The 72089-nt window shown below is 30.3% G+C and overlaps 1 pseudogene; it reads left to right on the top strand.

Annotated features, from left to right (window-relative positions):
• Positions 1 to 36874: 36874 nt before the first annotated feature.
• On the top strand, positions 36875 to 37475 carry LOC119614606 (annotated as a pseudogene).
• The last annotated feature ends 34614 nt before the right edge of the window (positions 37476 to 72089 follow it).

Here is a 72089-nt window from a genome sequence, read left to right as displayed (position 1 = left end):
AAAAGAACAATAAACGATAAATTGCTAAAGGTGGTATTAGACGACATGTATTTTACTCTAATACCACCTTAAGAAAGGGCAGTCATCAACCATAATTTATATTTGACCCGTTTCAACTTTTTACTATTTTTATAAAACATATAATAACCATCGCCTACACAAACTACAGTTTTCACTTTACACTACTATTTCTATAACCGCCTTTTTCCTAATTGGTAAGAATAACCCAAAAAAGAAGAATATCATCAAATCATCACTGTGCTAAACCTACGTATTAGCGATATACTGATTCATTTATTACGGTGTATCATGTACCGACATGAGAAACTAAACTATCCTACTTATATTTTAAAAGGCTTTGTTTTTGTCCATCATTAAAATCTTTAAAATCAATAAAAACTAACATTTATGTAGAATTGTTGTCCCACCAATGTTTCCCAGGTCAAACATCATAATCCTCTTGTATCTTACATCATTAATATAATAATATATCATTATTACATTCAAAATTTATCACTTTACACTTTTAAAAAATAAAAAACAATAAAATCATATTTTCGCTTTGTCTAAGTTTACAAAAATCTTATTAAAAACAACAACAAAAAATATCATTGCAATTTGCAAAATACAAAAATAATCCATCAACAGAGAAGTAACATGTTTTTACACTCTCCTCTCTTTTATGAAAAAACAGTGTTGTTTTGCTTACTTATTTTGTTTTCTATTTTTTAATTCAAGCACATGTTTGTGTGATTGTGTATTGGTAGAAACTTTAAACGCTTATATTTCGGAAAATACTGAACCGATTTTGATCATATATAGATTCTGCAGTGAGGCTCGCGAATCTACAGAATCAAGAAAATCGGTCAAGTAATAGAGCCGGAAAATGTTCGTTTTGGCTTTGCGTATTTATATATATGATGATATATATATATATATATATATATATATATATATATATATATATATATATATATATATATATATATATATATATATATATATATATCTATATATATATATATATATATCTATATATATATATATATATATAGTTATACATATAAATTTTTTTTTAATTTTAAGTTTCAAAAAATATTTTTTTTTTAAATTAATAATTGCCAAAAATTTTAGAAAATTCTGTAAAAAATTTCTTTTTTTTATGTATTAAAAGCAAGCAATTGCTTTATATATATATTTTTTTTTAAAATTTCCAAAAAATTTTTTCTTTAAATTAATAAATTGCCTAAAATTTTTTAAAAAATTTCTTTTTATGTATTAAAAGCAAGCTATTGCTTTATATTTTTTTTGTTTAAATTTAATTAATTTTTTTTTTCTTATAAATTGCCAAAAATTTTAGAAAATTTTGTATGTATTAAAAGCAAGCAATTGTTATATTTTGGATTTCACGAAAAAAAATTTTTTTGTTTTTTTTTTTTTAAATTACCGAAAATTTCATAAAAAGTTGTAAATTTTTTTTCAATTTGTGCTAAAAAAACTTTTTTTTTAATTTTGTGCCAAAAAATACTTTTTAATGTTGAATTTTTTCCTTTTTATACCCACCATCAAAAAAGATGGGGGGTATATTGATTTTGTCATTCCGTTTGTAACACATCGAAATATTGCTCATAGACCCATAAAAGTATATATATTCCGAGTCCTTATTAAATTCTAAGACGATCTAGCCATGTCCGTCCGTCTGTCCGTCCGTCCGTCCGTCTGTCCGTCTGTCTGTTGAAATCACGATAGGGACCACACGAGAGGAGCTAGGCAGTTGAAATTTTGCATAAATATTCTCTATTGTTAAGGTTTGTTTGGTATTGAAAATGGGCAATATCGGTCCACTTTTTCGGATAGCCCCCATACAAGTGGACCTCCAAAAAACAGCTTCAACGGGCATAACTGCTTCAGAAGTACAAGTATAGCGATGAAATTCGACATAAATAAGTTTCATGTGAGCCAAAATCTTTTTACCAAATTTTTGAGGATCGGTCCATAATTGACCCTACCCCTCATATAAGGTCCCCTTTAGAAAATTACTTTAACACTCATTACTGGTCCAAAAATGCGAGTATAGCGATGAAATTCGGTATAAATAAGTTTCTTACGAACCGAAATCGCTCTACGAATTTTTTTTTAAGATCGGCAAATAAATGACCCTACCCCCCATATAAGGTCCCCTTCTGAAAATGACTTTAACGCTCATTATTGGCTAAAAAATACGAATATAGCAATAAAATTTTACACAATTAAGTTCCTCGCGAGCCAAAATCTTTTTAATAACTTTAATATGGATAGGTCCATAATTGGCCCTTCTCCCCCTATTGGGTCCACTTCAGGAAATAGCTTTAACGCTCATTACTGTCTTAAAAATAAGAGTAAAGCGATGAAATGCTACACACGTAAGTTTCTTACGAGCCAAAATCTCGGTACCAATTTTTTTTTTGGATCGGCCCATAAATGACCCTTCCCCCATATAAGGCCCCCTCTGCAAATAACTATACTGCTCATTACTGGCTTAAAAATATTAATGTAGTGACGAAAATTGACGCACATAAGTTTAATACGTGCCAAAATCTCTCCACTAAATTTAGGGAGGATCGGTCCATAATTTACCCTACCGCCCATACAAGGTTCCCTTTAGAAAATTTCTTAAACGATCATTACTGGCTTAAAAATATGAGTTATAAATACGGTTATGAAATTCGCTCCGAATTTCATGCGGAATGTGTCGGTAATTCACCCTACCCCCCCATATAAGCCACTTTATAAAATTACATGAACGCTAATTGCCGGTATAAAAATGCGAGAACAGCGAATGTAAACAAGTTTTATATGAACCAAAATCAGTCTACAAAAAGTTATGAGGATAGGTCAACAATTGACCATACACCACATATGAGATCCTCTTTAGAAAATTTGATGAAGAAAACTCTGATATTTACAAGTACAGTACAAAATATTAAAAATTAATATTTTGTTAGTTCAAAAGAGCTCGGTCCATAATTGTCTTAAGCTATATTCCAAACAACACCCTGATGTTTATATGGGAGCATTCCTTTTACGGCATACGGTTTGATGGTGGGTATATGAGATTCGGCACAGCCGAATATAACACTCTTACTTGTTTTTTTCTTAAATTATTAAAAAATTTCTGATTTGTTTTTCTGTATAGACAAGCAATTGCCTTAATATTAATTTCTTATTTTGTCAAAAATTATTTGGATTTTATGTAGACTTGTTTTTTCTTCACTGTGCACTTACATTGCCTTATCCAAAGAGATTTGGATTTTTAAGATCTCTGATCACTTATTTCACAAATCTTAGAATTAATTTCTTTAATTTTTTCTTAGTTGACATAAAAATGCACAACACACCACCGAAGAGCTTTAAATTCACTATACGCTGTATTAATTTCTCTTTATTCCAACTCCTCTTAACTGCTGATAAATTTTTCCGTCGCTATGTATTTTCCTTGTAATGTAGTTTTCTTTATTATATTTTTAAGTTAAGATTACTTTCTGCTTTATTGAGAACAATTAATTCGTTTAATATCCCAGCGGTAAAAATACACATTATGTACTCGCTTATCTAAGTGATATTTCGTGGCAGTCAGTGGTGATGCTTTAACTTATTCTTCCACTTAGATTTAACATAAAAGTGTCCTAGGCTGCCTCATCGATGTGCTCTCGCTTATAATGTAAGCCACAATATCATTAAGACAAATTAATATTTCACTTACATTATGTGTGGAGTTCTAAGCGAAGTTAATGAGACGCCTATAAACGCTTGCAAATAAGAATGTAATGTATGTAGATTACAATCCTATTTGCATTTGTAAGTTAAAGTACCATGTCTTCCGATTATGTTATAGAAAAAATATATATTTTTTATATTTATTTTAAAATTATGCAATTTTATTTAAAAATGATCATCAAATAATAAACATGTATTATAGTTAATTCAATAAAAATATAATTAAACAATAAAAGATAAGATAAATGAAATGAATCTTAATTTTCTTTTGAAACTTTCGGTAATCTTCCTTTAGAGATCCTGTAAATAATCAAGAGGAAATTGTCAGTATTAAAACTAGAATATATGAAGTACATTTACCCCAATTTTTAAGTCCGTTTCTGCCATTTAGATCACCACAATTATTTTAAATTTTTACAATAAAATAACTTTTTTAACAAAACACAACGTCACTTACAAAAGATCAACTTTAAACTGAAACAAAAATATTCTTCTTTTCATGTATGTATGTAGTATACAAAAGAAAAATAAAACGGTACTTTAGTTAAGTTTTTTTTTTTAAAGAAATAAAAACAAAAAACAACTTGAAAAAGGCAACTCTCTGCTTAAATCGTAATCTATGTTATAATTAAAGTGCATGATATGTTGGATTACGCATATATTGCACTCTAAGTACTTAGATTGCTCGCTTAGAACGTCATACTGATGTCATCGAATATTATCTAAGTACTTTGTTTCATTTACCGCTGGGATTTTTTTTAATATCAGTAATCTTCGTTTCTCAGTAAAATTTTCTCAGAACTTTTTATTGTTTTCGTTGTTTTTTTCTTCTTCGTTCACAGTTATATTAGAAGCAGATTAAAGAGAGTATGATTATTATTATTACTCTGCTGTTATATTTAAGAGTAAACAATTGTGTGTGCGTGTGTATGTATATACTACGTTAATAATTCTTTCGATCACATTTATCTTGAAAAAGGTGGTGGTTTTTTGTACTTTTTATGCACTCTTAACAATTTTTTTTGAAAATTTAAATAAAAGAAATTATTCCCTTTTTTCACAGGAAGAAAATTATATATATTTTTTTAATTTTTTTTTTTTTTAATTTAAATACACTTTAAAAGATTTTTTATTTTGTTAATATTCCGACATTTTTATTTTATAATTTTTTCTATATGAAAAAAAAATTTTGGATTTTCGCGGCACTTTTCCAATTTTTTTTATATAAAAATTTTTGGCTTTTCACGGGACTTTTCCAGATTCTTGTATAAAATTTTTTTTTTGGCTTTTCACGGCACTTTTCCAGATTTCATAACAAATGTTTGGCTTTTCACGGCACTTTTCGAGATTTTTTTTATGAAAACTTTTTTTTTAATTTTTCTTTGGCAAATTATAAAATTTTGGCTTAGTACAACATTTTTATCATTGGCAGTTTTTTCACATAAGATGAAAATTTCATGAATACTCACTTTGTTCAGCTTTTGTTTTACTAGCTTGATTTTCCGTCGGCAAACCGTTGATGGGAACAACTTCAAATTCTTGAGAACTTCTAAATTTGTCCAAGCCACTGGTTCAACCTCTGAAGGCGAGAAGGATCATGTATAAAAGTCGTTATTTTGTTTAATAAATATTTATTTTAAAATAAAATTGAAGTTATTTTATTTTATAAAAAGCTTCCTAAAGTCTAAAAGTTTTTTACTGGGAAACCTCACCAACTTATAATTTCTCTTCCTGAGCAATTATAAGTTGATTAAAATATTTATTTTTGTAGTGTATCACTACATACTTCTATTTCTTTTAAAAACTTGTATTATTTACTTTATGTTATTATGTTTTTAAATCAAGTTTTATATTTTTTTATTTTCAAACTTGTCTTTATAATTTTTCATTCAACAAATAAATTTTGTACAATGAAGTTATTTTATTTTATAAAAAGGTTTATTTATTATAATAACTTCTTTGTACAAAATTTATTTGTTGTATTGCAAAGACTATTGAAATCGGCAGTTTTACCGAGTCTTTTCGGACAAAAAAAAAAAAAAAAAAAACACATTTTAAATTACATAATATAAAATGTTTAGTCATCGAGTTGCATTTGTTTAGATAAGACGTGAATAAAAGTGTAAAAAATATTCTTAGAAAATATAAAAAGATTTTTATTATAAATATAAATCTATAAAGTGATTTTAATTAATTAATACATTTTCAATGTAAGAAATATCTTCTTTTTAAATTTATTAAAGTGTGTGTTTATTATAGTATATGAACAGACTTTAAATAATTTTTTGAACAAAATATCTTCAATTATTTGCTTGTTCTTGTTTCTGTTTTTTAATACTTCTGCTTTTGTCCATGTACAGTTTGTGTTGTTTTGTTTTGTGTTTATGTTTTGATTTGTAAAAATAATAAATTTGTTGTTAAATAATAAATTTAATAAATTAAAAATAAAAGAGGTAAATAAAAATTTATTTAATCTCTTGAAGGCAACAGAAAATAGTCCCGAAGAAATTCCAAATATCGAAATTGTTTTTAATTTTGAGAATTCAGAAGTAGATGTAATAGCTGATGATAAAAATGGGACATTAAGAGAAAATATAAGGGAATGGTATGTAAAATATCGCCCATCTGCGACAAGCATATCAGCCATTTTACATATTTTAAATAGTATACATTCAGAAATACCATTGAGTGTAGAATCCCATGAAGAAAGGGTTTCATATAAGCAATACTGTAATAGCTTCACATCAGCTATGAATTCACGTCTTCTGAAAAAGCATTAGGGAAGAGCTTTTTGTAAACAATGAAAGAAGTAATGCCATAGAAACATGAAATAAGTACTTACTTATAGCTTTTACTCACAGCTGAATGTAATGAGTGAAAACACGCTTCATTTTTTAAAAAGTAATGCTTCCAAGTGGGAATTCGCTATATAAAAATCATGCCTTATCGAAGCAGGTTTGTAAGGGAGCAAATAGCTTCGTTCCCTTACAAACCTGATTGCACGTAAGCTCCAATTTTTACTAGGTTGTTGCTTGAAATAGAGAAATGGGAAAAAGAAAAAAAATCGAGGAGATTAGTTTTTTTATAGCTAATATTTTATTAAGCAAGAGATGCTTACCCTTTGACTGTTGTTTTTCAACCTGAACTTTAATTTTATATTTGTATGCCTTGAAGGCTTTTTTGAACAACGTTATAACGGTTTAATTCTTTTCGTTAAGTTTAAAATAAGTTTTTTATACAATGTTAAGAATAGTGTTTACAATTCATTTAAAAACACGCGATTTTCATTTAACGAAAGAAAAGAAAGAAAACTTATAACTACTTATAATAATAAATACAATTCATTTGTATAATTCATTTCATATAGTTAATTTTAAATACTAAAAAAAATACATTATGCTTATTTATACAATATGGTTACTCATGGAGAATCATACAAACTGCTTTCGAAGTTGGAACTATTAGATGAACCTTCTTTTGGTCTCTCAAGAGACGGTAACTTGAAACTTTTACGCCAAGAACTTAAAAAGCGAATTTTGAAGCCTACAATATAAATAAAAATCAATACAATTTACGTACTAGGCCATTTCATTTAATGTCGTACAGGAAGTCCTAAGGAGAAATTTCTTTCAGAGTTCAGTAGTCAAGGATTATAATGCTAAACTTGCGCCCCTGTTTTTGAAAGCAATAGTAAAAGAAAAAGTAGGTAATAACTACTACGTCCTACAGGATATGAATGGAAAAGTCATCGGCACAAAGTCATCATGCCAAAGACATTCGTCTTTAGCACATGTTTGCTTTAAGCCGTACATTTCTTAGCTATATTGGTGTTTGTCATTGTTATATTTTAATCCATATTGCCACTTATAAACAATGATTTATAACATTTTCTACGTTATTAAAATATTGCTGACAATAACAAAATAAATAGTGACATTAAGACTTGAAAGTTATTTCGGAAATAACTTGTTTCTAAGATAGAGAATATTAATGAAAAAAAAAATATATCTAAGATTCATTTCATATATATATATATATATATATATATATATATATATATATATATATATATATATATATAGATATATATTTTTTTTTGTTTTCATTAATATTCTATATATATATATATATGAAATGAATCTTAGATATATTTTTTTTTTTTTTTTCATTAATATTCTCTATCTTAGAAACAAGTTATTTCCGAAATAACTTTCAAGTCTTAATGTCACTATTTATTTTGTTATTGTCAGCAATATTTTAATAACGTAGAAAATGTTATAAATCATTGTTTATAAGTGGCAATATGGATTAAAATATAACAATGACAAACACCAATATAGCTAAGAAATGTACGGCTTAAAGCAAACATGTGCTAAAGACGAATGTCTTTGGCATGATGACTTTGTGCCGATGACTTTTCCATTCATATCCTGTAGGACGTAGTAGTTATTACCTACTTTTTCTTTTACTATTGCTTTCAAAAACAGGGGCGCAAGTTTAGCATTATAATCCTTGACTACTGAACTCTGAAAGAAATTTCTCCTTAGGACTTCCTGTACGACATTAAATGAAATGGCCTAGTACGTAAATTGTATTGATTTTTATTTATATTGTAGGCTTCAAAATTCGCTTTTTAAGTTCTTGGCGTAAAAGTTTCAAGTTACCGTCTCTTGAGAGACCAAAAGAAGGTTCATCTAATAGTTCCAACTTCGAAAGCAGTTTGTATGATTCTCCATGAGTAACCATATTGTATAAATAAGCATAATGTATTTTTTTAGTATTTAAAATTAACTATATGAAATGAATTATACAAATGAATTGTATTTATTATTATAAGTAGTTATAAGTTTTCTTTCTTTTCTTTCGTTAAATGAAAATCGCGTGTTTTTAAATGAATTGTAAACACTATTCTTAACATTGTATAAAAAACTTATTTTAAACTTAACGAAAAGAATTAAACCGTTATAACGTTGTTCAAAAAAGCCTTCAAGGCATACAAATATAAAATTAAAGTTCAGGTTGAAAAACAACAGTCAAAGGGTAAGCATCTCTTGCTTAATAAAATATTAGCTATAAAAAAACTAATCTCCTCGATTTTTTTTCTTTTTCCCATTTCTCTATTTCAAGCAACAACCTAGTAAAAATTGGAGCTTACGTGCAATCAGGTTTGTAAGGGAACGAAGCTATTTGCTCCCTTACAAACCTGCTTCGATAAGGCATGATTTTTATATAGCGAATTCCCACTTGGAAGCATTACTTTTTAAAAAATGAAGCGTGTTTTCACTCATTACATTCAGCTGTGAGTAAAAGCTATAAGTAAGTACTTATTTCATGTTTCTATGGCATTACTTCTTTCATTGTTTACAAAAAGCTCTTCCCTAATGCTTTTTCAGAAGACGTGAATTCATAGCTGATGTGAAGCTATTACAGTATTGCTTATATGAAACCCTTTCTTCATGGGATTCTACACTCAATGGTATTTCTGAATGTATACTATTTAAAATATGTAAAATGGCTGATATGCTTGTCGCAGATGGGCGATATTTTACATACCATTCCCTTATATTTTCTCTTAATGTCCCATTTTTATCATCAGCTATTACATCTACTTCTGAATTCTCAAAATTAAAAACAATTTCGATATTTGGAATTTCTTCGGGACTATTTTCTGTTGCCTTCAAGAGATTAAATAAATTTTTATTTACCTCTTTTATTTTTAATTTATTAAATTTATTATTTAACAACAAATTTATTATTTTTACAAATCAAAACATAAACACAAAACAAAACAACACAAACTGTACATGGACAAAAGCAGAAGTATTAAAAAACAGAAACAAGAACAAGCAAATAATTGAAGATATTTTGTTCAAAAAATTATTTAAAGTCTGTTCATATACTATAATAAACACACACTTTAATAAATTTAAAAAGAAGATATTTCTTACATTGAAAATGTATTAATTAATTAAAATCACTTTATAGATTTATATTTATAATAAAAATCTTTTTATATTTTCTAAGAATATTTTTTACACTTTTATTCACGTCTTATCTAAACAAATGCAACTCGATGACTAAACATTTTATATTATGTAATTTAAAATGTGTTTTTTTTTTTTTTTTTTTTTGTCGGAAAAGACTCGGTAAAACTGCCGATTTCAATAGTCTTTGCAATACAACAAATAAATTTTGTACAAAGAAGTTATTATAATAAATAAACCTTTTTATAAAATAAAATAACTTCATTGTACAAAATTTATTTGTTGAATGAAAAATTATAAAGACAAGTTTGAAAATAAAAAAATATAAAACTTGATTTAAAAACATAATAACATAAAGTAAATAATACAAGTTTTTAAAAGAAATAGAAGTATGTAGTGATACACTACAAAAATAAATATTTTAATCAACTTATAATTGCTCAGGAAGAGAAATTATAAGTTGGTGAGGTTTCCCAGTAAAAAACTTTTAGACTTTAGGAAGCTTTTTATAAAATAAAATAACTTCAATTTTATTTTAAAATAAATATTTATTAAACAAAATAACGACTTTTATACATGATCCTTCTCGCCTTCAGAGGTTGAACCAGTGGCTTGGACAAATTTAGAAGTTCTCAAGAATTTGAAGTTGTTCCCATCAACGGTTTGCCGACGGAAAATCAAGCTAGTAAAACAAAAGCTGAACAAAGTGAGTATTCATGAAATTTTCATCTTATGTGAAAAAACTGCCAATGATAAAAATGTTGTACTAAGCCAAAATTTTATAATTTGCCAAAGAAAAATTAAAAAAAAAGTTTTCATAAAAAAAATCTCGAAAAGTGCCGTGAAAAGCCAAACATTTGTTATGAAATCTGGAAAAGTGCCGTGAAAAGCCAAAAAAAAAATTTTATACAAGAATCTGGAAAAGTCCCGTGAAAAGCCAAAAATTTTTATATAAAAAAAATTGGAAAAGTGCCGCGAAAATCCAAAATTTTTTTTTCATATAGAAAAAATTATAAAATAAAAATGTCGGAATATTAACAAAATAAAAAATCTTTTAAAGTGTATTTAAATTAAAAAAAAAAAATTAAAAAAATATATATAATTTTCTTCCTGTGAAAAAAGGGAATAATTTCTTTTATTTAAATTTTCAAAAAAAATTGTTAAGAGTGCATAAAAAGTACAAAAAACCACCACCTTTTTCAAGATAAATGTGATCGAAAGAATTATTAACGTAGTATATACATACACACGCACACACAATTGTTTACTCTTAAATATAACAGCAGAGTAATAATAATAATCATACTCTCTTTAATCTGCTTCTAATATAACTGTGAACGAAGAAGAAGAAAACAACGAAAACAATAAAAAGTTCTGAGAAAATTTTACTGAGAAATATATATATATATATATATATATATATATATATATATATATATATATATATATATATATATATATATATATATATATATATATATAGATATATATATATATATATATATATATATATATATAAAGACGAATGTCTTTGGCATGATGACTTTGTGCCGATATATATATATATATATATATATATATATATATATATATGAAATGAATCTTAGATATATTTTTTTTTCATTAATATTTGAACATGAAAATACAAATATGTTTACAGAATCTAGGAAATTCAATTTGCTTCAAACATTTTATTCAAAAAAAGCTCTTTTCCGATAAATATTGTCACCTATGAGGTCAATATCTCTCGGTTTTGTAATACCGCTTTTTGAAATAACAAAAGTTTCTCAATAAATACCATTTTTATACCCTACACCACTTTAGTGGGGAAGGTATATTGGATTTGTGCTGATGTTTGTAACATACAAAAATATTCGTCCTAGACCCACCTTAAAGTATACCTTAGAATCGTTTTCTGAGTCGATTAAGCTATGTCCGTCCGTCCGTCCGTCTGGCTGGCTAGCTGTCCATGTAAACCTTGTGCGCAAGGTACAGGTCGCAATTTATTTCACCATAGAACAAAACCCCCCGAAAAGGGCTTCTGAGCTCATAATTATGTTAAATATACAGATATATCGATAAAATACGGCACAACTAAGTTTTATAGAAGTCTTGATGACCCTGCCAAATTTCATAAAGATCAGGCCCCATTTGTCCCTAGCTCCCATACAATATCTCATTCAGAAAATTAGTTTTTCATCTATAAATTGCTTAAATGTATCGGAACAAGGGAATATTGAAGATAAATGCTTTATTATGAAAAATAAATCACATTTAATATTCATAACTGGTGTAGGGTATCATATGGTCGGCCATGCCCGACTATACTTTCTTACTTGTTTCTGTTTACTTTAAATGTGCAAACACCTTAAGTCTTATATAATATGTTAACTTTAACAATTGGTTATTATGTTAATATTAACATATTGATACATAAATACCTATAACATAATCAAAAAGTTTGTGTCCGTACTAGGTGTGTGGTTGTGTAAAGTAAAGATGTAAAATTTAAGTAAATACGGAAATAATTTAAAACTATTTAATTTCTATAAAAGGTGTATAAATAAATTAATTAAAATTAATTATATAGTTCTGTTAACATCAAACACAAATAATTTCTTATATATTCTAAAAGTAATCATTTGCGTAATGTCGATAATACAGTTCATGAGTACCTTTCATCTTTCTTTTTAATTTAATTTACTCTGGATCTAAAACCAACGAATTAAAGTCTTGTGGCAAGACAAAATCTACTGAAAAGTTCTTTTTATTCTGCAATTCGACGACTAAACATCATTATAAGTAAAACTTCTGAGTAAATTTCTATTGAATAAAACGCCATTACATTAAGTAATTTGGAAATAAGGTTATCTCCAAGTTTTTCCAAAATTATTTTGTTAAAAAATTCTCATAAAAACAATAAAATTTAAAGTTTTAAGAACATCTGAAAGTTTTGGATAAATAAATATTTTATTTCAATATATAAGTACAATTTCTACCACTAAACGTGATAAAATTGTCCACGTGGACGAAGTTTACGCGATCCAAATTTTAGTGATTCTTACTACGAACAATTCCCAGGTAAATTATAGGAAAATTATATATTCTATTCAATCCTATGTAAGATTTTTCCTTTAAAATTATTATTTGTACACTATAATTACAGTGGACGGTGGTCCAACTTGTGTACACTTTGTTCATCGAACCTAACCTCAAAAAACCAGGAAACGATAATTTCACATTAAGTCGCAAATATTGGGCATTGAACGCCAATCCAGCCCCTAAGCGACTAAAACTATTTGTCGATTCCGTTTTTTTTGCTATTAATACACTAATTTTCCACACAAATAATCCTGCTGCACCTGTGATCATAGTAGTCAACATCCAACTTAGACACCACCAAACCACAACCAACTGCTAAACCACTCTTCAACAAGCCCCCTGAGCAATTATTTTGTTATCAGTGGCCTCAAAACCATATTCGTAAAGGAAGTAATTGTTCTGAATCCGAAAATTAAGGTCAAACCAGTGTATATATACAACGGTCGAACATTTTTTTTAACACTATAGAAGGATTCCTTCTAAATTCGATGTCAAAATTCACCAGTTTGGAATTATTTTAATTTATTTAAGTACAAGACAAATTGTATAAGTATAACTTTTGAAGCTGAATAATTTGGTAAAAAAATATCATAATCATTTGTAAAATTACAGTTTTCCAACCTAGCACTTATATACTTCAATATCTCATCATTAATTTGCAAGAAAAATAATCGTAATACTAATTATCATCATCTAAAATAATCATCATTATTATTGCCAGCGCACAGTGGTATAGGAAAAAAAAGAGGGAAATAATTCGGTAACTTCTAAACGGTTAATCCGATTTTAATGAAATTTGGTATGCACAAAGAGGAGGTGTTGTCGAGTTTAGGTTTTGAATTTGGACCTTATAGGCCAACAAGGGGCCCTCAAATTAGGACACCTCGGCTATGTTAAATTTTTAAAACGATCCTATTTCTTCATTTGAGTTCCGATTTAAAAAAATTTCGTATATTAGTAATGTTTTTTAAGTGACAAATTAATTAGGGAAAACTCAACATATGTAAATTGGATGCATTATCACTGCGAATAGTGGTACGTATATATTTCACAACTTTTCCGCATTCCTCTATATCTGGTTGGATTGTTTTCAGGACATCATGTGCTGCTAACTGTATAGTGTGAGCGGCACATCTTACAGTTGACATGACTGATGATAGCGAAGAATAGATAGAATTAAAATATTCATCATCGTTATCTACATCATCAGTCTCCAACGTCAGGACTTCCTCTTGCAATTCTTGCAGTAGTTTAGATGTTTTTATTACGTTTGCGCCGTTATCCGACGTGCAGGAATATATTTGTGATATGTCTATATTAAACTCTCTTAAAAACTTTGTTATTTCTTCTTTAAGATATTGAGCAGTGTGTCTTATTTTTAATTGAATCATTCCAATAGTGTTTATAGTGATTCGGGAGTCCTTTATATATTGCACATTAATTCCCAATATACTTTTCTCCATATGCGTGGCAACATCAATTTTCAAACAAATCATTTTTTTTAAAATAGATTTTGAAATGTTTTCTTTGATTTTGTTAGAAACAATGTTCATTTTAATCACAATATTTTTATAATTAATATTGGTTCTATAAAAATCTTCGAAAGGGCGTACAGGGAATATTTTTCACAGTCACAAGTCCAACACAACACAATAAGAACTCGTTTTTAGTCATTGATATTGATGTATTATTTTTTTTTTTCTTGGACACTGTTATTTGATGATGTTATGAATAGTTTTTTTATGTTATGAATAGTTTCATAGTGTCGTTTTATATTTGAAGTTATGGCTCCTTTTATTTTTTTTTTACAAATTAAACATTTCGAAGTTTTATTTTCTTCGTTAACTAATACATACTTTTCAAAATCAAATGATTTTTTCCGACCCATTTCACTCACAATCAATAATCTAATAAATCAACAATTGAATGAAAAGGCTACATTTTTTAAGATCACTAGCATGCCCATCAATGTACATATGAAAGAACACATTTACATAAAAAGGTAAAAAATTTCCTTTATAACACTTTCCCAGAATTCATCTTTTGTGATCGTCATAAAATCTACGGCCACATAACCACACATAATTATTTCCTAGTAATTGTTTTTTATTGCCATCATAAAACCTTTTTCTTGCAAACACACACTTGCTGATTTTCCGCTCGAATTTAACAAAAACATGTAAATATCGCTTACGAAGCAAATAGAAAACACATAAAACTCTAATTAAAAATGTGCTCGCGTGTTAAAAAATAAAACTCGCGATTTTGAACTTTAAAACGAGCGATATAAATAAAATAGCGATCGCGAGCGATATTTTTACCTACCCTGATTTTGAATTAAGAAAATTCCTTAAATCATATGAAAAAAGAAGTATAAAAAAATATATTTAAACAATTCCAACAAAAAAAAAAAAAAAATGAAAATTAATAAATTATAAACTAACTATAAGAAATTTATAGGTTTTGGAATTTTTAAAGCTCAATAAAATAAATAAGTACTAATATTTAAATTAAAACATTTAGGAAGGTGCCAAATAATTCGGTTAATATCAATAATATTGTGGGTATACGATATAAAAAAGAATCAATTAAGTATTCAATTCCATACGTTTCTATTCAATAGGTCGCAATTATTCAATGAGAGAAAAGAAGAGAAGCAATAACTTTATGAATGAATTAAGAAAAAAATGAATTTACAAAATTTAAGAATGGACAAAATAGAAAACAAAAAAAAAAAAATTGATCTGCATTCATTCATAAACAACGAGTGTTCTTGTTGTTGTTTCTTTTCTTTTACGTTCTGTTTTAAATTTTGCAAAGAAAATAACTATGAATGAAACTAAATTGTTTTACTACTTTTAACTCACCAACATTATTCCTCGTACGATGCACAGTGGTATAGGAAAAAAAAAAAGGGAAATAATTCGGTAACTTCTAAACGGTTAATCCGATTTTGATGAAATTTGGTATGCACAAAGAGCAGGTGTTGTCGAGTTTGAATTTGGACCTTATAGGCCAACCAGGGGCCCGGCGGGGGGTCCTCAAATTAGGACACCTCGGCTATGTTAAATTTTTAAAACGATCCTATTTCTTCATTTGAGCTCCGATTTAAAAAAAATTTCGTATATAGAATCTCCTCATGGAATGTCGTCGTAGCAGTAAATTATTTCTTATAGTTTAGGAGATATTCGCATTTGAAAATTAAAATTTTAAAATTTTTACCGTCCTTACTTTAGTTTTTTGATAATAGCGGGTCCTAATATTCCCGATTTTCGCCATTTTTTTATTCGCTTAACAACAAGTTTATATATCAAGCAGTGAAAGAATTATGTAAAAATCATGACTGAGTCCAAAGTTATAGGCATTTTAATTTAAAAAATTAAAAAAGGCGATTTTTTGTCATTTTTTTGGGAAAAAAGTATCTTTTCCTTTTTAAGTTATCTAAAAAGTTTCTAAGAAGATGTATATAGAATTTATACTTTTTGGAAATATATATATGTAACAAATTTAAGAGTTAACCTTATGGATGAAAATAATAGTGCTAGGTAAATTTTCTAAAAGATGTTGAGTTTTCCCTAATTAATTTGTCACTTAAAAAACATTAGGTAGGCATGTTATATATCAATGGAAAGGTAATTTTGTCTATTTTTCAAAACTGTATATAATTTAAAAAAAAATTAAAAAATGTTTTTTATTCAGTTTTTGCGAAGATACAAATTTTTCAAATTGTAATAAAAATTTTATTTATGTATATTTTTTGATGAAATTTTACAGTTAGGTAGATTTTTTTACTCAAAATCCAAAATTAAATAAAAATTTCGAATTTTCTTATTAGAAATCCCGGAATTCCCAAAAAAGTTTTAAAAATCCCAAAAATGGGATTTTTTGGTTATATAAATATATATAATATAATATAATATAATTTTTGAAAATTAAAAAATTCGCGGAATACTTTTTAAAAAAAAATTAAAAAATGTTTTTTATTCAGTTTTTGCGAAGATACAAATTTTTCAAATTGCAATAAAAATTTTATTTATGTATATTTTTTGATGAAATTTTACAGTTAGGTAGATTTTTTTACTCAAAATCCAAAATTAAATAAAAATTTCGAATTTTCTTATTAGAAATCCCGGAATTCCCAAAAAGTTTTAAAAAATCCCAAAAATGGGATTTTTTGGTTTTTTTTGCCTATTATATCCATACCAGGGGTGGGGTTATCGAAACCCGTTAGAAAATGATTAAGAACATATTGGGTCATATAAAACAGGTCACTATAATTTGATATCGACTATGCGATTTGAGAATTTTTGCTCAAAATTGAATTTTCCATAAAATATTGGGTTTTTTTGGATGGACCTGGTCCCCTCGGTATCAAAAATTTTTAGGTTTTGTTTCATTTATCGTATTTTATGTAAAGTCAGCTTTCCAAAAAGTATAAATTCTATATACATCTTCTTAGAAACTTTTTAGATAACTTAAAAAGGAAAAGATACTTTTTTCCCAAAAAAATGACAAAAAATCGCCTTTTTTTAATTTTTTAAATTAAAATGCCTATAACATTGGACTCAGTCATAATTTTTACATAATTCTTTCACTGCTTGATATATAAACTTGTTGTTAAGCGAATAAAAAAATGGCAAAAATCGGGAATATTAGGACCCGCTATTATCAAAAAACTAAAGTAAGGACGGTAAAAATTTTAAAATTTTAATTTTCAAATGCGAATATCTCCTAAACTATAAGAAATAATTTACTGCTACGACGACATTCCATGAGGAGATTCTATATACGAAATTTTTTTTAAATCGGAACTCAAATGAAGAAATAGGATCGTTTTAAAAATTTAACATAGCCGAGGTGTCCTAATTTGAGGACCCCCCGCCGGGCCCCTGGTTGGCCTATAAGGTCCAAATTCAAAACCTAAACTCGACAACACCTGCTCTTTGTGCATACCAAATTTCATCAAATCGGATTAACCGTTTAGAAGTTACCGAATTATTTCCCTCTTTTTTTTCCTATACCACTGTGCATCGTACGAGGAATAATGTTGGTGAGTTAAAAGTAGTAAAACAATTTAGTTTCATTCATAGTTATTTTCTTTGCAAAATTTAAAACAGAACGTAAAAGAAAAGAAACAACAACAAGAACACTCGTTGTTTATGAATGAATGCAGATCAATTTTTTTTTTGTTTTCTATTTTGTCCATTCTTAAATTTTGTAAATTCATTTTTTTCTTAATTCATTCATAAAGTTATTGCTTCTCTTCTTTTCTCTCATTGAATAATTGCGACCTATTGAATAGAAACGTATGGAATTAAATACTTAATTGATTCTTTTTTATATCGTATACCCACAATATTATTGATATTAACCGAATTATTTGGCACCTTCCTAAATGTTTTAATTTAAATATTAGTACTTATTTATTTTATTGAGCTTTAAAAATTCCAAAACCTATAAATTTCTTATAGTTAGTTTATAATTTATTAATTTTCATTTTTTTTTTTTTTTTTTTTTTTTTGTTGGAATTGTTTAAATATATTTTTTATACTTCTTTTTTCATATGATTTAAGGAATTTTCTTAATTCAAAATCAGGGTAGGTAAAAATATCGCTCGCGATCGCTATTTTATTTATATCGCTCGTTTTAAAGTTCAAAATCGCGAGTTTTATTTTTTAACACGCGAGCACATTTTTAATTAGAGTTTTATGTGTTTTCTATTTGCTTCGTAAGCGATATTTACATGTTTTTGTTAAATTCGAGCGGAAAATCAGCAAGTGTGTGTTTGCAAGAAAAAGGTTTTATGATGGCAATAAAAAACAATTACTAGGAAATAATTATGTGTGGTTATGTGGCCGTAGATTTTATGACGATCACAAAAGATGAATTCTGGGAAAGTGTTATAAAGGAAATTTTTTACCTTTTTATGTAAATGTGTTCTTTCATATGTACATTGATGGGCATGCTAGTGATCTTAAAAAATGTAGCCTTTTCATTCAATTGTTGATTTATTAGATTATTGATTGTGAGTGAAATGGGTCGGAAAAAATCATTTGATTTTGAAAAGTATGTATTAGTTAACGAAGAAAATAAAACTTCGAAATGTTTAATTTGTAAAAAAAAAATAAAAGGAGCCATAACTTCAAATATAAAACGACACTATGAAACTATTCATAACATAAAAAAACCTTATAGGCCAACCAGGGGCCCGGCGGGGGGTCCTCAAATTAGGACACCTCGGCTATGTTAAATTTTTAAAACGATCCTATTTCTTCATTTGAGCTCCGATTTAAAAAAAATTTCGTATATAGAATCTCCTCATGGAATGTCGTCGTAGCAGTAAATTATTTCTTATAGTTTAGGAGATATTCGCATTTGAAAATTAAAATTTTAAAATTTTTACCGTCCTTACATTAGTTTTTTGATAATAGCGGGTCCTAATATTCCCGATTTTCGCCATTTTTTTTATTCGCTTAACAACAAGTTTATATATCAAGCAGTGAAAGAATTATGTAAAAATCATGACTGAGTCCAAAGTTATAGGCATTTTAATTTAAAAAATTAAAAAAGGCGATTTTTTGTCATTTTTTTGGGAAAAAAGTATCTTTTCCTTTTTAAGTTATCTAAAAAGTTTCTAAGAAGATGTATATAGAATTTATACTTTTTGGAAATATATATATGTAACAAATTTAAGAGTTAACCTTATGGATGAAAATAATAGTGCTAGGTAAATTTTCTAAAAGATGTTGAGTTTTCCCTAATTAATTTGTCACTTAAAAAACATTAGGTAGGCATGTTATATATCAATGGAAAGGTAATTTTGTCTATTTTTCAAAACTGTATATAATTTAAAAAAAAAAATTAAAAAATGTTTTTTATTCAGTTTTTGCGAAGATACAAATTTTTCAAATTGCAATAAAAATTTTATTTATGTATATTTTTTGATGAAATTTTACAGTTAGGTAGATTTTTTTACTCAAAATCCAAAATTAAATAAAAATTTCGAATTTTCTTATTAGAAATCCCGGAATTCCCAAAAAAGTTTTAAAAATCCCAAAAATGGGATTTTTTGGTTATATAAATATATATAATATAATATAATTTTTGAAAATTAAAAAATTCGCGGAATACTTTTTAAAAAAAAAATTAAAAAATGTTTTTTATTCAGTTTTTGCGAAGATACAAATTTTTCAAATTGCAATAAAAATTTTATTTATGTATATTTTTTGATGAAATTTTACAGTTAGGTAGATTTTTTTACTCAAAATCCAAAATTAAATAAAAATTTCGAATTTTCTTATTAGAAATCCCGGAATTCCCAAAAAGTTTTAAAAAATCCCAAAAATGGGATTTTTTGGTTTTTTTGCCTATTATATCCATACCAGGGGTGGGGTTATCGAAACCCGTTAGAAAATGATTAAGAACATATTGGGTCATATAAAACAGGTCACTATAATTTGATATCGACTATGCGATTTGAGAATTTTTGCTCAAAATTGAATTTTCCATAAAATATTGGGTTTTTTTGGATGGACCTGGTCCCCTCGGTATCAAAAATTTTTAGGTTTTGTTTCATTTATCGTATTTTATGTAAAGTCAGCTTTCCAAAAAGTATAAATTCTATATACATCTTCTTAGAAACTTTTTAGATAACTTAAAAAGGAAAAGATACTTTTTTCCCAAAAAAATGACAAAAAATCGCCTTTTTTTAATTTTTTAAATTAAAATGCCTATAACATTGGACTCAGTCATAATTTTTACATAATTCTTTCACTGCTTGATATATAAACTTGTTGTTAAGCGAATAAAAAAAATGGCGAAAATCGGGAATATTAGGACCCGCTATTATCAAAAAACTAAAGTAAGGACGGTAAAAATTTTAAAATTTTAATTTTCAAATGCGAATATCTCCTAAACTATAAGAAATAATTTACTGCTACGACGACATTCCATGAGGAGATTCTATATACGAAATTTTTTTTAAATCGGAACTCAAATGAAGAAATAGGATCGTTCTAAAAATTTAACATAGCCGAGGTGTCCTAATTTGAGGACCCCCCGCCGGGCCCCTGGTTGGCCTATAAGGTCCAAATTCAAACTCGACAACACCTGCTCTTTGTGCATACCAAATTTCATCAAAATCGGATTAACCGTTTAGAAGTTACCGAATTATTTCCCTCTTTTTTTTCCTATACCACTGTGCATCGTACGAGGAATAATGTTGGTGAGTTAAAAGTAGTAAAACAATTTAGTTTCATTCATAGTTATTTTCTTTGCAAAATTTAAAACAGAACGTAAAAGAAAAGAAACAACAACAAGAACACTCGTTGTTTATGAATGAATGCAGATCAATTTTTTTTTTGTTTTCTATTTTGTCCATTCTTAAATTTTGTAAATTCATTTTTTTCTTAATTCATTCATAAAGTTATTGCTTCTCTTCTTTTCTCTCATTGAATAATTGCGACCTATTGAATAGAAACGTATGGAATTGAATACTTAATTGATTCTTTTTTATATCGTATACCCACAATATTATTGATATTAACCGAATTATTTGGCACCTTCCTAAATGTTTTAATTTAAATATTAGTACTTATTTATTTTATTGAGCTTTAAAAATTCCAAAACCTATAAATTTCTTATAGTTAGTTTATAATTTATTAATTTTCATTTTTTTTTTTTTTTGTTGGAATTGTTTAAATATATTTTTTTATACTTCTTTTTTCATATGATTTAAGGAATTTTCTTAATTCAAAATCAGGGTAGGTAAAAATATCGCTCGCGATCGCTATTTTATTTATATCGCTCGTTTTAAAGTTCAAAATCGCGAGTTTTATTTTTTAACACGCGAGCACATTTTTAATTAGAGTTTTATGTGTTTTCTATTTGCTTCGTAAGCGATATTTACATGTTTTTGTTAAATTCGAGCGGAAAATCAGCAAGTGTGTGTTTGCAAGAAAAAGGTTTTATGATGGCAATAAAAAACAATTACTAGGAAATAATTATGTGTGGTTATGTGGCCGTAGATTTTATGACGATCACAAAAGATGAATTCTGGGAAAGTGTTATAAAAGAAATTTTTTACCTTTTTATGTAAATGTGTTCTTTCATATGTACATTGATGGGCATGCTAGTGATCTTAAAAAATGTAGCCTTTTCATTCAATTGTTGATTTATTAGATTATTGATTGTGAGTGAAATGGGTCGGAAAAAATCATTTGATTTTGAAAAGTATGTATTTGTTAACGAAGAAAATAAAACTTCGAAATGTTTAATTTGTAAAAAAAAATAAAAGGAGCCATAACTTCAAATATAAAACGACACTATGAAACTATTCATAACATAAAAAAACTATTCATAACATCATCAAATAACAGTGTCCAAGAAAAAAAAAATAATACATCAATATCAATGACTAAAAACGAGTTCTTATTGTGTTGTGTTGGACTTGTGACTGTGAAAAATATTCCCTTTAGCCCTTTCGAAGATTTTTATAGAACCAATATTAATTATAAAAATATTGTGATTAAAATGAACATTGTTTCTAACAAAATCAAAGAAAACATTTCAAAATCTATTTTAAAAAAAATGATTTGTTTGAAAATTGATGTTGCCACGCATATGGAGAAAAGTATATTGGGAATTAATGTGCAATATATAAAGGACTCCCGAATCACTATAAACACAATTGGAATGATTCAATTAAAAATAAGACACACTGCTCAATATCTTAAAGAAGAAATAACAAAGTTTTTAAGAGAGTTTAATATAGACATATCACAAATATATTCCTGCACGTCGGATAACGGCGCAAACGTAATAAAAACATCTAAACTACTGCAAGAATTGCAAGAGGAAGTCCTGACGTTGGAGACTGATGATGTAGATAACGATGATGAATATTTTAATTCTATCTATTCTTCGCTATCATCAGTCATGTCAACTGTAAGATGTGCCGCTCACACTATACAGTTAGCAGCACATGATGTCCTGAAAACAATCCAACCAGATATAGAGGAATGCGGAAAAGTTGTGAAATATATACGTACCACTATTCGCAGTGATAATGCATCCAATTTACATATGCCGGTTCTAGACAATGCAACAAGATGGAACTCGACATACAGTGAATCAACTAAGTTTTTTTGCCTACCTTTTTTTAAGAGAATTTTGTTTTTTGTTCATAAATCAAATTAAAAAAAAACAGGTAAAAAGTAAATTTATGTTTTCCAATTGAAAATAGAGATTATGTAGAATGGGAAAACCAAGAAAAAAATATTAAAACAAAAATTTTGGTGCATTTGTTGTTGCATTTTATTATTTTTCATCAGAATTTGCACGTCAATAAAGTATTTTGCATATTGAAAATTCCAGTCAATTTCGTTGGGTTTTTCAAATTATTTTTTAATTGCTTTTTGGAATTTATTGTTTTATCGTTAAAAGGACACGTGTTAAGTATTTTTCAATTGTAATTTTCAAAAATCATATCCTCATTGTGTGAAACTGTGTAGTTATTTGCGTCAAAAATGTTTAAAGGGAAATAATGAGGCAACTCCAATATAAAAAATTAATTTAGATTTTTAGAACAAGTGTAAATCAATGATATTCAATTATGAGATGTTTAATCAATCATTAAAAAATATAAAATATAGAAATTGATGAAATAACACAAAGAATTATTTAAAAAAACGCACTGAGTTGTCTTTCAAAATCTTTAACTGCCAAAGGAGAGCGAAAGCAAAAACAATTGAAGTCCTCATTTTTCTTCTCCAAAGTCCATATACGAACTTAAAAGAACACTATGTTTGAATTTAGACCTCTAAACAGACCTTAGGTTGATTGGAAACAATATAAAGTGAACTATCGTGTGGTACGGGAAAAATACTTAATTTAGATATTTACAAATAGAGGCGGTTCTCATCACCTAAGATCCACAAAAGCAATATTTTTCGGCTAATACATACACTTATATATAGTTAGAACCAAAATCAAGAATAACTATCCAAATCCAACTACGCCTACTGTATTTTATTCATAAAATAATGCATTCAAAATATGAGGTAGAATATCAAGATTCTAGCATGTAATAGTTCTATAGTGGTATACGGTAATATCCCCATACTTAGAGTGGCTAGGATGGTACTTAGTGTTAGCTTTATTGAATAAGAATCAATATTATACAATTCTAAATGAAATTCACACAGTACTCCCCAAATAGATAGGGTTTCCGTAATGTAGTTTTTGTTTATCAATACAAAATGAACAATAACCCAGATTATTTTTGTTATAATCTATAGATTTATACCCCACTAACATTTTTTTCTAGGTCCAAATCCATTGATTTCCTAATATATCATGTATCCAATTCAAAATTACTTATTATTTTCGAAATTAAATCAAAGAAACGATAGATTTCATGTTAAGTCAAATATTGAAAAATTGTTATAGGTATATAGGATAATAAATCGGTTAAGAAATGTCCAAACTTGTTCGTTCCACTACTAAAATATCTAAAAAATGTTATTCTAATACATAGGAGTAATAAAAATATTAAATTTTATAAAATAATGCAGCAACATTAAAAAATGAACAAAAAACCTAAAAAAGCAAAATACTTTATTGACCTTAAAAATTAACAATACGTTCACATTTTATCAAAAATCTTGTTAATTAATATCACGATTTTAATTTTTATGGTAGAAAATTAAAATATAAGATATTCTTTAAAAAGTACAACAAACAAATTGCTTTATTTTGCTAAAAATAATTGTTCAGATAAACTTTTTTCTTAAAATTTATAAAATTTTACATAGGCAAATTACTTAATTGATTCACTGTATAAAATGATATCATCTTTAAAAACATTAAGAGGACATATTGATCATCTAAATGATTCAAATATTTCGGAGCCAGATTGGAATTTCATTAATAAGTATTTGGAAGCATTTAAACCATTATGGGAATGCACAAATAAATTCCAGTTGAAGAAGTATATTGTTGGAGATTTCTATCGGGATTGGCTTTGTTGCGAAGTGGAACTGGAAGATTTGGCAAATGAAGAAAATATATATGCACAAAAACTTTTAGATGCAATGGCGAAAAGGAAAGAAAATCTATTGAAAAATGATGCCTTTATATCTGGAATCTATTTGGATCCACGATTTAATTTTACCAGTTCGCCATTTTTATCTGAAGAACATAACAGAACAGCAGTGGTGAGTTATTTACATATTTTATTATTTATACATATTATATAATTATGTACACACAGAAAACAGATTGATAGGAAATCGGTTTCCATTATAAATATTTGGTAAAGCTAATTAAAATTCTATCGCTCATATTAAAAAACTATAAATATGAGTGATTTTCTATGTTAAGAACCGAAAAACCATGATTGTAATCAAATTATGGCTATAAAAATTTCCAAATTGGTAATTACAACCGAATTGTATCTTTTGTGAAATGGTTTTTATTAATTCGGTAAATACAGCAGAATTTTATTTAGCATTCAAACGTAAGAATTCTAAATATTAGTAGTTGTAACCGAAAAATTTGTTAAAGCGAAAATAAACTACATACCATCATTGCAACTAACTATCAATTATAAATACTTTAAAATTCGATTGTGGTTAAAGAACATAAATAAATTCGATGTTTCCAACCGATTGTTGACATTCACAAAAATAATTATTAAAGAAAATAAAAGAATTGTGAATTATGTACAAATATTTTAAAAAATAAACGGAATTGCGGCTTAATAATTAAATTTTATAAAATAATGCAGCAACATTAAAAAATGAACAAAAAACCTAAAAAGCAAAATACTTTATTGACCTTAAAAATTAACAATACGTTCACATTTTATCAAAAATCTTGTTAATTAATATCACGATTTTAATTTTTATGGTAGAAAATTAAAATATAAGATATTCTTTAAAAAGTACAACAAACAAATTGCTTTATTTTGCTAAAAATAATTGTTCAGATAAACTTTTTTCTTAAAATTTATAAAATTTTATATAGGCAAATTACTTAATTGATTCACTGTATAAAATGATATCATCTTTAAAAACATTAAGAGGACATATTGATCATCTAAATGATTCAAATATTTCGGAGCCAGATTGGAATTTCATTAATAAGTATTTGGAAGCATTTAAACCATTATGGGAATGCACAAATAAATTCCAGTTGAAGAAGTATATTGTTGGAGATTTCTATCGGGATTGGCTTTGTTGCGAAGTGGAACTGGAAGATTTGGCAAATGAAGAAAATATATATGCACAAAAACTTTTAGATGCAATGGCGAAAAGGAAAGAAAATCTATTGAAAAATGATGCCTTTATATCTGGAATCTATTTGGATCCACGATTTAATTTTACCAGTTCGCCATTTTTATCTGAAGAACATAACAGAACAGCAGTGGTGAGTTATTTACATATTTTATTATTTATACATATTATATAATTATGTACACACAGAAAACAGATCGATAGGAAATCGGTTTCCATTATAAATATTTGGTAAAGCTAATTAAAATTCTATCGCTCATATTAAAAAACTATAAATATGAGTGATTTTCTATGTTAAGAACCGAAAAACCATGATTGTAATCAAATTATGGCTATAAAAATTTCCAAATTGGTAATTACAACCGAATTGTATCTTTTGTGAAATGGTTTTTATTAATTCGGTAAATACAGCAGAATTTTATTTAGCATTCAAACGTAAGAATTCTAAATATTAGTAGTTGTAACCGAAAAATTTGTTAAAGCGAAAATAAACTACATACCATCATTGCAACTAACTATCAATTATAAATACTTTAAAATTCGATTGTGGTTAAAGAACATAAATAAATTCGATGTTTCCAACCGATTGTTGACATTCACAAAAATAATTATTAAAGAAAATAAAAGAATTGTGAATTATGTACAAATATTTTAAAAAATAAACGGAATTGCGGCTTAATTTTAAAGGATTTAGGTGAAAAGGTAATGTTCAACATAAAATAAAGTTTGTACTTAGTTGCTTTTAAGATTTTTAATGTTTGCAGGAATAAAAGCAACGAATTCAAATCTCCAATAAAATTCAAATCATCCAAAGGAATGTTTTGCAAAAACTAAAGGAAAATCTTTTTTACGACAAAAATAAAGGTCAGACATATAATGTTTCCCAAAATCTGATGCAAGAAGTGTTTTATAATTGTTTTTATCTGTAAACATTTATATTTTATAAAATTTTATTGTATACAAATAGAATCCACAAATATGTGTATAATAAATAATATTTCAAGTAGTAATACTGTTAGTTTCTATTTATATTACCGAATTTCATTTTGAAACTATTATGATTTCCATATATTCTATATTGCCAATCGAATTTTTCAGTCATCCCAATAGAATTATGGGATAGTTGTGGGAACCGACTAAATTCGATTAGAAACAAATTCAAATTCCCACCTAAAAGTATACCAATCGGCTTAGAATCATTTTCTGAGTCGATTTAGCTGTCCGTCCGTCCGTCTGTCCGTCCATGTAAACCTTGTAATCACACTACAGGTCGCAATTTTGAAGATAATTCAATGAAATTTGGTACATGATCTTCTATAGTACCGGAGATAAAGCCTATTGAAAATGGTTAACATCGGTCCATTATTTCACCTAGCCCCCATACAACTGAACCACTGAATAGGGCTTGTAAACATTGTAATCAAACTACAGGTCGCAATTTTGAAGATAATTCAATGAAATTTGGCACATGATCTTCTATGGCACCGGAGACAAAGCCTATTGAAAGTGGATAATATCGGTCCATTAATTCACCTAGCCCCCATACAACTGAACACCTGAATAGGGGTTGTAAACTTTGTAATCAAACTACAGGCCGCAATTTTGAAGATAATTCAATGAAATTTGGCACATGATCTTCTATGGTACCGGAGACAAAGCCTATTAAAAATGGTTAACATCGGTCAATTATTTCATCTAGCCCCCAACCCGACGAATAGGGCTTTTAAATTCATAATTTTGATTAATATACTCGTATCTCAACAAAAAGCTGCAAAACCAAGTGCTATACTAGTCTTGATGACTCTCATGAATTTTATAATTATAGGGTCTCATTTGACCATAGCACCTATACAAAGCCCCTTCAAAATTTGACTTAAATGTCCACAATTTTATTAAACAATAAATGGCTTAAGTATATCTGAGGCAAGGTACAATTCAACTACAATGCTTTATTATGAAAACAAAATCACATTTCATTTTTGTAACAGGTGTAGGGTATTATATGGACGGCCTCGCCCGACTATAATTTCTTACTTGTTTTAATAAAAATATTCGTATAACTTCATTTACAATAACACTACCAACTCAACCAAATTCTTAGAAATTCAAAAGGACAAAAATGCATATTCAGCCATACACTAATGCATTTTCTTAATGGACATACATAGATGTATGTACATATGCACATACATACATATATTCATGCGCTTACTATACATATTCCAACTTATTTTTGCACACGTGCAAAAGGGTAAACATGTAATAAAACCACAAACAAATTCTTAGAAAATTTAAAGGGACAAATAAATACATACCTATAAAGTCAACTTCTATACATTCAAATACACCTTCTTTAAGTTTTCATATTTACCTACATAATTAGTAAGAAAGATAATAAGACACGTGTTGAAGGGTCAAATAGAAATAGAATTATATATACAAGAAATTCAGAAAAAACAAAAGTTGAAGCCTTAAGTGACCTACACACATAATAAATACATACATATGTATGTATGTATGTATATTTTTGTTTTTATATAAAATGTCTTCTCTCTTGGAGCACGCCATTAAATTATGTGGCATAATTTAAAAACTCTAAAGTGTCCACTGACAGCAAATAATATACATACATATGTATGAACATTGTATATACATATGTATGTAGGTACATATGCACATAATTTTATTGCACCTTTTTTCGGTTATTTCATATATGTACAGTAGTTATCTATATATGTATATAAAATGAAAGTGTGTTTGTATGTATGTATGTATGTATGTATGTATGTATGTATGTATGTATGTATGTATGTATGTATGTATGTATGTATGTATGTATGTTTGTTTGTTTGTTTGTGCTTTATAGACTGCTAAACGGCTGGACCGATTTTCCTGAAATTATCACAGTTTCTTCCTGTATGTCTGGAAGGAACTATAGGCTACTTTTTATGTTGAAATTTCATGTGAGCGACGTGCCACGCCCATATTAAGAAAATATTAAATTAGTATATCTGAGATAATATAATAGTTAGAGTCTTCAAATTTTGTCGGAGCAACTTTAGTATCAATATAATTATTTAAGACAAAAAGTAGGCGGATTAGCGTGGCACCTCCCATATAAATTAAATACAAAAATTCGTTTATCTTGGAAACTATTATAGTTAGAATATTAAAAATTTGCACGAGTAACTTCAACATCCATGTAAACATTTTGGGAAATAAATTGGCGGGCTACCCATGAGGGGAGCAGCAACTCCCATATTAATAAAATACAAAAATTGGTTTATCTGGGAAACTAATAGAACTAAATTCTTCAAATTTTGCACTAAGAACTTAAATATTAATCTGAACATTTTGGAGAAAAAAGAGCGGACTTTCGTCATGGGGGGCTTGGAGCCCCCATATAAATAAAATAGGAAAATATTATATCTGAGAAACTATTAGAGCTAGAATCTTCAAATTTTAATTGAAGAACTTTGACATTCATTAGAACATTCAGAGAATAACGGGCGGACTTTCAATGGGGGGCTTGGCACCTCACATATGTATTAAATACAAAATTTCGCTTATCTGAGAAACTAATAGAACAAGATTCTTCAAATATTGCAAGAAGAACTTTATTATACATATGAACATTTTGGAGAAAAATAGGGCGGACTTTCATCTGGGGGCTGTGAGTTCCCATATGAATTAAATAGAAAAATTCGTATATCTGAGAAACTATAAGAGCTAGAATCTTTAAATTCTACATGAAGATCTTTGACATTAATGTGAACATTTAGAGAATAACGGGCGGACTTTCAATGGGGTCTTGGCACCCCCTATATGAATTAAATACAAAATTTCGTATATCTATGAAAATATTAATTTTTTTTTTAATTTGTCATCGTTTACATTAAAATCTTAATTAACATTCCGAAAAAATGCATCTCTGGAAAACATTACTGTTAGAATCTTCAAAATTATTAAGAAGATTTTTTATTTATATTGCTTTTAGGGTAGCAAGGGTAGCACACTGGGTATAGCTAGTGTTATAAATTTCAATTTATTTAATTTACAAAATTATAAAAAATTCGCGATTAACTCGTTTTGACTCGAATCGCGAGCGAGTTCTATTTAACGATCTTTAAATTTTCAACTCTTATCGCGAGTTTAAAAATTAAACTCGCGAGTCGAATAGATTTATTCGCTGGAAAATTAATTACTTAAATCGCTCGCGAGCGAATTGAATTCGATTGCTATCCGTACCCTGTTCAAAATACTTAAGATTTTTTTAATCAGTGTTAATAACTAGGTTTATTGTTAGATCAGTGTAAATCGATCAAAAACTCCCAATTTTAAAACCATTTCATTATATATTACTTTAAGATGATTTATTGAATAAATCTAAATGGATTTAAACATGAATTCCTGAATCTAAATATCTGTTTTCTTGACGAGATGTGGTAAACTTTTTAAGGATAGTCTTATGTTAGGGGTTTTGATATAAGAAAATTGCCAAAATTCAAAACATTGGTTAGGGAGGGAATTTTATTGCCAAGACTCACATCCATCTTCGAGTCTATGGGAAAACTCAGTACGAAAATCAATCATATTAATATTTGCCACCAAGTACCAGGGTTTTTTGAGACAGAATTGATAGGAGTCTATAACAATTTTTTTCTGTAATGGTTTTGTTTTGACTGCAAGGTACAACGAACACCCCACTCGGCTGAAGCTAGCCAAGTTTAAACATTATGTACATTACATTACTTAAACGTTATATATCGTGACCCTATATTCATAAAGTGCGAACTCAATTTTGGGCAAAGTAAGTTTTTGATGCAAAAGGATTCCTTAATGCATGATTCACGTCTGGTATAAATTTGAGACCAAAAAAGTAATTTTTGCACTTTTAACAACAATTTTTGTTAATATGCTATCTCAAAGTTAAATTTTTATTGAAGAAAATAAGTGCTAAATTTTACAACATTTTACATATTTTGTATATTAACAAGATGAACATGCTGAACACAAAACTGGTGAAGATAAATAAATTGAATGTATAGTTTTTAAGATATGATCATTTATATATCTGTATATAAAGCCAGTTTTAGACTTTAAGAGCCAATCTTTAGGTGAAAGATTAGCGATTAAATTAAAATTAATCCTCGAAAGATGTTTTTGAGTACTCAATTAGTTAATTTTGTTTGCAAGTTGAAGCGCCCAATGGAGGTGGTTTAATCTTAAGCACGAAATGCAAAAGTGTAAACAGCTGATGCAAAAAAATTAATAAAATTTTTATAAATATAAACATTAAAATGTTCTATTTATTGATTAGTATAAATTATGGACACTTCAAAATACATTTTTTGTTTTTAATTTAAGTTTTCATTAATTTTCATATTAAATTTACAATTGTCTTCTTCTTTTTTATAAAATATGCATTGTTTTGATAACAAACAGTGACGTTTTCTGTTGTTTTGTATGGCAACACTGCGAAGTTTAATCTTGTACTCAAAAACATCAAAGGGGATTAACATAAGATTAAATTTATTTTTAGATTAACTAATCTGATTATTAATTGGCATTTGATTACCATTTCAAAAACCCGCTCTAAATAATGTTTTTCCGAAAAATGTAAAGTTATTTCAGAAATCGTTTATAACACTAAGATCTATAATATTCTATGGTTCCAATTTAGAATTTTGATTATAAAAAAGTCTTTAAATGTACAAATTATGGAGTATTATTAAAAAAATATTGGTACTTTTTATATTCAAAAACTGTTCATAATTTAAAATATTTGTACTGAGAATAAGGAATAGTAAACAAGCAGATATGCCATGAGTTTTTCTACTTAAATGGTGTAAATGCATCTTATTGGACTTACTGGTTTCACTTATATCCCTTAAAAAAAACATTTCATAAAATTATAAAATAACGCATATTATTAGAAGAAATTTTTGTTCTATTCTTTGAACAAAACATGCTAACTTAGAACAAATATTTGTTTTTTTGTCGACCAAAAAGTGCTATCTTAAATAAGTCGCTCAAATGTGCAAAATATTAAAATTTGTTCATAGGTAAGAATTAGTAAGGATGTTAAAAACGTATTGTGGAAGAAATATTGTCTTTTAGTGCAATATTTCATGAATTAAACAGTTTTTTGCTTTCCTGAAAACTAGACTTTATTGATTTAGAACTTTTTGAATATAGGGTATCGATATGTCATTAGCTTCTGCTTTCTAAATCTTAAATCAATTCAGATTCAACTAAGTTACTGACTTGTAAATGCTTAAAGGTGCGAAAGCCCGTTTTTACCCGTAACTCAAGATTTTGGAGGTGTTTGGCAAATTTCAAAAATATTCTTGTTCTTCTCGGCTCCAACTTTCAAAAAAATAGTATCACTTCCCAGGTATCGAATAGTGTTATGTAAAAGTGTGTTTTAAATGTGAAAGTTTTGTTCAATATCCAAATTGAGTAAGAATTTTAAATGGGAATTTATCGGACCTAAGCCCTGATTTTTAGGTTGTCATATTCTATAGATATGTAACTTTTAAATGTTACCAAAACTAGCTGACGGTTTTTGCACCAAAAAAAATTATTTAATATACAGTCTAACGAGTCCGTTGCAAAAAATAACTATTTAATGATCTATACAAGAAAAACGTCAATATAAGAAAATTTAAGCAGTTACGTAATATATTTTCTGCATATAAGTTTTTTCTGTGTATCTGGAAGGCGTTGTAGCTCACTTTTTTTAAAGTGGGCGGAAGATGACACGCCCATACAATGTAAAAGCAAACATTCGTTTATCGAAAAATTATAACAGTTAGGGTTGTTGAACTCATTTTAACCATATTTATTCATTTAGATTATTATACCAATAATAATACATCTTAGTACCACAATGTTGACACCACTGCAAACTCACAAGTTTTTTTGTATTATTTAATTTAGAAAAGACACCAACTCTTATTTATGTAAATTTCTCCTTCTTTTATTTATTTCTTTGTTTTAACAAAGCACTTTTTTATTGTACATAAAACACTAACTGGTTTTTATACCCTCCACCACCATCAGTGGTGATAGAGGGTATATATAACTTTGTCATTCCGTGTGTAACACCAAGAAATATTCATCTGAGACCCAACAAAGTATATATATTCTTGGACCTTATGAAATTCTGAGTCGATTTAGCTATGTCCGTCTGTCCGTCCGTCCGTCTGTCTGTCTGTCTGTCTGTATAAAACATTCTCACGTTAACACGAAGCAACAAAAATTAACGAAATTCACCCAAAATATTTATTATTGTCCTAGGCAGTTTGGTATTGAAAATGAGCAAAATCGGTTCACACCGGGAAAAGTTATGAATCAAAATTTGAAACAACCTCGAAAAAAATAAGCATTTTTTACACATTCTGATGTAATTTTCTCGAAAACTGTGAATGATAATTCCATGAAAATCAGCATACATTCGTTTCTATACAAGAGCTTGATTCCCGCTGAAAATTGCCTGAATCGGTCCACAATTTCATATACCTCCCATACAAAAGTACATATTCCCGGAAAATGGGTTTTTTATTAATAACTTCCGTCACAATGTCGAAATCTTTACAAAATTTTACAAATTAAAATCTTATGTCAATAGAAATCATTCAGAGAAAAATTTTCTGGATCGGTCCATAATTGGACATAGCTCCCATACAAGGTCCCCTCCCGAAAATAACTTAAACGCACATAATTCATTTCTAAATCAAGTTATCTATATAAAATTTGGTACAAGTATTGCCCTCACATACAGAAGTATTACTTTGACATTTTTTTTTCCATCGGTCCATAATTGGTCATAGCGCGCATAACTCATTACTAACATAAGACATCCATATACAATTTGGTACAAGTATTACTCATGTGCACAGAAATATTATTGTGAATTTTTTTTCCGATCGGTCCATTATTGGTCATAGCTCCCATACAAGGTCCTATCCCTAAAATCACTTAAACGCGCATAACTCATTACAAAATTAAGATATCCATATAAAATTTGGTACATGTATTACTCTCACATACAGAAATATTACTGAGAAATTTTTTTTCTGATCGGTCCCATACACGGTCCCCTCCCGAAAATCACTTAAACGCACATAAAATTTGGTACAGGTATTGCTCATATGCACAAAAATATTACTGTGAATTTTTTTTCCGATCGGTTCATAACTGGTCATAGCTCCCACTCAAGGTCCCCTCCCGAAAATCACTTAAACGTACATAACTCATTACTAAATTAAGATATCCACATAAAATTTGGTACAGGTATTGCTCACATATACAGATATATTACTGTGACATTTTTTTCCGAGGGGTTCATAATTGGTCATAGCTCCCATACAAGGTCCCTTCCAGAAAATCACTTAAACGCGCATAACTATTACTAAATTAAGATATCCATATAAAATTTGGTACATGTATTGCTCAAATGCACAGAAATATTACTGTGGAATTTTTTTCCTATCGGTCCATCCTTGGTCATAACTCCCATGCAAGGTTCCCTCCCCAAAATCACATAAACGCACATAACTCATTACAAAATATTGATATCCATACATTTAGCACAAATATTGCTCTTATATACATAAATTACACTATAAAATTGTTTTACGATCGGTCCATACTTGGTCATAGCTCTCATACTAGGCCCCCTCCAGAAAATTACTTAAATGTACAATATTAATTACCAAATAATGATATAGATACAGAATTTTGAAATTTTGTTTTTATATACACAAGGTCCTCTTTCGAAAATCTCTTAAATGCACATTACTCATTACCAAATAAAGCTATTGATACAAAAATTCTATTTCAAGATTTTTGCACGATCGGTTCATAACACACATTACTTATTACTAAATTACGATATAGATACAAAATTTTACTGAAATATAGCTTTCATTTCCAGAAGTTTTGCTTAAAGAATTTTTTACGATCGGTCTATAATTGGTCATATTTCCCATACTAGGTCCTGCCCCTAAAACCGTATTTAACTAGTTGCATTATCAATTTGTGTAGAACAAAATTATATATATGTATTTTGATAATCCTTAAATCTTTCACACACATGCATACATGCAAATTAATAAAAATCGCCAAGCGTTGGTAATGTTCAATAAATCTTGGAATTGTAATAGATTTGAGCTGTTTGAATCTACGGATTTTTCTATTTAAGATATGAGAAAACTTTTTTCTACAAATATTTGATCAATTAGAAAAGTATTAATATAAAAGCAGCTGGTGGAGGGTATTGAAGATTCGGCTCAGCCGAATATAGCACTCTAACTTGTTATTTTTAAGTTAGTAAACATATTATAGTTCAAAAGGAGCTTAGAGATTTTTTTGTATCACCAAAGAAATTTGGAAAAAAATAGGATTTTTATTGGCAAAGGAGTTACCGGCGCCAACATTTGGTCCTTCGAAAGTTTCTAGATTAGGCAAGGAGTTGATTGGACTGGCGAAAATAAGATCATCAGAAGAAGGTTCCATGCACAAGTTATCCATACAACGTAGAGGTGTAGCCAAACAAAAAGGAAGAATAAAATCCATCATCAGCTCATACATATATTCAACATAATAAATTGTCCACTTTACAAAGAAACACGACTGGGTATGTACAGTGTATATACAGTGAACTCGCGGTAATGTGAACATCCAATATAATGAACTATCCACTAATGTGAACACTCAGTTTTTTATATGGACGCTCTAAATAGTGAACAAAGTTTAATGGCTCTAAATAGTGAACATTTTTTTTTTTTTAATTTTTGGGGATTTTTTAATTTGTAGAAGCATTTATTTTTAATGTTGGGAATCCCCGAATTAATAAATACCATAGTATGCCATTATTTTAAAGGTATTTAATGCTAGTCTCTTTATGTAACTTGTTGCGGTAGGTTCGTGAATTTATTTTTAAAATTAGTAATGTCTAAAAACAGTCGAAAGTTTTTATCCTTAAATGAAAAATGCGAAATTTTGGAATATTTAAAAAAGGATCGAGTGTTACAGTGTTAAGTAAAAAGTTGCAAAATCAACGATATGTGCAATAAAAAATACAATATTTTAAAATGTGTGAACAATACGTTTTATGGACCCGGAAAACGCAAAACATTACGATATTCAGAGATTCCAAAAATAAAAAAATCGTTCTATAAGTGGTTTATTTGCATGCGGAATAAAAACCTTCCTGTAAGTGGGTTGATGTTGAAAGAGAAAGCCAAACAAATTCACAAAAACATAGGTGAAAACGGAAATGACTTCACTGCTAGCGATGGATGGCTACAAAAATTTAAAAAGAGATACGGAATTCGGCTCCTTCAGATAAGCGGTGAAAAACTTTCTGCACAATCTCAGTTCGTAAATCCTTTTAAAATTAAATTGAAAGCAAAGATAGAATATTTGGGTTTATCCAATGATTAGTTGTATAATGCAGATGAGTCTGGTCTATACTGGAAACTTCTCACACAAAAGACATATGTAACATCATTGGAGAAAAGCGCTCCAGGTGCAAAAATGGAAAAGCAAAGGATAACATTTTTATGCTGTGCAAATGTGTCAGGATCTCATAAAATAAAACTTTTAGTAATAGGAAAATCGAAAAAATCTCGCAGTTTTAAACATTTTATCTGTACCGTAAACTACAGAAATCCCATCCCACCAGAATCCGACCCTAAATCCGAGGACGGTTCCATAGAAGCTGTGTTCATGCCTCCAAATGTAACGGCTCTGATCCAGCCAATGGATCAAAATGCAATTAGAATCACCAAACTTCATTATAGGAACAGTCTTCTGGCAACAAATATTGCAAAAGAGGGGGATTTGCTAGAATCGATGAAAAAAAATCACACTTAAGGAAGGGTTTCTATTCTAGAGGCATCCTGGAACCGAGTTGGTAAAGAAACTTTATCTAACTGGTGGAAAAATATTTTGAATATGGTAAATGATGAAGACGATCCTGAATTTAATATTCCTTTGAGCGTTTTAAAAGAAAAGTGGCAATCAGAGGTCTTTAGAAAATACTGCTGCAGATCTTCTACAGACATTGTACCTTCGGGAAGTATTTACTGCTGTAAACATTAGAGATTGGATCAATAATCCTTGTGAGGACGTCACGCCATTTGATGAAAATGATTTAATTGAAGAATCCGACGATGATGGCGACTGTTTTATTGAAGCGCCTGAAAACAACATTAAAGCCAAAGAAGCTGTCGAAATTTTCAACAAAGCTGCCCAATGGGCTGAATTTCAAACGGTCGATCAAACTGACATTAAGGAAATATTTAAAAAATCAGGGAATTGGCGGTAAATGAGCTGGTCGAACAAAAAAAAAAAAAAAAAAAAGCAGAAAATAATAACCGATTATTTCCATATTTAATTATATACATATGTATGCACCTATCTTTTCTCATTGTAAATTTTATTTATTTTTTTTGTCGTAATATTTTGTTTGCTTTTTATGTACATACTACGTATGTACTCTTTATAAAATTTATTTTTAAAAACTTTTTATGTTCCAAATAAATTACAAAAATTTTTTTAGTAATCTTTGCATTTTCATTCCTTGCAGAAATGATTTTTAGAAAGAATAACTTAGTAATATATATAAAAAAAAAACACAATCGAAAATATGAACTACCCCGACATTAATTAGTTCACATTATCGAGAGTTCACTGTATCATATTTTGTGCGATTTTTATACCCACCATCAAAAAAGATGGGGGGGTATATTGTTTTTGTCATTCCGTTTGTAACACATTCAAATATTCGTCTAAGACCCATAAAAGTATATATATTCTGGGTCCGTCCGTCCGTCTATCTGTCTGTTGAAAACACGATAGAGTCCAAACAGAAGTAGCTAGAGAGCTGAAATTTTGCATAGATACTTTTAGTTGATGCACTTCGTTCGGTATTGAAAATGGGCAATATCGGTCCGCGATTTCGCCTAGCCCCCATATAAGGTCCCCTTCAGAAAATGACTTTAATGCTCATAACTGTCCAAAAGAAGCATCTATAGCGATGAAATTCGACATGAACACATTTTATAGGAACCTTAATATCATTGTAAAATTTTATAAGGATCGGTCCATAATTGACCCTATCCCCCATATAAGCTCCCCTTCAGAAAATGACTTTAACGCATATAACTGACTAAAAGAAGCATCTATAGCGATGAAATTAGACATGAACATATTCAATAGAAACCTAAATCGCTTTGTAAAATTTTATAATCTTCGGTCCAGAATTGACCCTACCCCCATATAAGATCCCCTTCAAAAATGACTTTAACGCTCATGACTGTCCAAAAGAAGCATCTATAGCGATGAAATTCGACATGAACATATTTTATAGGAACCTTAATATCATTGTAAAATTTTATAAGGATCAGTCGATAACTGACCCTATCCCCCATATAAGGTCCCCTTCAGAAAATTACTTTAACGCTCATAACTGTCCAAAAGAAGCATCTATAGCGATGAAATTCAACATAAACATATTTTATAGGAACCTAAATCGCTTTGTAAAATTTTATAAGGATCGTTTCATAATTGACCCTACTCCCCATATAAGGTCTCCTTCACAAATGGCTTTAACACTCATTACTCGCCTAAACTAAAATCGTTCTAGAAAATTTGACGAGGATCGGTCCATAATTGACCACACCTCCCCCCCTAATAAGGACCCTCTCAGAAAATGACTTTAACGCTTTTTACTACCTTAAAAATACAAGTACAGCGACAAAATTTGTTACAAATTTCTCTACCAAATTTTAGGAGGATCAGTCCATAATTGATCCTATGGATATACATAATATGTATGATGGTAAAATTATACATAGATGTAATGAATAAGAAAATTGTTTTGATAACAACAAAAGCATCGATATCATAGTTTATTTATAAGGAAGCATTCCTTTTCGGCAATGTTTTGATGGTGGGTATACAAGATTCGGCACAGCCGAATATAACACTCTTACACCCAATTTACACGATGATTTTTTTCATGTTTGCCCAGACGTCTGTTTTCATGTTTGTCGATGATTGGTGGTGAGCTGGGTAGAGAAGAATGGGGGGTAAGAAAACAAACATGATTTGGGATTTTCATGATTGTTTTTGACATTCCTCTTTAAACTCATTCGTACTGTTGATATTATGCTCATGTAAAAAAATAATTATGTCTTATTTTTACATGAAAACATTAAAATTTGCATTAAAAAAATACTATAGCGTGTTATTAAATTTTTTTAAATCAAATTAAATGGTTTTTATGTTAAAAATTTCATTTTATTTTTATTACGAATAAGTAATTAAAAAGGATTATACAATTAAACATCAAAAAAAGACATGCATAGTTGCATGTAAAAAATCACCGTATAAATGTTCATGATTTTTTGGAAGATTCTCAAAAGAGAATTGGAAAAAACAGACGTCTGAAAAGTCTTCATGTAAATTGCACCTTACTTGTTTTTATTATTCTTATTAAAGAGTGATTAGTTTGCAAAGTACTAAGGAAAATATTAATAAGAAAGAAAAACAAGTTAGAGTGCTATATTCGGCTATGCCGAATCTTAAATATCCTCACCAGCAAGCTACTTTGAAACTATTAAAACCCATTTAACTATCTAATTTTTAGATAACTTGACAACATTTTTGTTTCCGTAGTGAGGGTACTAACATTTATGCATATGTGAAACTAATTTTGATTAGGTTCATAAAATTTTATATTAACAGACCAGTTGCAAACATTTTAATATAATGATTTATCTATACACAAACATACTCATGTGGAATTTTATCTGGATATAATCATTTAATAATGAATTAAGTGGTATTAAGTGATTTTCAGAAGTAAAATTCCGTATAACGATTTATATTTACAAAATACACATTTATGTCGAATTTTATCCCGATGACTTTGATTGTGAATGAGCGTTTAATACCCCGTTTACACGGTGCAATTATTCATAATTCACGCTCTCATTCATCATTCAACCCCCAATTACGTACAGATTGACATGATTCGCCATACAAAATTTCAGCTGCGAATTACACAAATGGGCTGGTCGAACAAAAAAAAAAAAAAAAGCAGAAAATAATAACCGATTATTTCCATATTTAATTATATACATATGTATGCACCTATCTTTTCTCATTGTAAATTTTATTTATTTTTTTTGTCGTAATATTTTGTTTGTTTTTTATGTACATACTACGTATGTACTCTTTATAAAATTTATTTTTAGAAACTTTTTATGTTCCAAATAAATTACAAAAATTTTTTTAGTAATCTTTGCATTTTCATTCCTTGCAGAAATGATTTTTAGAAAGAATAACTTAGTAATATATATAAAAAAAAACACAATCGAAAATATGAACTACCCCGACATTAATTAGTTCACATTATCGAGAGTTCACTGTATCATATTTTGTGCGATTTTTATACCCACCATCAAAAAAGATGGGGGGGTATATTGTTTTTGTCATTCCGTTTGTAACACATTCAAATATTCGTCTAAGACCCATAAAAGTATATATATTCTGGGTCCGTCCGTCCGTCTATCTGTCTGTTGAAAACACGATAGAGTCCAAACAGAAGTAGCTAGAGAGCTGAAATTTTGCATAGATACTTTTAGTTGATGCACTTCGTTTGGTATTGAAAATGGGCAATATCGGTCCGCGATTTCGCCTAGCCCCCATATAAGGTCCCCTTCAGAAAATGACTTTAATGCTCATAACTGTCCAAAAGAAGCATCTATAGCGATGAAATTCGACATGAACACATTTTATAGGAACCTTAATATCATTGTAAAATTTTATAAGGATCGGTCCATAATTGACCCTATCCCCCATATAAGCTCCCCTTCAGAAAATGACTTTAACGCATATAACTGACTAAAAGAAGCATCTATAGCGATGAAATTAGACATGAACATATTCTATAGAAACCTAAATCGCTTTGTAAAATTTTATAATCTTCGGTCCAGAATTGACCCTACCCCCATATAAGATCCCCTTCAAAAATGACTTTAACGCTCATGACTGTCCAAAAGAAGCATCTATAGCGATGAAATTCGACATGAACATATTTTATAGGAACCTTAATATCATTGTAAAATTTTATAAGGATCGGTCGATAACTGACCCTATCCCCCATATAAGGTCCCCTTCAGAAAATTACTTTAACGCTCATAACTGTCCAAAAGAAGCATCTATAGCGATGAAATTCAACATAAACATATTTTATAGGAACCTAAATCGCTTTGTAAAATTTTATAAGGATCGTTTCATAATTGACCCTAATCCCCATACAAGGTCTCCTTCACAAATGGCTTTAACACTCATTACTCGCCTAAACTAAAATCGTTCTAGAAAATTTGACGAGGATCGGTCCATAATTGACCACACCTCCCCCCCTAATAAGGACCCTCTCAGAAAATGATTTTAACGCTTTTTACTACCTTAAAAATACAAGTACAGCGACAAAATTTGTTACAAATTTCTCTACCAAATTTTAGGAGGATCAGTCCATAATTGATCCTATGGATATACATAATATGTATGATGGTAAAATTATACATAGATGTAATGAATAAGAAAATTGTTTTGATAACAACAAAAGCATCGATATCATAGTTTATTTATAAGGAAGCATTCCTTTTCGGCAATGTTTTGATGGTGGGTATACAAGATTCGGCACAGCCGAATATAACACTCTTACACCCAATTTACACGATGATTTTTTTCATGTTTGCCCAGACGTCTGTTTTCATGTTTGTCGATGATTGGTGGTCAGCTGGGTAGAGAAGAATGGGGGGTAAGAAAACAAACATGATTTGGGATTTTCATGATTGTTTTTGACATTCCTCTTTAAACTCATTCGTACTGTTGATATTATGCTCATGTAAAAAAATAATTATGTCTTATTTTTACATGAAAACATTAAAATTTGCATTAAAAAAATACTATAGCGTGTTATTAAATTTTTTTAAATCAAATTAAATGGTTTTTATGTTAAAAATTTCATTTTATTTTTATTACGAATAAGTAATTAAAAAGGATTATACAATTAAACATCAAAAAAAGACATGCATAGTTGCATGTAAAAAATCACCGTATAAATGTTCATGATTTTTTGGAAGATTCTCAAAAGAGAATTGGAAAAAACAGACGTCTGAAAAGTCTTCATGTAAATTGCACCTTACTTGTTTTTATTATTCTTATTAAAGAGTGATTAGTTTGCAAAGTACTAAGGAAAATATTAATAAGAAAGAAAAACAAGTTAGAGTGCTATATTCGGCTATGCCGAATCTTAAATATCCTCACCAGCAAGCTACTTTGAAACTATTAAAACCCATTTAACTATCTAATTTTTAGATAACTTGACAACATTTTTGTTTCCGTAGTGAGGGTACTAACATTTATGCATATGTGAAACTAATTTTGATTAGGTTCATAAAATTTTATATTAACAGACCAGTTGCAAACATTTTAATATAATGATTTATCTATACACAAACATACTCATGTGGAATTTTATCTGGATATAATCATTTAATAATGAATTAAGTGGTATTAAGTGATTTTCAGAAGTAAAATTCCGTATAACGATTTATATTTACAAAATACACATTTATGTCGAATTTTATCCCGATGACTTTGATTGTGAATGAGCGTTTAATACCCCGTTTACACGGTGCAATTATTCATAATTCACGCTCTCATTCATCATTCAACCCCCAATTACGTACAGATTGACATGATTCGCCATACAAAATTTCAGCTGCGAATTACACAAATGGGATAATTGGCTATATTCATTCAGAGGCCGAATTAAGTAATTTAACTACTCCGTGTGAACTTGGTATAAGTAATTTTCGGAAATGATCCTTATATGGTACTTGTGACCAATTATGGACCGATCAGGAAAAAATTTCGTATAATGATTTATATGCAAAAAAAATTCAAGTCGAATTTTACTTCAATAGATTTATTAATAGTGAAATATCTGCGTTTCAGTGATTTTCAGAAGTGGACTTTATATAAGAGCTATGACCAATTACGGGCCTCTCCAGAAAAATTTCGTAGAATGATTCGTATGTATGTACACAAAACATATTTTGTCGAATGAATTATGTGAGTTTGAATGATTTTCGGAAGAGGGCCTTATATGGGAGCTATGACTAATAATGGACCGATCCGAAAAGAAATTTGGTAGAATGATTTGTATGTACACAAAACATATTCAGCATTATTTATCAATGAAATATGTGCGTTTAAAAGATTTTTGGAAGTGAACCTAACATGGGAGCTATGACCAACTGTGGACCGACTGTGATCTACGTTGGTAGTATGATTTCTATTCATATTATATTTGTTTGAAACAATTTTGTGTTGATAGAAAGGGGCTTAAAGTATGTTGATGGACTTGTGAAATAATGCTATAAATAAGTTAAATTTGACACAAAAAGTTCACAAAATCTAAAAAAAAATAAAATTCAGTTGGAATTGTATTTAGTTTACTGTAACGTAAGTTTAGATAAAAAGCATCTGTTATATAAAAACATCAGAAAGAATATTCTTTGTATTATTTTTTCAAAAAATAAACGTATTAGATTTTAGAAAAGGTAATTAAATATAAACAAATTTTATTTTCCTCATTTAAAAACATTCTGTTTTATTTTTCGCAATAGATCGTATTGGGTCTATATACTAGTATTAATTCCCAAACAGTACTATACCTAAATTTAAAATTAATTTTCGAAATTTTTACATTTCTTGAAATTTTAGTTTTAAATTCAACTTATTTTACCTTTACATCAAGATACTTTAATATTTAAGCCCCTTTTTAACCACCAAGAACGGGTTGATTTGCCAAAATGTGAAATATTGCTCAAAATCTGGGTCTAAAATCGGTGGATTATCGATATCTGTAAGCGGATTCAAAACTTCTTCGGATCCACCTTTCAGAAAAATAGTATCACTTCCTAGGTATTTATTTTTGTCGCATAGTGTAATGTAAATCAAATCTAAATTTATAATCTTTTAAACTGTTAAAAATCAGTTCGGGCCATCAAATTAAAAAATAACGTTAATTTTTTTTCAAAATAAAATAGATTTTGTTATTTATAATAAAAAAATGGTTGACCGGTTTTTTCTGAATTTGAAAAATATCAAAAATATACAAAATATTTTTTTGTCGCGCCTATAAATACCGCCCTTTTTGTTTTTTATGTATTACGCCGCCATTTTAAGTGCGATCGTAACATGTCATATATCAATATTTATGGCTTGACCTTAGCTATAATTCACTCTTAGAAAATTTTTTAATTCGAGGTCATATTCTATGCGTGACTTCTGATATCTCGGATCCTTCCCCAAAATCTAAAATTGTGCCTATACTGGAATAAAGTACATTGAATTATATGAACTATTAGCTTTTAAAATGCTCACTTTTATGCATAAACAACTATTTTATAGATATTTAAAAATGTTCAAGTATTTATCAACCGTTCTCACAACAAACAATTAATTTGCCAGGAAAAACAGTCGAAAAAAAATTGTTAATGAACTATATAAAACAGAAATCCTTTTTATTTTTTCAGTTATAAACCATTTCAGATCCTACTTCCTTTCAAAATAAAAGAAAGTTACCTACATATATCCTACAGCAATATAGTGGTTTAGCTATAACCGTCCTACTGTCAGTCCATGTAAACCTTGTTATCAAATCACAAATCACAATTTTCCAGATAATTTGATGAAAATAGGCTCAAATATTTAATTTTACCAAAGGACGAAGTTGTTTGAAGATGGATTAAATCGGAGCTCTTATATGTGGATTGCCGTTCTTTCCCTCTTAAACACTACCATTATGATGAAATTCTGCATATCTAACTCCTATATGAACATAAATCCTTCACCTAGCCCCCATACAACCGTACCTCCCAATTTGGGCTTTTCATGCCATAATTACGGCAAATATACTATTATCTCTCTAAAAATTAACACAAATAAGTTTTATATAAGTATTAATGACACTGCAGATTTTCGTAATGATCGGCCCTTATTTGACCCTAGCCCCATACAAACCCCCCTTCAAAAAATGTCTTAGACGTCTAAAATTGACTTGTAACCATTTGTATCGCAATGAAACAAAACAAAACTAACTGTTATTTAACAAGTAAGAGTGTTATATTCGGCTGTGCCGAATCTCATATACCCACCATCAAACCGTATGCCGTAAAAGGAATGCTCCCATATAAACATCAGGGTGTTGTTTGGAATATAGCTTAAGACAATTATGGACCGAGCTCTTTTGAACTAACAAAATATTAATTTTTAATATTTTGTACTGTACTTGTAAATATCAGAGTTTTCTTCATCAAATTTTCTAAAGAGGATCTCATATGTGGTGTATGGTCAATTGTTGACCTATCCTCATAACTTTTTGTAGACTGATTTTGGTTCATATAAAACTTGTTTACATTCGCTGTTCTCGCATTTTTATACCGGCAATTAGCGTTCATGTAATTTTATAAAGTGGCTTATATGGGGGGGTAGGGTGAATTACCGACACATTCCGCATGAAATTCGGAGCGAATTTCATAACCGTATTTATAACTCATATTTTTAAGCCAGTAATGATCGTTTAAGAAATTTTCTAAAGGGAACCTTGTATGGGCGGTAGGGTAAATTATGGACCGATCCTCCCTAAATTTAGTGGAGAGATTTTGGCACGTATTAAACTTATGTGCGTCAATTTTCGTCACTACATTAATATTTTTAAGCCAGTAATGAGCAGTATAGTTATTTGCAGAGGGGGCCTTATATGGGGGAAGGGTCATTTATGGGCCGATCCAAAAAAAAAATTGGTACCGAGATTTTGGCTCGTAAGAAACTTACGTGTGTAGCATTTCATCGCTTTACTCTTATTTTTAAGACAGTAATGAGCGTTAAAGCTATTTCCTGAAGTGGACCCAATAGGGGGAGAAGGGCCAATTATGGACCTATCCATATTAAAGTTATTAAAAAGATTTTGGCTCGCGAGGAACTTAATTGTGTAAAATTTTATTGCTATATTCGTATTTTTTAGCCAATAATGAGCGTTAAAGTCATTTTCAGAAGGGGACCTTATATGGGGGGTAGGGTCATTTATTTGCCGATCTTAAAAAAAAATTCGTAGAGCGATTTCGGTTCGTAAGAAACTTATTTATACCGAATTTCATCGCTATACTCGCATTTTTGGACCAGTAATGAGTGTTAAAGTAATTTTCTAAAGGGGACCTTATATGAGGGGTAGGGTCAATTATGGACCGATCCTCAAAAAATTTGGTAAAAAGATTTTGGCTCACATGAAACTTATTTATGTCGAATTTCATCGCTATACTTGCATTTTGTGGCCAGTAATGAGTGTTAAAGTCATTTTCAGAAGGGGACCTTATATGGGGGGTAGGGTCATTTATGGGCCGATCCTGAAAAAATTTGGTAGAAAGATTTTGGCTCATATGGAACTTATTTATGTCGAATTTCATCGCTATACTTGTACTTCTGAAGCAGTTATGCCCGTTGAAGCTGTTTTTTGGAGGTCCACTTGTATGGGGGCTATCCGAAAAAGTGGACCGATATTGCCCATTTTCAATACCAAACAAACCTTAACAATAGAGAATATTTATGCAAAATTTCAACTGCCTAGCTCCTCTCGTGTGGTCCCTATCGTGATTTCAACAGACAGACGGACAGACGGACGGACGGACGGACGGACGGACGGACGGACAGACGGACGGATATGGCTAGATCGTCTTAGAATTTAATAAGGACTCGGAATATATATACTTTTATGGGTCTATGAGCAATATTTCGATGTGTTACAAACGGAATGACAAAATCAATATACCCCCCATCTTTTTTGATGGTGGGTATAAAAATATATCCTTTTCCCAAATTTAATGAGGATCGGCCCATGTTTGACCTATACTCCTATATAAAGCCTCATTTAGAAAATTTTGATTTTTATCAATAACTTGCTTAAATGCTTTGGAATTAAGGTAAAATTCAATATAAAAGTTTTTTATGAAAAATAAAAATTTTAAAAATATACTCATGGTGTAGGGTATTATATAGTCGGCCATGCCCGACTATACTTTCCTACCTGTTTTTTATTAGTTTTTATTTCAAGAACTTCTTTAAAAATATATAACTATTTAAGAAAAGTTAATATATCTTTAAATAAATTTATTACATTTTATAAAAATTAGTATAAACATTTTTGAAAATTGTTAAAAAAAACCGAGAAACATGCAAGTAATTGTATGGTAAATACATGAAATATTTTTATAAACTCCTTACTTTTTCATCGATTTTTATAAAATAAAATGTTTAGTTTTTATGTACCTACGTGATTTTGTTATAAATGAATAAAATTAAATGCTGAACAAAATTATCTGTCTTGTGTTAAGATAGGGGCAGAATGAAATTTTTGTATTGTAAATTAATTTGAAAAAATAGTTTTCGACCATATCATTAGCAAATTAATTGTTTGTAGTTAGAACTATACAGGTAGTTTTAAATACCTGTAAAATAGCTGTTTATGCATAAAAGTGAGCATTTTGGAAGCAAATAGCTCATATAATCAAATGTACTTTATTACAGTGTAGCCACAATTTTAGATTTTGGGGAAGGATCCGAGATATCAGAAGTCGCGCATAGAATATGACGTCGAATTAAAAAATTGTTAAAGAGTGAAATATAGCTACAGTCAAGCCATAAAAATTGATATATTATATGTTACGATCGGACTTAAAATGGCGACGTTATATATAAAAAACCAAAAGGGCGGTATTTCTAGGCGTGGCAAAAAAATATTTTTTATATTTTTTGAAATGTTATTAACATATCTTTAATCGTAGGGGGTGACTGACTCAACTTTTTTTTCGACCCACCCTACTGTACACCAAGTAAGCAAGGGAGTGGACATTAGACTGACCATATCTTATATGAGGAGAAACAAATGTCGGAATCTTGTTCGTCTTAACCCCACAAAATGATTCCTCTTTCCAGATATTGAGATAGTCGATTAAAAGACGTTAACACGTGCCCCTTTCCAGATATTGAGATAGCCGAAATTTAAGCTCGATCGTCGCTCAAAGTTTGAAAAAATCGGAATTTTTGGCCAAAAAGATAACATATGAAGCTATAACTCCAGAACGGTAAATAATAGAAACACACTTAGTACCTCAAAACAAAGCTAATATTCTTAAAAATTTATATTATATACATAATTCTTGTTACTCTAAGTCAAACAGAGTTACAACAGACTTTGTCTTCCAAAACGTGACCTGGTCGCGGTAGGATCATACTTCGTACCAATTTTTGTGTTTTAAATCTTTTTGAAATACTAAATCAATATACATTCTGATTTATTAACAATAATATGTAAAATATTTACCTAATGGCAACATTTATCACATAATATTAAAATATACGAAGTATGCTCCTACCGCGACCAGGTCACGTTTTTGGAGACAAAATCTGTTGTAACTCTGTTTGACATAAAGTAACAAGAATTATGTATATAATATAAATTTTGAAATACAATATTAGCTTTGTTTTGAGGTACTAAGCGTGTTTCTTTTATTTACCGTTCTGGAGTTATAGCTTCATATGTTATCTTTTTGGCCAAAAATTCCGATTTTTTCAAACTCTGAGCGACGATCGAGCTTAAATTTCGGCTATCTCGATATCTGGAAAGGGGACTCATTTTTTGGGGTTAAGACGAACAATATTTCAACATCGGTCACTCTAGTGGACATACATATGTATATTAGAGTAATGACTTTTTGCAAATATCAAAAATACCATAGCAAGAGCTTGTAGGGCGTGAACAGATCTTAAGAAATATATTATTATTTTTTCGCGATCGTGAAAAAAGTTCCCGCACCAAAGGCGATGAAGTTTAGTATAAATTTTACTTTTTCTATATGGGAAAAATAAATATTTTTGCCAACTTTTTTGCATTTGTATTACATTATCTTAAAGAGAACATTGTTCTTTAAATCAGCGATAGGCAAACTAACACTACTGCAGTTGTAAATTCTGTATTTGTGTTAGTTGTGTTTTTTCTCTCATTTGAAATGCTGTTTGTTGAATAATAAATGCATTAGAAATTAAAAAAAAATGGTTTTAACCGCTTTTGTTTCTCTGTTCAACAAACATTTATCAAATTTTCTTAAACAAGTAGAAAAAAATAGAATCAAAAATATTTGTCTATGAAAAATACTTTTATTTAAAAAATTATTATTGAAATATCTATTATTATTATTATTATGAAAATATATAATTAATTCTAAAATGGTCTACAGAAATAATTAAAGGGAAACAAAAATCACTAAAAAAAAATTATTGTTAAAATATATGAATTTTAACAATAATTTCTTTTAGTGCAGCAAAAATAAAAAACATAATACAGCTGAAATAAAAATATAATCAATCGTAACACAACCTACTTCTATGAATGCTCATCCATGCCTTCGGGTGACATAAAGGTCTCCCAAGTGCCCAGTGCAAATGTGGAATCGTCGACTCCGATGTCGGATCCCTCTGCTGCACCTCTCCCTACATTGGAAAAGTCGTCGAACTCGTTGTCGGGCTCTTCCAATGTACCAGAAGGGCTTTTTTCATCGGCGGGCCGCCGAACGAATCGTTGAGCGTCACAGTGCCAAACCCAACGATGTTTTAACGAGCGGCGAGAAAGCGTCTCTCGCGTGGGCGAAAAGCCTCCTGACTAGGCTAAAGGGCTCCAAACCTCCAGCTGAGACAGAAGTGGTCAAACTTGCTGCCGAGGCACGTAAACGGCAACGATACGAGGAGGAGACCCCTTCTCCTATGCCGAATGACCAGTCGACTAAACGTCAAAAACAGGCGCAAGTATTGTCATCAATAGGCCTTTCAGTGAGGTAGCTAGAAACCCACTGGTAAAGGCTATTGTTGACCGCAGCAACAGTGACGGAGCCATCTACCAGGAAAAATGGGGGACTATCCGTCAAAAGTTGCTAGGCGTGTACTGGAAGATCCTAAAGGAGAATCCAGGACCCGCCCCCCAAAATGATGACGCTGGCTGGTTCCAGGGTCATATCAAGCTGCTAGCTTGTTCAAATGAGCGCTCTACGCTTCTGCCCAAGCTAGCTATTCAGTCCCTTGGGGAATTGTGGTCAGGTGCGATGTTGGGCGTGATCCCGGTAAGCAGACCGAGATCTATTGCCACCATCCCAACTGAGCCACATGACCCGGCGGAAATTCTGTCATTCCTCCAAAGCGGAAATCCTCACCTACCTACCCACGATTGGAAGGTAGTGAAGGTTTCCGCCCCGATGGGAGCTGCCAGAAAGGCGACTGTTGTCCTTAACCAGGAAACGTTGGCGCCATTGCGTGAATGCGGAGGTAAAGTGTACTATGGTTTCGACAGTATCTCCCTTCGCGTTTATCGTAGTGACGCCAAACGCAGTGCCGCTGCCTCTGGTACCAAGCTAGAGGTTCCGCCAAAGGCGGATAGTGAAAATGCCGACGATCGCGCTGGTTCTGAAAACCAAGAAGACTCCCAGTCTACCACAGGTATAATGGGTGATCTTCTTGGCAATCTGAAGTTAACGGAGGATGTAGACGGTTCGCAGGATTCCGATCCTGAGGACGTCGACGTCACAGTCGTGTATGATCCTGATCTTGGTGATGGTGAAGGTAACTCATATTAACCACTACAAGGCAGCATCAGCTGCTTTGCTCCTCCGGTTGGCTGAGAGAGGGTAGGAGCTCATCTTGGCCCAAGAACCGTGGACCCACCACGGCAAAATCCTTGGACTATCTCTCAGAGGTTACAAACTTCTGTATGCTAATCCTTCAGGTAATAATAAACTTATTAGAGCCTGTATTCTGGCCAAAAACAACTTAGATATCTTCATCTTATCTGATTACAGCGATGAGGATACGGTAGCGGCTGCACTGGAGACTGGAAACGTCACCATCTGGCTCCTTAGCTGCTATATGGCGCATGACCACGGCGACCAACCACCAAATGGCCTGGTCAGAGACCTTATGCGCAAGGCGAATAGGCGCCACGTTCCTGTGTTAATTGGCGCTGATGCAAATGCTCACCACAGCGTTTAGGGTAGCTCAGACACAAACAGTAGAGGTGAGTGCCTACTTGACTTTCTGTAAGAATTTAATATGTCGGTCGTAAATAGAGGTTCACGACCCACTTTTATTGTGGCAAACAGAAAATAAGTTCTGGATATTACAGCTATTAGTACAAACTACATAGAACTGATCAAAGAATGGAATGTCTCTAACGACTGCTCCTTCTCTGATCACCGCTACCTGGACTTCGACATAGTGGTCCAGGTTAAAGTTACAAAACCCTTTCTTAATAGACGGTAAACAAACTGGGAGATGCACAAAGCTTCTCTATGCAATATTCTTCCCACTGCATCGAATTTACAGAGCAGAAGGGATATAGATCTTGCTGCAAATTGGATTGCTAGTTCTCTAAGTGTTGCCACGAAGAGAGCCTGCAAACTATCCAGTGGCCTAAATAAGGACAAACCTCCATGGTGGAGTCCAGAAATAACGAGCATGAGAAGAATATGCCGCCGGTCCTTTAACGATGCTAAGAGATCAGGTAACTGGTACCTTTACAAGGCAAACGTTAATAAATTTAAAAATTTGGTTCGGAATGCGAAACGGAACTCGTGGAGGGTTTTCTGTAGCAATATCGAAAGCTCGTCCGAAACCGACCGTTTCCGAAAAATTTTGTCTAAGTCCCCTTCTGTACCTAGCTATATACAGAAAATGGATGGAAGCTGGACTTCAGGTAGTCAGGAAACCTTAGAGCTTCTCCTTAATACTCACTTTCCCGGTTGTATCACAGTATGTGCTTCAACTAACTCATCTTTAACTTCAATACGTACTGAACCACGAGTACCTATTGAAGATGACATTATCGGATGGACAATTAAAAGCCCGGCCTTGATGGTATTATCCCTGCGGATCTTCAACACAATATAGATCTTGTAGTTCCTTGGCTGAGGAACTTATACACAGCCTGTCTTTCTTGGTCATACATTCCTATTCAATGGATCAAGTGTAATGTGATCTTTATTGCCAAGGGGGGTAGAACTTCACACACTAAGGTAAAGGATTACAGACCAATATGTCTGGCATCATTTATGCTAAAACATTGGAAAGGATTATCGATATTCACATAAGGTCCTCGATAGACAGATCCTTTCTCTCTGCCTCTCAACATGCATACACAAAGGGCAAATCTGTTGAGACGGTCTATGGGTTATGGAAATTACACATTGGTTTCCTTTCTTGACATAGAAGGTGCTTTTAACAATGTCAAATCCGCTTCTATCTGCCAATCTCAATCTCACGCTGGACTTGGCAGGTCTGTTGTGGGTTTTGTCGAGAATCTTCTCTCAAATTGGATCATTGAATCCTCTCTAGGAGATACAGTAATCTCTAAAAGAGCTTTAAGAGGCACCCCACAAGGGGGAGTACTATCGCCACTCTTGTGGAACATGGCCATAAATGATATTCTGGTAAAACTAGATTCTCTTGACGTAGCGGTTGCGGTGTCAGGCGATCATCTTGAAACCGTATCTCAAAGGCTAGAACAAGCACTAAAAATCATCAGCTCGTGGAGCGTCGAATGTGGTCTTAGCGTCAATCCTAGTAAAACGGAACTTGTGCTATTCTCTAGGAAATACAAGATTCCTTTATTTCCTCTTCCTTGCCTAAACGGCGAGGTACTAAAACTCTCGGACAGCGCTAAATATCTAGGCGTTATCCTTGATAGAAAGTTATCTTGGAGTTCAAACATACTCTCTAGGGCATCTAAAGCCATTACGGCACTATATGTTTGTAGGAAGGCCATAGGAGCATGCTGGGGCATAAATACAGGATCCATATAAGCTATCATGTTATATGGGATTGTTGGCTTGTGGCAGGCGCTTGAAAAGGCGACAACTGGAAAAAGTCATGAGAACTACTGCGCTTCTTATAACTGGCGCTCTCAGAACTACTCCTTCAAAGGCGTTGTTCAACATGTTCAACTGGCTCCCGGTTGACCTTCTAGCAAGGCAATTGGCTATGACAACTGCGGACAGATTGTGTGCAACTGGCATTTGGAAACAGTATTCCATAGGCCATGCTAGGATCAGAGATCTCATACCAAATAATCAATATTATGTTGATTATTGTATTCCGGTACCGTCTCTAGTGAGAAAGTTCCGATATCATATCTCTCAGGAATCTCTCCTTCCGCCAAATAATTGGTTTCGAGTGTACACAGACGGATCCAAGACGGCGAAAGGAGTTGGCGGTGGCATCTTCATTGAGGAATTTGGAACGAAAATCTCCTTCCGACTTAATGATGAATGTAGCATCCTTCAGGCTGAAATATCGGCGATAAAGAGGGCGTTAAATTGGCTAAGGTACTATCGGATATCTAATAGGGATATCCGAATTTATACCTATAGTCAAGCTGCTATTAAATCCCTAATTGGTGTGTTTTCCACATCCAAACTTGCCACGAATGCCGGACGTCTCTCAATGAGATGGCGAGACATTCGAACATCACCCTAATTTGAGTAAAGGGACACGGGATTTCGTATGGAAATAGCATTGCTGACTCCTTGGCAAGAGCTGGCACCATGCTTAGCAGACTGGAAATAGACCAGTTTTGCGGTATTCCACTACTTGCAATAAAGAAGCAGATTACTGAATACTGTTTCTGCATTGCTCGCGACAAATGGTCACGTGAGCACACGTGCTCAACAGCTAAAGCGCTGTGGCCACAAATGGATCCACTCAGGTCTAAATATCTTCTTGGTCTGCAAAGACCGCAGCTAAGTAGGCTGATATCGATTATCACTGGCCACTGTAAATTTGGTAACCATGCTAGACGCATTGGTCTTCCTTTCAACGATTACTGTAGAAGTTGTCAAAACGAGGATAAAGAAGAAACTATTACTCATCTTCTATGCGAGTATCCTGCTCTGGCGGATGCCAGACTTCGGACGCTTGGATCGACATATTTTGGTGATCTGTCTGATTTGTCGAATATTCAATTAGAACGTCACATGGATTTCATTAATCTTACAAAATGGGTGTGAATCCAATATTCACACTGTTTAAACCATGGGAACTGGCCTGGTGTCTTTTCTCTTTCTTAAAATCTTACTGCTATTCTCACTTTCTCTTTACCAACGTCTCTTTTTCCACTTTTCGCTATCTCTCTCTTCTCTTACAGATATTATTACAAAGGGATCAACATGGACCCAAGTAAAGCCGAAACGGCTACCTATGATAACCTAACTTAACTTTGAACTGAAACAAAAAGATTCTTCTTTTCATGTAGTATACAAAAGGAAAATAAAACGGTACTTTAGTTCTGTTTTTTTTTTAAGAAATAAAAACAAAAAAACAACATGATATGCGTTGGATTACGCATACATTGCACTCTAAGTACTTAGATTGCTCGTTTAGAACGTCATACTGATGTCATCGAATATTATCTAAGTACTTTGTTTCATTTACCGCTGGGCAGTCAGTCTCGCATGAGCATTCATAGAAGTAGGTTGTGTTACGCTTATTTATATTTTTATTTCAGCTGTATTATGTTTTTCATTTTTGCTGCACTAAATGTAATGATTGTTAAAATTCATATATTTTAACAATAATTTCTTTCCCTGTAATTATTACTGCAGACCATTTTAGAATTAATTATATATTTTTTTAAATATAAATATTTTTCATAGACAAATATTTTTATATCCACCATCAAAAAAGATGGGGGTATATTGATTTTGGCATTCCGTTTGTAACACATCGAAAACTCTATAGGTAAGGTTTGTTTGGTATTGAAAATGGGCAATATCGGTCCACGTTTTCGGATAGCCCCCAGTGGACCCCCGAAAAACAGCTTTAATGGGCATATCTATTTCAAAAGTACGAATATAGCGATGAAATTCGACATAAGTAAGTTTCATTTGATCCAAAATCTCCCTACCAAATTTTATTTTATTTTTACGCTCATTACTGGCTTAAAAATACTAGTATAACAATGAAATTTGATATAAGTAAGTCTCTTATGATCAAAAACTTCTCTACCAAATTTTATGTCGATCGGTTCATAATTGATCCTACCCCCCCATATAAGGTCCCCTTCAGACAATTACTTTAACGCTCATTATTGGCTTAAAAATACGAGTATAGTGATACAATTTAACACACGTAAGTTTCAATGATGCAAAAATCTCTATCAAACTTTATGTGTATCGGTCCATAATTGACCCCATATAAGGTGCCCTTCAAAAAATTACTTAAATGATAATTACTGGCTTAAAAATACAGAATACAGAAAAGCGATGAAATTCGACACACATACATATTTTTTATACGAGTTAAAACCTCTACCAAATGTATTGAGAAAAATTAAGAAAATTACTTCAACGGTCTTTGCTGACTTAAAAATACAGTTATGAAATTTTATATAAAAAACATTTATAGGAACATAAATCTTCCTACCCAATTTCATGTGTCGGGAAGTGATATTCGATGTAAAGATGTTTTGTATGAACCAAAATTTGTCTAAAAATTTTTTATGAAAAAACGGTCAATTATTAACCCTATCTCTCATATAAGGTCCTCATCAGTTAATTTGATGAGTAATATCCTTTTAAGGCATACGGTTTGATCGGTAAAAACTATTTTTTGTTTAATTTCTAATGCATCTATTATTCAACAAGCAGCACTTCAAAATTTCACAAATATTTCCTTTAGTGCATAGAGTGCCAGCGAGAAAAAACACAACTAACACAAATACAGAATTAACAACAGCAGTGTTAGTTTGCCTTTAGCTGCCTATGTACGTGTGAAAACAAAAGCAAGAGAGCTCGTTGCGTTTCGCTGCTTTAAATCAACGGTGGCCAGAAAGAGAATGTTTAAAACGCATATGTTGTAATCAGTGTTGCCACTTTGGTTATTATTAACCAAAACTGGTTATTTTTGTTTTGCATGTGTACATGTGAATTATTTTCTCGTTTTGGTTATTTTGTGCAAACAATTGAACTAAATGCTGTTTGCATTTATTCTTAAAATAAAATTTAAAAAAAACTTAAATCAACTATGTAAATCAGAGATGCTCAAACACATACTACCATAGACTACCATAGTTTTATTTGTGTTGGTAAAGCAGCAGAGAACAGAATTCAATTTAAAATAAAGGTATATTAATAAAATGACTACAAACTATAAGTATATGTTAACTGTCAAATATTTATTATGGATTTTGACAGCCAGCGTATATCAAAGTCTATATATAAAAAACTATCAACTGTTCTCTCATGTTCTCCTACATTAATTAGGCTTTCTCAAAATTTTGTTGCTGTATTTTTGTGTGTATTTTAAAAACGTCGCGCACAGACCTTGCTTCGACAAGTGCTGATCAGCAACTGATTTGATTTTGTTTTTCCGTTAATATTTCTATTGGAAATTTTTATGTAAAGAACTCGCGGTACTTATATGAAAAAACGAAGTAGACTGTATATCGCATTTCGATTTTTATGGAATTTGGTGGGAATAGTCTACGTACTTAGTAGATTATGTCCTCCAAATTAAATTAAAAATTTAAAGTATAATTGCGACTTCTATACTATTTGAAATTTTGCATAAACAGATACTGTGCTAATTTGTCGAAATTCTAAGATAAATGATTTAATAAGAATTAATAAAGTATTTTCTGCTAATTGATGCAAGAATAGTATCACAATATCTTTAAAGTATTAATCAACTGATATTTTTAAGTAACACAGCTAAGGAAAATGAAATTGTATTATATACAAAACTTGTAATAACATCTAAACTCGTACGACGAACAATAATCGCGATATATATGCAAATATTTGATACTCATGACCTTTGACTTCTACTATCTCACCATGACTTTTAGTTCTTTATTTACATTTTCTAGATGATGTTGTATACTAGTTTTTATTTTACCGTCTTAAATTCTAAATTTTGGTCAATTTGTTGGATAATTTGGATAGATTACGTTTACAAATATTGCTGAAATTATGAATGTAATGCTAACATCCGCTACATGGTATTATAATTTCGTCAAATATACCCCTTAAACCCAAATTTCGAACGAAATCTTAAAATCTGTACATAAAATGGGAAGAATTTTTTAATTTAAAATTGTTTTCCAAAAAGTCAAATGTGGAGTATTTTTTAAATGCGCTAAAACGCGTTAAAAACTCAGTTATTTTTTTCCGCGAAGAGATATATATTTATTGTTGAAAACACGTTAGAGTCGAAAAGAAACAAGATAGAAAACTGAAATATTTTGCCAACATATTTTTAGTTGACCCAGTTTGCTTGGTATTGAAAATGCGAAATATCGGTCAACGATTTCACCTAGCCCTCATATTATGCCCTATTCAAAAAATTACTATGTTGCTTACAAAAGCATGTATAGCGATGAAATTCAATATAAAAAAGTTTTATTGGAAATGTATTTGTCAAAATTTATGAGGATCGGTATATAATTGACTCTATCCCTCAGAAAAAGTCTCCTCAGAAAATGACTTTAAAGCTTATAATGTACTGCAATATAGCAACAAAACTCAACATAATCAAGTTTTAAAGGAACTAAAATATCTCTGTCAGATTTTATGAGAATTGGTCCATAATTGACCATACGTCTCATATAAGATCCCGTACAGAAACTTACATTAACGCTCATAACTGTCTTCATAATACAAGTTTAGCGACGAAATTTAACATAGTTACAAGTTCCACTTCAGAAAATGAATTTGTTATTTTAATGTCCAAATGTAAACATGAAACAAATGAAAATAATTTTGTTTACTTTTTTCTTAATTTGGTTATTTTTTATTCGAATTTTGGTTAGAAAAAAAATTTTGTTGTGGCAACACTGGTTGTAATGTAAAATATAAAAGAGAACATAAATGAATATATGTGTGCTTTGCACTGAAAAAAAATTATATGTTTGTAGTTATTTGTGTTATTCATATTATTGGTATTATGAATGAATAACGGAAAGAATGTATATATGTATGTATGTATGTATGTATGTATGTATGTATGTATGTATGTATGTATGTATGTATGTATGTATGTATGTATGTATGTATGTATGTATGTATGTATGTATGTATGTATGTATGTATGTATGTATGTATGTATGTATGTATGTATGTATGTATGTATGTATGTATGTATGTATGTATGTATGTATGTACATATGTATATATTTATGTATGTAAGAAGATATTGATTAGGTATTCAAATGATTAACCGTCGATCGTTTAATCGATACAATTTAGGGGATTAATTGCTTTAACAAATGAAAATACAAATATAATTATAAATAATTCTATGTCTAATAAATCTTTCTATAAAAATTATTCATACATTCATTTGTAATGGCTTTTGAAAATATTCTCTGTGTATTATTTCATAAAGGGAGCAACTAAATTAAATTGTTTTTGTTTTGTGTATAGTTTGTTTTGTTGCTGGGAATATTTGTATTACGTGTGTATAAGTGAGAATAACATAATGCCCGCAGGGACATGTTTGGCCACCATTGCTTTATATCCTTGTTATGGAAATTTTAATAAATCGCGAAAATATTGCTTGTTATAGAAAATAATATACTTTTATATAAAAATTATTAAAATAATTGACCGAAGTGACTTAAAAACAAGTAAGAAAGTATAGTCGGGCGTGACCGACCATATGATACCCTACACCAGTTATGAATATTAAATGTGATTTATTTTTCATAATAAAGCATTTATCTTCTATTACCTTGTTCCGATACATTTAAGCAATTTATGGATGAAAAACTAATTTTCTGAAAGAGGCTTTATATGGGGGCTAGGGGCAAATATGGACCAAGCCCTATAAAATTTTGCGAATATATTTATATTTACATAATATTTAAACGTGCTGAATTTCATCGTGATATTTGTGTTTATAAGTTAATTTTGGACATTCAAGTAATTTTCTAAAGGGGACTTTGTATGGGAGCTAGGGTCAAATGAGGCTATGAAATTTGGCAACGTCATCCAGGCTTGTATAAAACTTAGTTGTGCCGCTTTTTATCAATATACATTTTCAATAGGCTTCGTCCATGAGAAAAAAGAGTGTGTGCCAAATTTCATCCAATTATCTTGAAAATTGCGACTAGTACCTTGCGCACAAGGTTTACATGGACAGCCAGCCAGACGGACGGACATAACTTAATCGACTCAGCAAACGATTCAAAGCCGATTGGTATACTTTCAGGTGGGTAGAGAAGGAATTTTTTTGTATGTTACAAACATCAGCACAAACCCAATATACCCTCCCCACTAAAGTGGGAAGATTTAAACATCTTAAATCTGTTACAATTGCAGGATTATGGACCGATGGTAAAAAAATCCTTATGTAACATTTCTGTATACAAAAGCTATATTTCAGTCAAATTTTGTATCTATATAGCGTAATTTAGTAATAAGTAATGTATGTTTAAGTGATTTTCGAAGGAGAACCTTGTATGGGACCGATCGCATCCATATTATGAACCGATCGTGAAAAAATCTTAAAATATAATTTTTGTATACAAAACTAATATTTGTGCAAAATTTTGCATCAATAGCTTTATTTGGCAATTAGTAATGTGCTTTTAAGAGATTTTCGTAAGAGGACCTTGTATGGTAGCTATGACCAATTATGGTCCTATCGTAAAAAATTCCACAGTAACATTTATGTATATATAGACAAAATTTTAGCTAAATTCTGTATCTAAATAATTATTTGGTACACAGAGGAAACAGATTCGTTGCCACAACCGAATTTGTTTCCAATCGAATTTGGTCGGTTACAACAACTACCACATAAATTGGTTGCAATTACCGAATATTTCATTTGTTAAAGTTATGTTTTTAGAACATAGGTAAGTTGTTAGCACCGAATTATCGATTGAAGTCATTGATTAAGTAGTTGTCATAATTACTTATTTTAAAATACAATTCGGTTACGGTGACCGAAACTATCAATATTAGTAACCAATAAAAATACTCGTATTGTTTTATATTTATTTGAATTTTTTTTATTTCCTAGTAGATATGCATGTACATATAATTTGTTTTTACATTTTAAATTCAATCCTTACTGTACGTTCATAAATCCATTGATAGCGCGAAACTGCAATATTTTAAATAAAACGTACTTTGCAGTATTTCTTGTTTCATATTTACATATTGTTACAGATCTTACTAATTCACAAAACCTAATTTATTTATGAACGTACTTACATTTTTTAGTTTACGTCTACATTTCTACTGAAAAGAAACATAATAAAATATTTGGAATTGACAATTTACATATATGATGCCAATCTTATTCGCGATGCCCACCAGATCATAATCACAGGCAGGTGAAAATAAGCCTTCTTTAACCATCGATGTATTTGATGCAATTTATGGTTGGTATATATTTCCTTGGGTAATTGGGGTTGCGGGCCAATTTTAATGTCTTACGTACACAGGTAATGAAAGCGCTCTTGATAATATCGGTCTGAGTCTTTTTAGCCTTCAACAAAGCTACAGCCTTAGCCTTCGTGGTACCGTTTTGTACCTTCGAGCCAGGTTTGGTAGCAACTTTATTGTACTTAGCAGCAGCACGAGCCATGGAGCTTCTTGTCAGCAGCAAGCTTCTTCTTGCTAGGAGCTTAGTATCAAAGGCGGGTTTTGCTGCAGTTTGCCTTTTTCCACCAGCCGAAACCTCCTTCTCTAGGAAGGAGGTTTCCGTTGGCTTTTCTATGAAAAAAAAAGAATTGTAGTAATGATATAACACTAAAAACTACACAGCTTACACACATTTGTAGTTGAGATGATCTTGATATTAGGAGTTTTCAAATTTAATATGATCAATTGTAGTTATGGGCACACAGCGTTCTGAAAATAAACGTATAATGTTTATTCTCTATATTTTAAAAGGAAATAGTTTTATTAACTTACAATTGTTCGTAAAAATCTGCAAAACTTCCAATTATTTGCAATTTTTCATTTTATTTATAAAATTTTGCTCTTTTTTATTTCCTTATTATTTTAGTACTAATTTTTTTTTTTAAATGTCAAGTAAACTTAATCACATGTATATTGAATTCGGTTGGAAATACCGAATTATTCTTTATTTTATTAAGATAACCGAACTTTATATAGATTTAATTGAATTATTTTGGTACCATAACTAACAAGTAAGAGTGTTATATTCGGCTGTGCCGAATCTCATATACCCACCATCAAACCGTATGCCGTAAAAGGAATGCTCCCATATAAACATCAGGGTGTTGTTTGGAATATAGCTTAAGACAATTATGGACCGAGCTCTTTTGAACTAACAAAATATTAATTTTTAATATTTTGTACTGTACTTGTAAATATCAGAGTTTTCTTCATCAAATTTTCTAAAGAGGATCTCATATGTGGTGTATGGTCAATTGTTGACCTATCCTCATAACTTTTTGTAGACTGATTTTGGTTCATATAAAACTTGTTTACATTCGCTGTTCTCGCATTTTTATACCGGCAATTAGCGTTCATGTAATTTTATAAAGTGGCTTATATGGGGGGGTAGGGTGAATTACCGACACATTCCGCATGAAATTCGGAGCGAATTTCATAACCGTATTTATAACTCATATTTTTAAGCCAGTAATGATCGTTTAAGAAATTTTCTAAAGGGAACCTTGTATGGGCGGTAGGGTAAATTATGGACCGATCCTCCCTAAATTTAGTGGAGAGATTTTGGCACGTATTAAACTTATGTGCGTCAATTTTCGTCACTACATTAATATTTTTAAGCCAGTAATGAGCAGTATAGTTATTTGCAGAGGGGGCCTTATATGGGGGAAGGGTCATTTATGGGCCGATCCAAAAAAAAAAATTGGTACCGAGATTTTGGCTCGTAAGAAACTTACGTGTGTAGCATTTCATCGCTTTACTCTTATTTTTAAGACAGTAATGAGCGTTAAAGCTATTTCCTGAAGTGGACCCAATAGGGGGAGAAGGGCCAATTATGGACCTATCCATATTAAAGTTATTAAAAAGATTTTGGCTCGCGAGGAACTTAATTGTGTAAAATTTTATTGCTATATTCGTATTTTTTAGCCAATAATGAGCGTTAAAGTCATTTTCAGAAGGGGACCTTATATGGGGGGTAGGGTCATTTATTTGCCGATCTTAAAAAAAAATTCGTAGAGCCATTTCGGTTCGTAAGAAACTTATTTATACCGAATTTCATCGCTATACTCGCATTTTTGGACCAGTAATGAGTGTTAAAGTAATTTTCTAAAGGGGACCTTATATGAGGGGTAGGGTCAATTATGGACCGATCCTCAAAAAATTTGGTAAAAAGATTTTGGCTCACATGAAACTTATTTATGTCGAATTTCATCGCTATACTTGCATTTTGTGGCCAGTAATGAGTGTTAAAGTCATTTTCAGAAGGGGACCTTATATGGGGGGTAGGGTCATTTATGGGCCGATCCTGAAAAAATTTGGTAGAAAGATTTTGGCTCATATGGAACTTATTTATGTCGAATTTCATCGCTATACTTGTACTTCTGAAGCAGTTATGCCCGTTGAAGCTGTTTTTTGGAGGTCCACTTGTATGGGGGCTATCCGAAAAAGTGGACCGATATTGCCCATTTTCAATACCAAACAAACCTTAACAATAGAGAATATTTATGCAAAATTTCAACTGCCTAGCTCCTCTCGTGTGGTCCCTATCGTGATTTCAACAGACAGACGGACAGACGGACGGACGGACAGACGGACAGACGGACGGACATGGCTAGATCGTCTTAGAATTTAATAAGGACTCGGAATATATATACTTTTATGGGTCTATGAGCAATATTTCGATGTGTTACAAACGGAATGACAAAATCAATATACCCCCATCTTTTTTGATGGTGGGTATAACCCCCATCTTTTTTGATGGTGGGTATAAAAAACAAATGTTTGGCATTAATAATCAAAATTTTGATTACAAGTACTGATATTTACAGTTAAAGCAAATAATTATATATTTAATTCGATCTTGCTAAATAATATAATTAAAATAACCGTTTATAAAGCTCAAGTTGGTTAGATTAACTGAATTACTAGTTAGGCGAACCCTAGTTCCATCACAGTTATGTTTTTTCAGTTGTAATTATATAAAATATGTTGAATGTATTGTTTTTTAATAACTACAACTATTTTTCTCTTATAGTAAACAAATAATTATAACTGTGATCGATTTCCAATCGATCTTTTTTCTATGTGTAATGAATATTGTGCATTCAAGTGATTTTCTGAAGGTGATATTGTATGGGAGCTATGAACAAATATGGACCGATCGTGAACAAATTTTATAGTGTGATTTATGTATAAAAGAGCAATATTTGTGCTAAATGTATCGATATCATTATTTAGTAAAGAGTTATGTCCGTTTAAGTGATTTTCGGGAGGGAACCTTGTATGGGAGCTTAACCAAATAACATTGAAATAATGAAATAACATTTCTGTATACAAAAATAATATTTATGGCAAAATTTGAATATCATTATTTGGTAATGTGTTGTGTGCCTTTTAGTGTTTTTCTGATGGGGACCTTGTATGGGAGCTATGACCAATTAAGGACCGATCGGAAAAAATTTTCAAAGTAACATTTCTGTATATAAGAGCAATACTTGGATATCTTAAATTAGTAATGAGTTATGTGCGTTTAAGTGATTTTCAGGAGCGGACCTTGTATGGGAGCTATGACCAATTAAGGATCGATCGGAAAAAATTTTCAAGTAACAAAGTATATAAGAACAATACTTGTACCAAATTTTATATGGATATCTTCAATTAGTAATTAGTTATGTGCGTTTAAGTGATTTTCGGGAGGGGACCTTGTATGGGAGCTATGACCAATTATGGACCGATCGGAAAAAAAATTCACAGTAAAATGTATAAAAGAGTAACACTTGTAAAAATTTTAATATGGATATCTTAAATTAGTAATGAGTTATGTGCGTTTAAGTGATTTTCAGGAGCGGACCTTGTATGGGAGCTATGTCTAATTATGGACCGAGAAGAAGCTCTTACCACTGAGCTATTGATCTCTTGCTCGTACAAAGCTCTTATGTTGTTACATTTTGTAAAATTTTTTGTATTTTCTGCGCCATTAAATGCAAAGGGATACTTTCAGTATTACATTTCGTCAGAAATGAGCCAAGTGGATATTTTAAGCACTACATGGGGATATCAAAGTGACATTTTTAAAACATTTAATTTATTTAGAATATATTTTCATAAACTCCATGCGAAAATTGATCAAATGTGAACTACTGATTAGAATGGTGAAATGTAGCGAACGTTTAGACTAAATATCGACCACTTTATTTACCAGAGGTAACTAGTAAGTTGGAAATGCGGTAATATAATTAGTGAAAGGTGCAAATTGGTTCTTTTCGTACTCCCCACTAAATAACTCCCCAAAACAAAAATGAAATAAGACCTCAAATTTGGGGACTTATTTATTTCATATGAAACAAATCCCTAATTTTAAAATGAAATAAGTTCCCATTTTAAAATAACAAATTATGGAACAAGTCGGTTTTAGTAACATTTCTAAAAAAAGTAGGTCGCTCATTCTTTCTTTCGAGTGGGTCTTCAAAGTTTAAAACAATTCAGTTTAATCGCTTAATAAAGATTCCCTTAATAGACGTCCTGCGACCGGGCGCAAGGACTTTCTACTCTATGGTATGTCCAACAACGGCTTCGCTTAATAAATATTTTCTAAGTAGCCTTAAATATTTTCTAATAGCAAATCCCTAATTTTAAAATGAAATAAGTTCCCATTTTAAAATAACCAATTATGGAACAAGTCGGTTTTAGTAACATTTCTAAAAAAAGTAGGTCGCTCATTCTTTCTTTCGAGTGGGTCTTCAAAGTTTAAAACAATTCAGTTTAATCGCTTAATAAAGATTCCCTTAATAGACGTCCTGCGACCGGGCGCAAGGACTTTCTACTCTATGGTATGTCCAACAACGGCTTCGCTTAATAAATATTTTCTAAGTAGCCGGCCTATGGCCGGACTCAAGGATTTACCACTCTATAATATGACCAACACCGGTTTCGCTTAGTAAAGTTTTCCTAAATAGGCGGCCTTAATCCGAACACTCTTGATACAGGGAGAGTGTATTCTTAGCGAAGCCGGTGTCCAATGTACCCCAGAGGATAAAACCCTTGCGCCCGGCCGAAGGCATATATTTTTTATTTCGTATGACAAAAGTAATATAATGAAATAACTCCCCAAAAATATTTTTAGGGATTTATTTCATCTTTGAATTTCGAGGAATTATTTCATAATTTAATAACTCCCCATTTTAAATGTGAAATAATGCCCAAAGGACGAATTAAATCCCAAAATTTCGTTGGTTTTGCTTTCTGAACAAATTTTTGGGGAGTTATTTCATTTTTGTTTTGGGGAGTTATTTCATGGCGCCGTATGTATGTATGTATGTATGTATGTATGTATGTATGTATGTATGTATGTATGTATGTATGTATGTATGTATGTATGTATGTATGTATGTATGTATGTATGTATGTATGTATGTATGTATGTATGTATGTATGTATGTATGTATGTATGTATGTATGTATGTATGTATGTATGTATGTATGTATGTATGTATGTATGTATGTATGTATGTATGTATGTATGTATGATTAAAAATTTTATTATGTTGATAAAATAATTAGTCAAAAGGTGTCTTTGGAAAAATATCAACCGATAAATTCACTTAATAATAATAATTAAACCGTTTGAATAAAAAAATTTGTCAGTTTGATTAATTCACCTACAATTTTGTAATCGAAGACATTTTCTTGTACTTTTTCTGCTGTTGCTATGCAATTTGCTGTTATTGTGCTTTAGAAAGACGCTACAAAAACTTTTTTTCGGAAATCATATTTTAGCTTAAGACTATTGTTGTTGAAAGATCATGTCGAAGTTTTTTTGTGTTTATGTTTAGTTTTATTTTGCAAATCAAAGTGGACGGACGTATTTTGTTAAGAGTGATCTGTTAAAAAATAAAAGTAATTATAATTGTAATAATTTAGTACGCATTTGTACTTAAAGTGAAGAGTGATTACAAATATACATAAACGTAATTTTTTAAAATTATTTACATCAATTATTTTTCTTCGGAAGCCACATAAAGATGGTATGTTTAATAAGGCGTTCCTTTTGTGATGAGTCATTTGAATCCGCAGAAATATTTATTTGTCAATTACAACACAATTCAATATTATATTCTAACCATATTTATCGGCAGGATGATCTTATGCCCGTTGTAGTGTAGCAGACCAGAGTCTCTGGTGGGAATCGAATCCACAACCCCCAGATACACTACCAACTAGTCTCCTCCATAGAAATATATTTTGTGCAAAAAATATACATAAATACAAATTAACTATTATATAATTTCAGGAATATTTTTATAATACTGTTTTTTGTCTTTAAAACGTAATGAATTTGCGTAATGAATTAGGTAAGATTATACTATAGTAACGATGAAATGGATATTGGAGGAAATGTTATAAATGTAGATTTCAGCAAATTGAGGGATTAAAGTCTTTATCCAAGATGTTAAAATTATGCCTTGAATAAATAAAACCTTCCATAAGTTAACTCTTAATACACTATAAATTAGATTATTTTTAACTAACTTAAATTTTACAGATTGACATAGATTGTGATCTGAAGCTAAACCAATGAAAACCAAGTGGGTTTTTACGTTAAATATGTAATTTCTTACATCTGCTTCAGATGTAACAATGCTGAAACATTTGATGTCGTGCAATGATGGTAAGCAGCTATATTATTGACTTTAATATAATTGACATTTAACATTTACATAATTACATTTTATTTCTTTTTTCAGAATCAAGGATATTTTCTATTCTATATTTCCTACATTACTTGTTTCCACCTCAGCAGAAATTAGTTACTGATAAAGCCGGAGCCCAAACTAGAAAAAAGATTACCGTAACAGATTCCCTTAATTCGTTTGCCATAGTTGCAGAAACCAAAGAGAAGCTGAATATGAAATTACAACTCCTTAAACTTCAACATAGTATAATCCAACCAAGGTTGCTTAAAACTTAAAAAAATTTTCTCAATTTTAAATGTTATTTTAAAAATTAATTATTTATATTCCTAAAATGTGCAATATAATATATTTTATTGTAATAGCATTACATGCGTATATATATTTTAAATAAAATAAATTAAAAATAATTTTTTTACATTTTTTTTATTATTTGGGGTGGAAAAAAACAAGTTTGATAAAAATTAGTTAATTAGTCAAATCAATGATATTTTTAATTGAAATTAGAATTAAATCCAACAAAAAAATATTTATAATCAAACCAACAAATTATTTTATCGAAAAATAAGTAAAAAATTTAACAAAAACTTTTATTGGTTTGATAAAAAAGTTTGTTGGGTAGTAAAAAATTGACTGAGTAATATTTTAGTCGATTTGATTATTTTTTTTATCGACTGTAAAAAACCAAAACAAGACACAATATTACAAATGTCGTAGTCAATGAGACAAAAATCTTTATAGGCTGGAAATTGAGTAATTTTGGATTCTGATCTGTGAATTTTGTAGTCAAATACGATTTTTATTTTTTTCTGTGTAAGAATTAAATACAAATACTGGTATTTTTGAGAAACTGTTATAGTTAGAATCTTCAAAATCGAAAAGACTGTTTTTTATTTATATTGATTTTTGGGCAACAAAGCACACAGGGTATAGTGTGCAGTCCATTAATAACATCATACTTACCATCCATTAATCGACTAAGACTGTATAAAAACACAATTGACAGTAAAACACATCCAATGAAAAGAATAATAATTAAAGCATTTAGTGTTGGGAAAGTTAAAGTTGTTCCAGTAACGCGGTAGAATCGAACCTAAAAATACAAAAAAATATATATATGTATATACAGTGCCGGCAAAAAAAATAGAAACAAGAAAATTTTTCAGTGGAAAATCTATTTTCTGCCAAACTATATGGTAGAATTTGATGATCAATATCTTAAATGAAACTATTTATGTGTACTTTCTTCTATTATCAATTATTATAGTTTTTTGGACTCGAAACATTTTTATTCAAATTTAACTGAAATAAGCGTTGGAAAAAATTATAGAAACAAGTTATATAACGCCTTGTGTATGTAACAAAATATTTTAAAAAATAGTTGTTCTTCATTTCTTTTGAAAAATTTTAAATAGACTTTTCGCATTAATTTTTCACATTAAAGTTGGTTTTATCAGCATTTTATTGAGTATATGGAACCTGACAGCTGAATCGAGGGTCTCAATTTCAAAATATCTTAAAAAACATGAATATAAAATAAAATAAATTGGTAAAAGTACTAAAATCACCTATAAAACTGTTTTTTGAAATTATTTAGAGTAGAAAAAGTTTTGTGACCATTAATAAGTATCGAAAACTTACCGATTTTCAGGGCAATTTTTGGCCAATTTAGCACTAGATAACAATTCGAACACTTTAGAATGGGTAAAAACGGAATTAAACATCAAGGTATTTCCATGAAATCTTAAAAATATGCTAAAATAAGTCAAATTTAATACAAAAAGTCCAATTAGCATCGAAAAATCATGACAAATCATCATAGAGGGTTTCGAATTTGGGATTAATACCATTATAGAAACGATATATTCTATTATATAAAAATTAAAAATAAATATAAAAACCAAAATATTTAAAACAGTTTTCGTTTGATTATGTTTTTTAGAAGTCTAGTAAGCCTTTATTATCAAAAAAGAATGAAAAAATTTTGTTTGTATGATTTTATACCATATAAAAAATTGTTTCTATATCGATATTAATTTGCAATGTAAAGTCCCCTACGACATTTTGATTTGTTAAGCATTTTCGATACTAATTCGACTTTTTTGTATTAAATTGAACTTATTTTAGCACATTTTAAACTTTTTATCAAAATACCTTTATATTTAAGTCCATTTTTATTCGTTCTAAAGTGTTTAAATTGTTAAATAGTCTAAAATTGGCCAAAATTGTCTGTGAAAATCGGTAAGTTTTCGATATCTGTAAATCGGGCTAAAACTTTTCGATTCTCACTTCAAAAAATAATTTTATAGGTGATTCTAATGCTTTTACCAATTTATTTTATTATACCCCCCACCACCATTAGTGGTGATAGAGGGCACAGTGGGGCAGAATGGAAATTTTTTGGAAATAAATCTGGCATTTCTAAACGGCTGATCCGATTGGGATAAAATTTGGCGTGAGCGTAGCCAAGGAGTATTCGAGTTTAAGTTTTGAAGATGAACCCCGCAGATGCCCCAGGGACGGCGCTGTGGCGGCTCAAAGTAGGGTACCTACGACATGTAAAATTTTTAAACTCGTGCCATTTTTTTGTTTTTCATCCAAATACAAAGATTTTTCTCGCTCGACGAGATCTTGAAAAAACATTCTTGGACATACTACTTATCTCTTATAATATCCGAGTTATAGGCATTTAAAAATTTAGTGATGCAAAATTTACCATACCTTGGTCCGCCTTTTTTGAATACCGGGCGTAATTTTGGACCAAATGGACTCAATTTTTTACTTGTTACTTAGACAACAAAATTTCCAATAATATACAAGAAATTTCAGATCAATATCATTTACAGATCCAAAAATATACATTTTTTAATTTAAAAATTCAAAAAATTTTAGATTTTTGCCCTTTTTTTGCCAAAAATGTGTCTTAACTCTTTTATTAATAAAATAAAATTTTCTTTAAGAACATATAACAATTTTATAGTTTTCTAAAAGGTATCTTTACGCAGAACGCTTTGGCGTAAAAAACTTGTCCTATTTTTTGAAAATGTTGCCACTGCGTCCTTCCGAATATGACCTATTTTTTATCAAAACTTCAACTTTGGGCGACATGTTCTAAAATCTCAAAGCTGGGATCAGAAAACTGAAAGCAGTTTTGGAAACCTCAATATGTTTTATATTTACTCCAAAAGTATTTTCCCAGCCCTGATAGAAATGTGGACCCTATAGGCAAAAATGTAAAAATCCCATTTTTGGGATTTTCATTCCTATTTTTGGGAATTGCGGGATGCCCTTTGACCTTTTCAATTTTTTTTGCATTTTCTTATTTGAAATGACAAATTTAATAAGCGTTGAAAATTTCATTGAGTTTTGTTCTTAATAAAAATTTTGTCTTATATTACATATTTGTTAAATTTCTAAAACTATGATTTATATCAAAATTTTAATAGGGTCGCAGATAGCTACAACAATTTAGTCCATATTTATCCCTTAATATAATTTTTTAGTTAGATATAGAAATTCTCGACCCTTTACAAAAAATTTCAGATGTATATTCCCCAAATCGATTTCCATTAATTTTATGTTTACTATTCAGTGCCATTAAAATAGTGTTAACTCTTCGAAGCAACTCCTTGTCGATTCCAGTTATTTTTGAAGTAATTTCAAAATCACGAAAAAACCTTCTCGCCGTATTACCGTCATTTGTACTACCACAACTTGGAAGTGGTTTGTCGATGTTTAATCCCATCTGAACTTTAAATTCTTCTTGGATTCTGTTTTTTTCCGCAGCTCTCAGTTCTTTCAATTCTTCATTATTTTTTGTTGATTTAGTAAGATTCTCTGGCACACTTCTATATTTGAGGTCGTATGCTATGTGTAAAAAGTAATCCAAAAATCGTATTCTGGCATGAAGTGGTGAAATTCCGAAAGACAGGACTTCTTCATTAATACTTCTGCTTTTGTTTATATTTGAGAATTGCGACTTTTTCTCATTACATATTGAGCATCTCCAGAAGGAAGAAGTTTCTGTTATGGCATTGCTGACCTTTCCATCAATCATTGTTAAGCTTAGCTGATATGATACGTTAATAGAGAATTCCTTTATTTTTATGCAAATGGGCTCCAGTGCATTTATTTCATCTTTTAAATATTCCACTAAATCTTTTGTTGTTTTCTTTGACTCCTTTATATATTCAAATCCAATGGGTCTACAAAAATTTTTTGAACCCGGAGTTGTATTGATCCATATATCTTCAAATGAATTTCCGATGCTTGACGATGATGGATTAAGGGAATATGAACGAATTCGTAATGGCACTAATGATGACATAAATACACTTTTGTAGTCTGCTAATGTCCGACTTCCACAAGCTTGTTTGTATTCTGGAAGTGCTGATAAACCGTCACATCCCCACTTACACATTAAGACAACATCACAGTTATAAATTTTCCTTAGTTGGTCTTCTGAAAAGTCTGACACAATTCTTGATGCTGTGTTTTCGAGCAAAGATGATATATCAATACAAGCTTCCACATCATTAACAGCAATAGGTGATGGTAGGATAGTTTTTTTTTTCCTGGATCGCCTTGTATGATGGTAATATATTGTGTCCTTTTTCATGCAGAGCTTTCCTTAATATTTGGTACTTATTTCGACTGAGACCCAGTTCCAACATAAGCGCTATTGCTTCCTCTTCATTAGAATTTGATTGCGATGTTGGAGTTGGTATACTTTCCACAATTCGCTTAAGTCGTTTTGGTGATGCATTAGGAAGAATAGTTGCAATATGTACGGCATCCATAGGTTGGTTTTCCTTTTTCAGCATTTCGTTAAATGTATCAGCAATTTCCTCATTTGAGATTGAAAAAAGTTTTTGTGTAACCCTCTTTTTTTACCTTGAACATAAGTCTTCGTATGACTTGCAAGGC

This window comes from Lucilia sericata, unplaced genomic scaffold (assembly GCF_015586225.1).
Source record: "Lucilia sericata isolate MDLA Ls3-8-SP2 unplaced genomic scaffold, ASM1558622v1 Contig000043F_arrow, whole genome shotgun sequence".
NCBI lineage: Eukaryota > Metazoa > Arthropoda > Insecta > Diptera > Calliphoridae > Lucilia > Lucilia sericata.
The sequence above is the reverse complement of the archived record's forward strand: the minus strand, read 5'-3'. Positions and strand labels throughout refer to the sequence as shown.